The sequence below is a fragment of the Onychomys torridus genome, chromosome 13 (genome assembly GCF_903995425.1).
Source record: "Onychomys torridus chromosome 13, mOncTor1.1, whole genome shotgun sequence".
Lineage (NCBI taxonomy): Eukaryota > Metazoa > Chordata > Mammalia > Rodentia > Cricetidae > Onychomys > Onychomys torridus.
Genome location: NC_050455.1, coordinates 45159109 through 45231197, shown reverse-complemented (window position 1 = coordinate 45231197; position 72089 = coordinate 45159109). Strand labels below are relative to the sequence as shown.

Sequence of the window (72089 nt, the reverse complement as noted above, 5' to 3'; positions counted from 1 at the left end):
CAACTGTGATCTGTATTCTTTAAAACTGTAGAATTTTTGTGGGTTAACATATGTGGTTGATTGTTGCAAACATACCTACATCTAAACTGCACATGCATTAGTGCATGCGTGCACACACTACACCCTTGTTACATGTGTCGTTGTTGTTTTTTTTTTTTTCTTCTAATGTATTTCTTCAATTTTTTGTTTATAAAATCTTGAAGGGAGCTGAGATGGGTGAGCAGGCATTGGGATGTAGAAGAGGGAAGGGTGGGGCAAAGGTATTCAGCAGAGCCCCCCACCTCTGGCAAGTTCTGACTCTGTCCTGAGGAGGAACCAGACTGAAGGGCTGGCTGATGGAGATCAGGCCACCAGGGGTGGGGGTGGGGGACAGCAGGGAAGGAGGCTGGAATCCAGCTGCGGGATTGTGTGTGTGTGTGTGTGGGGGGGGGTCCGAGGTCGGGGTTCTCATTGTGGGAGGAAAACTGTGCAGAGAACCTGTTGTGAGGGCCCTGGTGAGAGGAAGTCTGGGTGGAGGCCAGAGAGCAGGGAAAGGCCTGAGAAGTGGCGGCTCCACTCCCCTCATCCACCTCCTGAGCCCTGGAGCAATCAGCTATGAACACAATTGAGAGGGAGTCATTAACTCCATCCACCCCTCCTGATCACATAGTACAGAAGAGGGCGCCAGATCTCGTTACAGATGGTTGTGAGCCACCATGTGGTTGCTGGGAATTGAACTCGGGACCTCTGAAAGAGCAGCCATCTCTCCAGCCCCATGTGTTGGTTTTTATGCGACGCTTTTACCCTGTAAGGAAAAGTCACGAGGCAAGACAAAACCCACTGTCAGAGCTTACTAGGGAAGGAGGGACGGAAGAGAATGTGCTTAAGTCTATGGAAGACTTAGCACTGGGGGTGTGTGTGTGTGTGGGGGGAGTCTGTGACCCGCTTTTTATGGATTCCCCTGCACATGTGCATATGGGCTTGCGGAGCTATGCCACACATGGGCATAGATTCTGCGCACAAATTATGCGATCATGCAGCAGCGTACGGATTACGTAGGACGCAAAGCCCTGGAATGACTAATGGGTTTGCCAGAGCATGCGCAGTCATGTGGCTGGGGGAGTGGCCAGGAATTCCAATAACAGCTTGTTGTGTAGGTTGTACCTTGCTTCTTTGAGCTTGACCTATTTCTGAGAAGGGAATAAATTCTAATTTCTAATTACTGTTATCTAGTCCGTTCTTATTTTATGTACCTAAGATACTGATTTTACCATCACATCTTTAGTGTTCCTCTTACTAAGATATATTATATCCCACCAGTCCATTTCGATGTTTTGAAATGCTTTTACTCAGTACTAACCATACCCCTTAGAGGAGACCCTCTAAGTCTCCTGTGGACAACATACTGGGAGATATTTCTCCAAGACTCCAAGCAAGTGAATTCCATCAGCTTACACTGTTCATGTCCCACTTTTCCCGTGTTCTTAAGTTCTCCCTGTGACCATGAGTACCAGGCTAGTAACCTGAACTGGTGGTGAGAGACGTCGCATCCCTTGGAGGGGACAGAGGGGACACATCAGAGACAGGAGCTTCTCAGGCAAAGGGCTTGCCAAGAGGAAGTCCATGTGGCTCATTCAAGTGCCTGTATGCATCTACCCAGCAAGCAAGCACTGCAGCCCAACCTCCCCCCACTGCCTGGTGGTGCGGGACTGTCAGTGGGGCCGTCACTGCCTTCTGCAGTGTTGCGGGTTTTTGTTTTTAGGGTTTTTGTTTGTTTGTTTGTTTTGTTTTGCTTGAGACAGGGTTTCTCTGTGTAGTTTTGGTGCCTGTCCTGGATCTCACTTTGTAGACCAGGCTGGCCTTGAACTCACAGAGATCCACCTGACTCTGCCTCCCCAGTGCTGGGATTAAAGGCGTGTGCCACCACCGCCTGGTGTGGTATTGTGTTTTGTGAAACACTGCGCAGGAAGGGAGCTCATGCCGGACCACCTCTAGCCCCGCCCTCCCACTCTCCTGGGTGAGTGTTTTCCCGTCGTCACGCTCGGCCTTCCAGCAGTGACTGGGGTGGAGAACTGTTAAAGGAGCTGGCATACCTTCTCCAACACCACAGCGTCCATCTTAGAGCTGCTTTGGGGGACATCGCATGGAAAAGAGACCAGTAACCCGAGAACTAGTGTCCTGGCCCAATTCAACCAGTCTCCAGCTTCAGAGCGGACATCTGGGCTAGATTTCACAGCAAGGGGCCCGGCTGCTACCTATCAGTGTGGGAATGTTAAATCCTTAACGTTCTGGGTAGCGGCCACTGGCTCCCCGGCTCTTGGGAGTGAGTCTATTCAGCACAAAGGGTAATTAAGTGTACTTGGCAGGAGAGCCCAACAGCGTGCCTGTCCAACAGAAAAATGACCACACAGCTCTCCCCCAGCAGAGCAAGGAAGGAGGCAGCCGTGACCACCATCCCTGCCCCACACCACTACCAGGTAGTGTTACTCTGATGGAATTCAACGGCTGTTGCTGTTAGGATGGTTGTGTGTGGTGGTGACTTTCAGCTCCTGTGAAGGTGACTGCAGGAAACCCAGTGCCACCAAGGCCACCAAGGAGCGGCTGGTCGCAGTATTTTTTTTTTTTTTACAGTGTAACTTTTTCCCATACCCTTTAAAACGGGAGGCACTGACAAGCTTCTTAACACTTTGCAATTAACTTTGCTAATATATAAAATGTCACCGGGCTTTTCCATCACCGACCATCCTTCTCACTGCCCCCGCCTAGCAACTGCAAGGCTCACCATGAATGCTTCAAGTTGAGCTGTGGAGAAGGCTGGGGGGCCCAGCCTGGATGGCAAAATACCACAAGGCTAGGTAGACTGTTCATTCAAGGACTAACAGCAGGTGGAGGCCCAACCAGCCCAGACAGACTGGTCAGGCAGAGAGATGCATCGACTACGTGATGGGCTTTGCACGTGGCTACTCCACGCATGCTCATAGATCATGTGGTCACGCCTCGTGCAATTATGCCAGGGGCATGCGCGACCATGGGGGCGTGGCTGGAATTCCTATCACTATGGAAGGGCACCTTGAGGTTCCGTCATCCGGTACATCTGCAGTGTGTGAGGGCCCAGGCAGGTCACGGTCCTGCAGGCAACAGCCTAGCAATAAAACTAGCAGTCGGGGTTGGGGATTTAGCTCAGTGGTAGAGCGCTTGCCTAGAAAGTGCAAGGCCCTGGGTTCGATCCTCAGCTAAAAAAAAAAAAAAAAAAAAAAAAAAAAAAAAGCTGGTCCTTTTACAGAGACAATTTTACAGAGGCATTCTGTACGACAAGGCAAAATAGTTCAGTGTCAGCCAAGCTAGCATGTGCTAGACAGACTGTGCAGTCAATCATTGCTGAGATAAAGTGGATGGCAGAGAAGAGGCCTGTGTTCGCTCTCAAGCATGACCGTGTTTTTGGCCATGGGCAGAAGACCAACAGGCCTCGGAGCATCTGGCTAAAAAAAAAACCAAACCCGTACCTCCCTCAAATTAGAGGACCCTGATGAGGCTGCCACTGCTAGGCAGAGCTGTAGTGAAGTGGGGCATCCCTTCCTCTCCAAAAATAGACTACACAAGGCACCAGCACCCCTGGCTCTGCCTTCCTGGGGCAGGTGGTACAGGCACATGCCAGCATGGGTTGGAGGTGGTGGGCTGAGAGAGACTCCATAGAAAGGAAAATCCCTCCGCTCGGATGCTCTCAGTGCCCGGTGCTGCAGTACGGAAGTAGGGGAGGGACAGGGAGTGTGCTCGTCTGTCCCCGGCTGTGGATCATTCACATCCTTCAGACTGTTCAGCGGCACTCAATGTCCATCTTGTCCTGTCGGGTAGCGGTCAGGCCACTGCAAACAGGGTCCTCTGGGACCCATCCCGATGTGGGCAACTGGACACTGCAAACACCTCTACCACCCAGATGAAGAAGAGAAAGCTTTGTCCAAGTGAATAGGTCCAGAGAAGCCTTAGGCATGGTGGCGCTCGCCTTTAATCCCAGCACCCAGGAGGCAGGGCCAGACAGATCTCTGTGAGTTCGAGGCCAGCCTGGTATACACAGTGAGTTTCAGGACAGCCAAGGCTATGTAGAGAGACTGTCTCAAAAACAAAACAAAACAAACAAACAAAAATCAGTGAATGAAACCCAAGGAAACTCAGGTTACTCTGACTGGGAAAGTATCTCAGCCACACTCATGCATGTACTCTTGTATTCATGCATGTAAATGCATGTAGGGTGCAAACAGAAAACCTGGGAAGATCCGGAACAATGAAAGAATCCCAGGAGGAGCCAATCTCGAAGTGAATCCCCGTAAAAACCCCGTATTTCCTCTGCCATTTCCTCTCACTCCCCAAGACTGACTGCTCCATTGGGCCACATCAGCGTCACTCCAGGAAACAGGTGTCTGCAACAGGTCTGCTGAGGACAAAGAGCTGGTCACCCAGCAAGTCAGAGACGAAGTAGCCCCATGCCATGCCCCTCCACCCTGGGGGCCAGCGCTGAGGAACATCTATCTCGCCCCCCACTCCCCCGCAGGGCATGTGCTCATCCCCTGCCTGGCCCATCTTGTCTCCTGACAGCAATCTCCTGCAAGGCCATGGCGGCCCCCATTATAATCTCCCTGTCCCTCAGCCAGGCCAGCCCTTTACTACAGTCTGTGGGAACACACATGGAAAAACAAACGGCTGGCGAGCAGGAGGTCTGCAGTATGAGATCCAGAGGCGGGGCCCATTCCTGTATCTTGCAAACCGGTGCCAAGGATGACAAAAGGCTCCCCTTCCTTTATTTCATAATTCAGTGTTTCCCAACCTCCCAACACTATTTTTTTTTGTAACAGTTGCCAAAGACACCTCGTCACTTCTCAGCAGCCCGAGGAGCAGAATAGAGAGCCCTCCACGGGGCAGCCGTGGCTCCAACATGCCTGAGGCTGTCTGTTGGCACATCAATCCTCTGTCCTAGCTAAAGGCTTACATTATTTGTGTAGATGACAGTCTGACATAAAACTAGAGCTTTCATCAAGGACAGAAGCACTGCCGCCATCTCACTCCTGGGGCTCGAGGAGAGCGGTACCCAGCTTTCGGCGGCCAGCAAGGACAGCTCCGACTCCGCAGTGCGCAGGCGCACGCGCCCTCCCGTAGTGCTCGGAGGTTGGCGGTCTATTTGGCAGGAACCGAGAGATCCTTCGTGCTTAGTGTCTCAGTGGGAAACGCAGAAATGACGGCCAAAAGGGTTCCAGAATTCTCCATTTCCTGCTTGAGGCTTGGGCACACGGGGTACTCCAAGGTCACTGTCGTCTTCAGTTTTAAACGGCAGTGGCAAAGGTAGCAATGTGGACAGCCGGTCACAAAAGCTGACAGTGTTCATAAAGGCATCCTTCCTACCAGAAAAGCCCGGGAGTCCAAAGGGCCACTGAAGCGCCACTGGGTAGTTTGAAACAAAGGAAGTTTTCAGGACAGAGGATGCGCAGTAAAAACAAGGCGCTACTCCAGGGGGAGCTGACGGTCACCCTTCCCTACAGGGGACAGTCACACGCTCTCCTGGAATATTCAACCCTGAGGGAGAAGGGCAGATACCACTTTGCTGTTGTCGTTGGTAGTAGATTCCCACCTGGGTGCTGGGTACAACCGGAGCTCCTCGGGGTCTCTCTTTGAAGGCAGCACAGAAAGCCCAACCTCAGGCTGCTTTATGTCCCCAAACTCCAAGCTACCCAGCAATTCCGCACTCCTGTCCGGATATCATCCGCTGAGCACAAAGAGCCACACCCCTAGAGAACCCTTAAGCCTGTAAGGGTTGGAACCTCTTTCAAGAAGCTTTGTAGTCTGACCTTGACCCTAGACCAGTGCTTCTCAACCCTCCTGGTGCTGTCTGTGACCCTTTAGTACAGTTCCGCATGCTGTGCTGACCCCCAACCATAACATCATTTCATTGCTACGTCATTACTGTATTTTAGCTACTGTTCTAAGTTGTAATGTAAATATCCATGTTTTCATATGGTCTTAGCTGACCCCTGTGAAAGGGTCGCTCTGGGGATCGGGACCCACAGGTTGAGAACCAGGGCCTTGTCTAGCTCACCCCCTAGGACCACCTGGGGAGTCCAGAGAAACGGACTCGGGGCTGGGCTGTGAGGCCATGATAGTTCTAACCTCAGAGTTGAGAACTGCCCTCTTGAAACCAACTTCCGACCAGACAAAGCCCACCTGAAGGCCATGGCTGTGAGACCCCCGCTGCAGCATGGACGGCAGCTGGAGTTTTACATACGTCAGGGAAGGGCTCTCGCACTATCGGGGCGATGCTGCCTGAACCGTTGGCTCATGAAACTGTATATGGCCCCTGGCATTCTCAATGGCTTTCCCTGCCGAACCACTGACAAATCCACGAGGAAACGTTGGTTCTGACCGACCCCAGGTGCCCTTACAACTCACAGGAGCCCCAGCATCCACACCAAGTCTCCTTACCCTCACCCCAACTCTTGGTCAAATAACCTTAAGCTCAGTTTTGAATTACAACCTACTTCGTTGCCATGGCCTTCCCCGTGATCTAACTTAAATCTCCCACCAATACTGGACTGGACTTTCCGTCTAAACTTCCACCTAACATAAGAGTTATTAGAATGGATCTTTCTTCAGGACCATGCCATGCTGCGGCCTAACAGCAACTAGTGATACTGCTCTTCTTCTAGGGGGTTTCCCATTCAGAGAGCTAGGTCAAAGGTCATCCGTGCTATTCTGTTTGAACCCTGTCTATGGAGGCCTGTCTGGGAAAGCACACATTTGGAACACAGCGATGACGACATTTGGCATGTCCTAAACAATGGTCAATCCGGTTGTTAAGATTCTTTTTCCCTCAGCTCTAATCAGAGCTGAATCACCAGTTCCAATAAAATCCCTACTCAGTCCCCCCACCCCACAAGGGTAACTGGGAGGTAGGTACTGGCACCCATGCTGGGGCCTTGCCAGCAGTTCACAAATACTGTCCTCACACTGCCTCACTTGGGCCAATCACTTCAACTGCTTTCTGTGTCCCCAGTGGTCCAGAGGCGACTTCAGCAGAATACTTAATTACTTCCCTGCACAGACTATGTCCTGAAACAGCCGGCTTGGCCACAGGTCAGTCCTCTAGTCCATGGCTAGTGAGACTGTCTTCCACACTACTGAAAGACAAAGCTGAGAATGTGGAGAGATCGTCCAGGGGACCCAGCTTCGGTTCCCAGCGCCCACCAGGCCTACAACCATCTGTAACTCCAGTTCCAGATCTTCTAACCCCCACAGGCACACGTGGTAGACAAACATCCATACAGGCGAGACACTCTTACACATAAAATAAATCAATCTTTTGGAAAGGACAGACCTGAGCAAGAGCTGGGTCTCACCCCTCAGGCCCTGTGCCCAGGCTTCCTTGACATCACAGGCACTGTGTGGGGCTCACTGTATTCACCGATGCTTAGATGACTTTTGGATGAAACAGGGACTGGGGGTCAAGTGGCAGCTGGAATCATTCCAATTCCCATCTGCGGAGGGGCGCATGTCTCCCCAGTAAGCCAGCTATAACTGGGTGAACTGTCTGCTGCCCACTGCCTGTGACGGCAGGAGAGGCAGAGCGGTCAAGGATAGAACCCACCAGTAAGAAAGAAGTGGCTCCCCACTTTGGTAGTCCTGAAGCCCAATCCTCAGTGAGTGCTGAGGGACAGTGAGTGCTACAGGACACCTTTCGGGGGCCCATTCAGCATCCTATCTGCAAAACAAGACTACCACTAGCCAATAGGGTTTAAGTCAGGCAGTATTTGGTGATGACTAATAACAGTCCATGAATGCGCCCCTCCCCATCCTCCCCTCTTAAAAGTACCCTGGGTGGCTTTTCTGTCCCCCCCCCCCCACCCCACGTGAGAACCACATATCAGGAGTTTGTGCCCCAAGTGTCTCTTCAGCTGCAAGGCACAAACCCACGGGGTAAGGTCACCCTGGTGCCCTCAGCTCTTTTCTCCAGAGAAAAGCCCCTTCCAGGATCGACACTTTTCCCGTCGGCCCCATGGCAGCTTCTGGGGTAGAGCCCAGACCACTGTTCATTTTATAATGAAGAATGAGCATTCCGGACTGTGGGCCCCATGTCTGCCTATCACCACCCCCCACACACCCCACACCTCCCCCCAAGTTCAAATCTCCTAACCATTATTTTCGCAGGACAAAAACTTAAGGAGAAATGATCTGACTTTGTCATCTGGGAAAACGGCTCCCGGGAAGTTTTTGGCCCCAGCTTCTGGAACAAGGGAACGGGAAACTGGCAGCCAAGTGGGGAAAGGCAGGGTCATGGCCTCGGGCGCTGGACCAGAACAAATGAATGGCAGGGTCCAAGTCAAAAAAACCTGGTGCTGTTAGAGGCAGTGTGAGTCAGGAGGCTCCCTGGCTAGGCTGGAGAGAAAGCCAGAGCTGGCGCTCCATTTGGGAACAGCGGACCTAAGAGTTATCTAGAGACCACCCCCACTCAGCTAGAAGCCAACAGGAGTTAGCTGCCCCTCTGGTGCCCGTGCGACACACAGTGGCTAACACTTGTGGCCAGACTTAGGTCCCAGGACTACCCGGGGTTTGGCTGAGTGAATAAGCATGTATGTTCCTCAGACCAAACCAGAGCAGTTAAGCTGGGAGGTGGAGTGCATGGCGTGACCCCCACACCTCAGGAAACGGAGGCCTGGGTTAGAGGGAGACCTGAGCTTAAAACACAAAACGCACCCACCCACCCACCCAGTTTGAGACTACTTGAGGAGGCCGAGTCATCACAAGACTGAAGGAAACAAAACAGGCACCCCTGCCTTGTCACACTGGAGGTAGGTCTCCCCAAAGGCACTCATGGGGGATGGCAGGGCAGTTGGCAAGCTGAACAAGTAGGTCATGAAACATAGCCTTCAAAGAGTGGGCTTATTGTCATCATTTTTATATTTATTTGCTTGTGCCCTCAGGTATCGAGGCAAGTGTGTGGAGGTCAAAGGACAGCTTTGGGAGTCCGTTTTCCCTTCCATCGTGTGGAAACTCAGCTTAACTCAGGCAGTTAGGCTTGGCTTAGGGAAGCACCTTTGTCCTCCGGGCCATCTCCTCAGCCTGTGAGGATTTATTTTAAACCAAAGAAACCAACACCAATTTTGCTTCAAACAGCAAACGAGGAGGAATCTCTAAGAGCCAGCTCCATGCTCACAGGGCAACCCACAGAAACGACGTGGATCGTGGATCTAAAATGCGACAGACAGCACAGCCAGGGTGGCTGGCAGGGACTGGTGGGAGACAGGGCTAGCATTTACATCTGGGGGAATCTGTGTTCTCTTGTCATGAAGTCATTAAGCTACCGGGCAAGCGCTCTGTCTCTGGAGAAATGTCAGCCAAGGACAGATTTACTGAAAGTGAAAGAGAAAGCACTATTGTGGAGGTGAGCAGCGGCAGGAGGGAGGAAGTGGAGCCATCTCACACCCTGGGCTGGGCAGGGCAAACAGGCAAACCGGCTGATGCCTCTCTGTGTGCTGTTCTCTGCCCACACCCTGGCCCTCCACACCAGCCCAGCCTTGCGGCTTCCACTCCCAGAACACACTGCGAATTCGGTATCCTTCCCACACAACACTGATCACAGTGAAACTCCAGTCCTCCAGCAATGTGAAATTCCCTCCATTTTGCTTCTATGTTACCTAGGAAGCTTCTCATTCCATCAGTCTGGATGGCTACTCCTTCTGAAAGGCAGCCAAACAGAATTCTAAATCATACCTCCCTCGGTCCCCTTGCCTCAGTCAGCAGGACAGCCCTGGTGTCAGAATTCTAGGTTTTACCATCCATAAAAATATCAAACCCTTGCTTCAGGGACTCCAACACTGGACCAGAGACCCTCCTCCACACAGAACCTTCCGAAGCATAAGCTACCTCATCTCATGAGAGAGGTGCAGGGTGAGATCCTTTCTCATTTTAAAAGACATGTTGGCCAAGAAGAGGAATGTTCAAATAAACTTCTTTAACATGATGATGGTGTATAAGTTGATGATGCATACGTCAATTGGGCATATGACTTAGGATAATCACACCTTAAAAAGTGCATACAAGGCCGGGGGGTGGCGGCGCACGCCTGTAATCCCAGCACTCGGGAGGCAGAGACAGGTGGATCTCTGTGAGTTTGAGGTCAGCCTGGTCTACAGAGCTAGTCCAGGACAGGCTCCAAAGCTACAGAGAAACCCTTTCTCGAAAGAAAAAAAAAAAAAAAAAAAAAAAAAAAAGCACACACACATATCTATACATCTAAGTATATGACAATAAATTAAGATGGCATGCATGGCCAAGCCCGCCCTCCTTTCTACTCTAAGACTGGTAAAGACAGCTAAGGCCCCTTCAGTGGTATGGTACAGGCCTAATACGGTCAAAATTCTAGGATTTCTAACAAAACAGCCACTCTTGCTGAGAAGTGGTCACAAAGCTAAAATGCCAAGAAGCAACCCACCCATTATTAGAAATCAACAAATGTACCTATAACATAAAATATAAGCAACACCAAGACCTCAATGCAGGAGGAGCCAAAGGCCTGAGGCTTTCAAAGAGAGATCCTATCTCAAAATCAGGTTGGCAGCTCAGGAGTGATGCCCAAGGTTGTCCTCTAGCTTACACACTCACTCCCCCCACTCCTCCTTCCCTCTCTCCCCCTCTAAAAGAGAATCAAAGACAACTTCAGAAATGAAGCCGATGAAATCAAAACTCAGTGGCTTGGATGAATGCCAAGGTGGACAGGGAGGGTCAAGAGCAGAATTAGTGAGACAAGCACAAAAGACTTCCTAAAACACAGTATTCGTCCTAAAATCCCAGACTGGGGGGGCAGGAAACAATGATGCCTGCCGTGGTTTCCAACAAATAAGAACGGAAGATGAGACCCAAGTCAGTGGAATGAAAATAAGCTAAACATGAAGGCCAAGACAGAGCATGGAAGACAAGGGGAGAAAATGAATTCCCACTTCTTAGAAGAAGGGTAATTTTAAAGCATGTTTGTGTGCCCTCTGCCTGGCCTCCACCAATGGAGATGTGGGCGGAGTGTCCCCAGCACCCCAAGTCCATGGGGCAGGGTCGGAGCAGCCAATCCCTGAAAACCAAACTACTTTAGTTAACTGAATCCTGGGTCTTTATTTTCATGAGGTCAAATAATAGTCTACTGTATTACAACTGCTATTTTTTTCTTAATGCCTACCTAAAGTGTTGGTTTTTATAGCATAATTTATCTGGCGGTAAAGAACCCAGGGTATATGTGATGACAAAAACCCCATCTTGTGACAAAATATTTCATAACTATGTTCGGCTGTCTTCCGTATGGCCATTCAGAAGATAAGTCTGTGTTGAGAAGTTATCATTTCATCTGCTTCAGCAGACAGAATTTCTGACCCAGCATTTATCTTGTGTCTGCGACAGTAGCAGTGTGCTCAGTAAATCTGTGGCGCACAGTAATTTGGGGCTTTAGGAGTTATTTTCAAGTGAAAGCTGGTCGTCTTTACACAGCTTCCTGCAGGAATATTTTAAGCGGAGAGCAAACACTGGCTTTGGTTAGCTTCTGAAATATCACCCGTGTGTTCTAGGGAGGCCTCCGACATCCTGAACCGACGCTGCTAAAGCAATCAGAGAGAACCGCCTCAAATCCGACCAGCGATGCCTGAGTGACCACCGCCCGCCAGGGGCACCTGCCACAGCACTCACTGCCTCTCCTCACTCCTCCAGCAGGGGATTCTTACATCATTTTCTTTTCCTTTCTATTTTAAATGAGAGTAAAAACAGACTCTAAAATCTCCTCACTTTCTCCTTCAACGTGCACACTTTGCTCTGTGTCTTCATCCACTGTTTCTGTGTGGGAAACTTGAAAGCCACTGTTGCTAAGCTAAAAAGCATGGTAGGTATTGAACATTCTGTTAGTACTGCCAACAGCACTGAGGAGCTCTGAACTACCGCCTCCCTCCATTGTGAAAGCATCACTGAAAAGTCCAGTTCACACAAGCCAATCAAACCGAAAACATTTCCACCCTGTCAAGATCTGTCTAAAGCTGTGGTTCTCAGCCTTCCTAATGCTGCAACCGCTTAAAATAGTCCCGTTTAATACAGCGACACCAACCATAGTATTATTTCACTGCTACTTTATACTGTAGTTTTGCTACTGTTATGATCCTGTGAAATGATCATGACAACCCCCACAGATGAGAACCGCTGATCTAGAGTTAAAAAGGACAGCAGAGTAACAGTAAAACAGCTTTTTATTTGTTAATGTCGCATAAGAAATTTAAGCATGTTACACTATCTTAAAAAACACAACTAGAGCATTTGAAGAGAATCCCCCCCATCCCCACCTGCCCCATCCCCTCGTGAATCAAGAATTGAGAGAAGTATCCGAACACACACAGCTTTTTTAAACCTCCATCCAGAGTGCTGACATGATGGCTACATTAATATTGCCTCCTTACAAAAATTGTCTTCTCTTTTCTACCTAAAAAAAAATTTATAACCTTGATCACTTATTACAAAATTCCATACAAAAGTTGAATATGTTGAAAAAATTGCTTTCCCCTCCCGAACAGCACCGTTTAATATAGAGCAGAGAATGGTCAAGAGCAGACTGCCCAACTAGATAGAGCAGTCTTCAAATGATGCCCGGACCCGCAGTGGTATACTTACCCTCCCCACCCTTCCTTAAAAGAACTTTAAAAAAAAAAAAAAAAAAAATACATACACACATACAAAAAAAATGCCAAACCTTGAGGGCCCCTTTCCAAACAGTACAGTTAGTTCAGTGTCAATATTCACATCTTGCAACAACATGTATGGATAGGATTTCTTTTACAAAACTTTCAGTGTCAAAAAGGAAATTAAGGCCATCAGATTCGCAGCTTAAAAATTCACATAAAGGAAATACAAAAATATCCTGTGCTTCTGAGAAGGCTCTGCACTGTATCCAGGATTACCATGCTTCTGTCTCTGAAGACAGGTGAGTGACAGGTTCACATAATGGCACAGCTTCTATTGGATGTTCTTGGGGCTCCCTGGGAGGGGGAACAGAAGGAAGAGTCAGCACTAACATCACAATGTTCTAAACCCAAACCCTTTCAAACAGACAGTAAACACCTGCACTACCACTTAAAATGGGCCTGGTCATGCCTCACTCTTTTTAGCATCCTCCTAAGGGCTTGCTTACTTCAACAAATCCCACAACTGAGGTGTTTTTGTTTTCGATTTTGTGACAGGGCTTCTCTGTGTAGTTTTGGTGCCTATCCTAGATCTTGTTCTGTAGACCAGGCTGGCCTCTGCCTTCCCAGTGCTGGAATTAAAGGTGTGCGCCACCACTCAGCTCATAACTGAGTTTTTAAAAACAAAGAACAAACAGCTGATCTAAGCCTGTAAACAATTAAGGATTTCTCACTTAACTGTAATTTTAAAGTAATTCTTCTATGTAGCTGAGTTGAAAACCAGTGGTGAAGTGGAAACTCAGGTTTGCTGAGGTTACAACCACAGCAAGATCTGGTCTTAAATAAAGGGAAGAGGGGGGGCAAACTGGGGCTGGAGAGAGAGATAGCTCAGAGGTTAAGAGCACTTGCTGCTCTCCCAGGACCACCTGGGTCTGATGCCCTGTAACTTCACTTCCAGGGGATCCTATGCCCTCTTCTGGCCTCCACAGGTACTGCATGGTGAGGTGCAGGCAAAGCATTCATACACATAAGATAAAAAGGGTTTAAACCTTTAAAGCACATCGCTTGGTGTCACTTGCTAGCAAACCCCCTCCCTGTGTGACTTGTGACTCCTCCTAACTAAACTAAAACTGAAGGTTACCTACCAGTCTCGAGGGGACTGGATCCCTGCCACTGTGCTCGGCAGCTCCAATCTGTGATAACAAGCACAAAACCTCAAACACCTTGGACTTTTTCTTTTCTTCTCTCTTGAGTCTGCGTAAATCTTAATGAGCCTGCATTTACCTACTTCCTTAGTTAGTGGCTCTGGAGTCAACCTCCAACTTAATTTGCCTAGTGATAATATTGATATTCCATTTCTCCTTTGATGCACACTGTGGAAACAACAGGCCCGGGAAATGTGAACCACACCGGCTCAGCAGTAGGCTTTCCACTTGATCTCTCCCACAGACCCAACAACACACCTGACAGACAGGTGGAATCAGCACCATTGACACAGCACCTAAGTAGTGGAGTGGACAGCCTGATGGGAGAGTACTTCCTTAGCATGCAGCAGTATCCTAGCTCCTGGGTCTGATCCACAGCAGCACAAAATCAGATCTGACCTGGTGGGATTCATGCAGATCACTTGTCCTCACATGTTATCTCCCTTCTACTCACTGTGAGGTTTTCATGGACGGTAGGAAATGGATCCTGTGCTTGTTTCTCATTAAGGCCAAGTATAACATACTTTTCTTAACTACGCCAGCAAATCAAGACATCCAGATTAAATACACTCCCATAGGAGGTTGCATGAGTGGGATTACACATATGAAGTCAGCCGAGAGTAGGGCTAGAGAAGCAAGACGTGGTGACTGAGTAAGAATGATCCCCACAGGCTCCTAACTGAGTGCTTAGTCACCAGGGGGTGGCACCGTTTAACCGATCAGAAGGATCAGGAAGTGTGTGGTTGAAGGAAGTGTGTTTCCAAAGCCCAGGCCAGAACCAGAATCAGTGTCTGTCTGTCTGTCTCTGTCTCTGCTTACAGATGTTTACTCTCAGCTCCTGGTCCAGCACTGTGCATGCCACCATGCTCCACACCATGATAATAATAAATTTAAACTCTGAAACTGTAAGCAAGCTCCCAATTAACTTTCTTAAGAGTTGCCTTGGTCATGTTGTCTCTACAGCAACAGAACACTGATTAAAAACAAGGCCAACTTAGATTACAATTATGGAGGCAAGGAGACAAGAGATGGATTAATGATCACAGTCAACAGCTTGAGAATATAAGTTAGAGGCTCATTAGTTATATTAATGTATATTTTCCAAATTTAATTAAAGCTGAACTTGGAGTTTATTTGAAGAGTTACACAAAGCTGGGCATCAACTGAACTCTCTGGCAATCACTAACAGCAGTGAATCTGGCTCCTTCCTCCCTGGAGCTCAGTGTAACTCTAGGTTCTGTTTCTGTTAAGTTTATAAGTGAATGCTGCCCTCATTCATAGCACAAACTTTCAGAATCCAATGAATAAGCTTCAAGGCATATGATCTCATTAATGTGGGCACTTGTAACATGCATGTCTACAAGAACACATCATCTACTCCAGACATCAAATAACAAAAGACGAGGCTGACAGAGAAACCAAACTGCAAAGGGCTACCATCTTCCACTGCGTCCCAGGTGCTGCCCGAGCACCGCTTTGCTGAGCACACACCCAGCGGGTGGACAGAGTAGCAAGGACACCCACACAGTGAGTTTTCAGGCAAGTCCACTACTAAAAATTAAAACAAGTACTACCTGCTGGTAGAAACGCTCCTCCTCACCAACCACTCCAATGGGCTCTTCCTCCTCCTCTTCTTCTTCAGGTATGGTTGTCTTAAAGACTGTACTTCTCTGAGCAACCTCCTAAAAGCAAGAAAGCAAACTTCAAGTCAAAGCCGCAGGAAAGAGGCCCTTTCCTTTGCTTAAGAAATAGCATTGCTATAGCAAGAATGTTTTAACCCATTCTCATCAGCAGCTTTAGCTAGCGAATCCTGTGTAATTAGCAGCAGTTAGTAGACTCCAATTTGTTCCTGCAGGGGAGCTACTGGGATCCAATTGAAATACCTGCTGAGCAGTTTCTAACGCTTTTTATCCTGTTCTGTCACTAAATTTCTGTGCCAGTCCTCTGACTAAATTCTCTATACAACTCAACATGAGCTCTGCTTCAAGATTTTAGCTCCTAGCAAAGAAAAGGTGCTAAAGAAATGCTGATTAAAAGAAGCTGGAGGCCAACTGCTCTAACTCAAGGACCACGGTGGCAGCAGGACCACCTGAGCAGCCTGAAGACAGAGACAGCACCTTCCATTCATCAGGAAATGGGAGCAGGACGCATTAGCACTAATTACTAGTACCGTACCCCTGAGGTCCAGATGTATTATAGGGAAACAGAGCTCTGACCATTCATAAAGGAGCAACAGAAAATACCTGTTTCCACTCTCTGCTAAAAGGATCAAGTACAGGTTGCTCTGGTGGAGAATGCTGAGCTGGGCAAACGCTGCCGTTCAAGCACAAGGCTAAGTTCACGGTCCAGCAGCTAGCAAATGAGTGTGTCCTAGAGAGTGCTTTGCGCATCCTAAGTCCAAAGGTCACTCAAGAAAACACAGCGGAATGGCTTCAGCAGAAGCTTATCTGAACACTGACAGACTCCCTGGGCTAAAACAAAAGACAGTATCACAAAGACAGTGTCCTGGAGCCAGCTTCACCTGAAGCATATCCAAGGACACGCTTTGTAAACAAAATGAGGCTCTAGGACAGGTTCTGTGTGGACATGAATCAATGCAGCAAGATGGAGGAGGAAGCTAGAGGCTCAGCCAGAAGCTTCAGTTCTGTGAAGGCCAGCTTTACAAATAGTCAGTCAGCCCACAAGCACCAGTCTGTTTTAACCAAAACAACAGCATTTTACCTGAGTCCTTACAGCAAACATCAAATGCAGCTACAGTCCTTTGACAAGAATCCTGGGGCTCACATGGGTGAAAAAATACACCACCATCTTACACTTAGTTTTCTGAGCACGGAGAACTAGTATAGCAGAGTTGACCACACAAACATTTACTAGGCTAACAGTGTGAGCATTTACAAGGTTAACAGCATAAGCATTTACCAGGTAGACATTCTGTATCAGATGCTGTTTGGATAAAATGTGAACATTCTGAGCTGAAACCACTCAAAGTCCCAAAGCCAGTGTGCAGTGGGGAGAAACAGACCCTGACCAGGCCCAGGACCACTCGGAGACACTCTATGTTCACGTGTGGTGCTTTCCACTTTCCCAGTATCAATGACTTGGCAGCCTTGGTCTGACTGAAGCCTGGGGTACTTCGCATTTCAATGGATGTCTGATAAGGAGTCAGTCTGCTGAAATGGGGCCACAGGGGCGCTGTACTGTACCTCTCCCTGAGAATTTCTCAGTACGACCTTCACATCTTCACCAGTGCCCCAAGAGTTCTGGTTCTTCCAGATGAGGTCCGTTGGAGGACTGGCTGTGACTCCAGCATTTGCAGCCCATATCTGGAAGAGAGAAAGGACATCAGGACACTCAGAGCCCAGCACTCACACACAACGCTACACTTTTCCTCTTCCTCTAACCGTCTGCGAACTCTGCCCAGCTGCCTGCAGTCACCATAGCTCAGAGCTTCTGCAGGCCTCAGCTTCCTCACACGGCAACCATCAAGCTCCATACTCTAGCCTAGCCATCCCACAAAACAGCTGACCTGTGCTGTGGATATCGCTCTGTATAAATGAAACACTGTTTGGCCAGTAGCCAGGCAGGAAGTATAGGTGGGACAAGCAGAGAAGAGAATTCTGAGAAGTGGAAGCCTGAGGCAGAGAACTGCCAGCTGCCACCGTGACAAGCAAGATGTAAGGTACAGGCAAGCCACGAGCCATGTGGCAAGTTATAGATTAATAGAAATGGATTAATTTAAAATAGAAGAACTAGATAACAAGAAGCCTGCCATGGCTATACAGTTTATAAGTAATATAAGCATCTGAGTGATTATTTTATATGTGGGTTGTGGGACCCCGGGGGCTTGGTGGCACCTGGAGAGAAGATCTCCAACTACAGACCCAGAACAAGTTTTCTTACTGTCTTCATCCACAATAATGGGCAACAATGGTTACCTAGAATAGGTGGGATTGCTATTGAAGTGACGACCAGTACAAAGGTACCTGCTCACTCAATGGTACCATTAACAACCAACCGCTCTACGGCAGTGGTTCTCAACCTTCCTAAAGCCCTGACCCTTTACTACAGCTCCTTATGGTGTGGTGACTCCCACCATAAAATTATTTCATTGCTACTTTCTAACTGTAATTTTGCTACTGAGAGGTGTCTAAGACTATCAGAAATATGTTTTCCAATGCTTGAGACCCACAGGTTGAGAACCTCTGCTCTATGGGCTTCATGGGTCACCCTTCCAAGAGACCCAGAGACACATGTGCATATGCACACATACACATATGTGTACACACCCCTCCAATTTCAAGAACAGTTGATGGTCTATAGCTAACAGTCTATCTGAAATATTCAGGAAGAGTAACTCATCCCCAATCGGTGACAGTGTCACAGTGCCCCAGCGCATCTCTGATTATGCTCCACAGAGGAATGCAGGAAAAGTTCCAGGTAAAACATAATTGCTATTGAAATAAGCCAAAGAAAATAAATGCATTCCCTTCATCAGCATGGAAATTCTGCCATGTTTTTTAAAGTGTTCTTGGCAGAAGTGAACAGGTGGGATGGAAAAAACTGGCAATCAGAAAACGCAAGAACGGAGGGCTAGAGAGAGAGAGCTCAGCAGTTACATGTGCACTGCTCTTGTAGAGAACCCAGGTTCAATTCCCAGGACCCATATGGGCTACTCACTGACCACACCCAACTCCAGTTTCAGGGCATCTGGGGTTGGCCCTGTGGGCATATGCATGCATGTGATGCACACCACCTTATACAGTACAAAGACAGGCATAATTTTTTAAAGAGTTTTCTTTTCGAAAACCTAGGTAGAAATCCTAGACAACCATTACACCTTTGTGGTATCACTATCCTCAGTCAGCTATAACCAGTCTTAACCTTATGGAGGAAGTCTATGAATCCCACGAGAAACACCCCTTGCTCCCTCTAAGGCGCTTTGCTCCTGCAGCAGCAGTACCTAACCCCCATAAGGGGGTGCCTAGGCCTGTGCACCCCACAGAAACGGAGTTACTCCTCTAGTTCTGGGCAGAAAGGCCCATGGAAGCGTCAAGATATTCCACTGAGTATCAAAAATGGAATTTACCAGATGAAACGAAAAAAGGCGTCAGGACCTGAGCCAACTTTCAGGTACTTCCTGTGACACTTTTCACTATCTACACAGAATCACACAGTTGGTTTAGTGTGAGTAGCAACATGTCAATATGTGGCTTACGTGCCTGACCTGTGGCTGATCAAGTAAAAGATACTCTGTGCACCCCAGATCTCAGAAACTTAGGAAACAGCTAACATTCTTAACTAATAATTTTATATTGATATGAGGGGTTTTGTTTGTTTAGGGGGGCGGGGTATTTGTTTTTTGGGTTTCTCTGTGTAGCCCTGGCTGTCCTAGAACTCACTATAGACAAGGCTGGCCTTATACTCATAGGTCCACCTGCCTTGGCCTTCCTGATGCTGAGATCAAAGGTGGGCACCACTATGCCCTGCTTTGATGATATTCTGAACAAAATAGATTAAATACAGTTCCAGAATTAACTTTATACCTTGGTAAGTTTTTAAAATAAAACAATAAATTTTTAAAAGCATACACAGGGTTTTCATCTCTGTTCTCCATCTTCAGACTGATCCCTGCATTTGCCTTGTAAAATGTCATAGGAAAATCTCCCTCACTATGTCCCAAAAAGCTGATCACACTTAATGTGAGCTAAAGAAACACTACACTGCATTACCTCATACACAACACCTCCAGGAGCAATCTCTAATCCCTGGGGTACATCAGTGGGTAAGGCAGACGATTGGCATAATGACTCCACATTACGAGAGACAGTGAATATTCAAGTCTAAACCTTCTGAATTAAAATCCCAAATTCTTTCAAACACATTATGCAGTTTCCCTAAGACACATAATAGAACTAAGCACTCTTCTCTCATATAATTACTAAAGAGGAGAATAGAGCAGTTAGGATATTTCTTCTCATTTTCACCCATTATTACAAAATTAACACCTGCTATTTTCAGAGAGATGTCAAAGCTCTCTATACTTCAGAGAAATTCTACCTGCATTTTGAGCCTTTGATCTTAAACATTAAGGTCTGTTCTGATCAAAATTATAAATATGTGGGAGGCTAAGACAGAATATAGGGGAGCCCTAAGGAGGGAGGGGGAAGCCAGGTGTGGTACCAGCCTTTAATCCCAGCTTTTGGGAGGCAGAGACAAACTGAGCTCAACGCCAGCCTAACATACAGAAGTTCCAGGACAGCCAAGATTACAGACACCTTGTCTCAAGGGGGAAAAAAAAAAAAAAAAGGTGCTTAAAAAAGCACCTTTCTGTTTTCTTGAGACAGGATCTCATGCAGCCCAAGCTGGCCTCAGACTCACCGTGGAGCTATGAATGGCCTTAGCCTCCTGACTTCCAGGTCCCTAGTGCTAAGATGAAGTGTGCTCCCCACACTCAGCAACACTTATTTTTCCCTAAGGAATCCATAAGAACAACGAGCAGTCACACCTACATTCGTCAAGGAAATTCGTCTTTGAAATCAGTAAAGTTAACAGATTTGACTGTTTCTTTTCTTTTCTTTTCTTCCTCGAACTCACAGAGATCCTCCTGCCTCTGCCTCCCAAGTGCTGGGATCAAAGGCGTGCACCACCACCGCCCCTTGACTGTTTCATAATTTGCTTGCTAAATAAAAACAAAGGAATCTTTTGTTAGCTCTGAGTTATACTTCTCCGAAACTCAACGCACTGCTGTTTGAAATCGGTTTTAAACACATCAACAGAAAGCTCAGTCCAGAATGGCATTTAGCCAGCGCTCTGGATAACCAGGGAACTATCCCTGGTTTTATTTTTTTGAGGGGGGAAGGCTGTGGGGGGTGGGGGGGGGGGGGGGGGTGGTGTCTGTCTTATTTACATTTGTTCACTTGTGTAGGTGCTTCAGAGTCCAGAAGAGGGCAGTGTCAGGCCCCCTGAATTCACGAGTGGTTTAAAGCCACCTGATATGGGTGCTGGGACTCAAACTGGTCTTCTAGAAAAGCAGCAAGTGGCTGTTTGGGGATTTTCAAGATTAAGTTTCTCTGTATATCCCTGGCTATCTTGGAACTCTATAAACCAGGCTGGCCTCAAACTACCCGCCTCTCCCTTCCCAGCCCCGTACCACCATGCCTGGCTTTTTTGTTTTCTTCCAATTATTTTTGAGACTTTTCACACGAAGTATTTTGAACATATTCACGCCCTACACCTCCCTCCTCCCTCCCGGCCCTTCACATCTAACTCTGAGATGACTTTTTCTCCTCCTTTCCCCATCTAGCCAGTCTTGGGACTGGGGAGTGGTCAGCCTCTCAGGAGTCACATCATTAAAGGAAACTGAGTCTCCCTTTCCCATAGCTATCAGATGCCAATGGCTCCTCAGCTAGTGGTGAGATTTCGTGTCTACCCGCTCAGTGCCAGGATTTCACCTGTCTGGAGCTGCAGAGTGGTCGCAACTGGCCCATCTCCTCAGGCCAAGGACATTATTTAAGACAAAGTCTTGCTAATATGCTGACCAGGGTGGCTTTGAACTTACAACGTTTGGCCTCAACCTCCCAAGCAGAAGAGTTGCAGGCACATGCAGCCTACTACACTGGACTACCAAAGGGCCTCTGTCAGAAATCCAATCCTGCAACTCCAACCCTGAAAACAGGTAAGGTCAAGGCTGAGCCAGGATATCAGCACATTACAGTTTGTCCAAGGTAACTGTAGGCTGATGCTAGCTAGTATTTAGCTTCCTACAACTCTTCATGCTGTACAGTATCCGGAATTGAAGTAGGTACAAGTAGTTAAGAGGTAACTATTTTACACCCACCAAACCAGACAAAACCTAATGCAAACCGTCAGTCCCTTCAGCGCTCTGAAGGCAGCAGGACTTTTAAATCTTTCAGAGCACACACCACCCTACAATGTAAAGACAGTTTACAGCCCATTTCTAAAACGCTGCTCCTTCTGCCAAACTGTTTTGTTTTGTTACAGCTATTTTATCCATGCTTAAGATAATGAAGTTAAAGGATGACGGAGGTCACTTACTGTAACGGTCTGGCCTGCCTTCAGCACATATCTTGAGGTATATTTGTAACTGACTGATGTGTCTCCAATTTTTCGGATCATCTCCCAGCCTCCCATTGGTTGATCCTAGTCACGAGACACAATAAAACAAGGTTACTTCACATATAAAGAAAATCATGAAATAATCAGATCCATGAATCCATAAAGGCTCAGAAGCTAAGGCCTTCCCAGGATACGCACTCAACTTTGTCTCTCTGCAAAGATAACTTCATGACCGCTGCACACCATCCATCCCCACAAGGGTCTGAACGTTAAAGGGGACAAAACGGGAGAGGAAAACACAGAACAAGGATGGTGTTCACTGCTAAGTCAGATGGGGCTTTATGATTTACAACACAATCCAGCCATGAAAACACAGACAAAACACCTAATGTCTGACAACTTCCATTTTTAATGTAGACACTCATGGCCGACAAAGATAAGGAGGGAATTTTGTTTTTGTCTTCTGCATCTGTGCCAGCTTTGCCCAAATTAAGCTGTTACTAAGAGTTTAAAAGCAAGCTAAAGAAGCACTAAGCCACACCTGGCAGACTACTGTCAACCCCAGCCCCAGCCCCCCAATGAGGAGGCGTGAAGACAGCCAGCAATTAGGCTCCACTCGAGGCTGAGGTTAGCTGCCCACTGCTGGCTGCTACTGTTTCCAAGTCGTGGCCAACCAGCCCCCAGCCCAGTCTCTCCTGGAACTGCCCGTGCTCGCTGGCTTGTGTAAACACATGTACATGCACAACAGTTCTAACAGTCTGGTGAGAAAGACAGTGACCCTGAACATATGCTCCAAGTGAGTGACATTCCCTCCCCTGTGCCCTGAGACTGTTTCCTCCAGCACTACCCTACATCTTCACAGCTCCTTCAGAACCAGAGCTCGTTAAAGTCCCAGTTCTAAACCTCAGAAATCCCTGCAGTGGATACTTCCTGTTCACACCAACTATTCCAAGACGGAGATTCACGTCATTACTATTTTTATATAAATCAGATCACGAACATTTGTTCATTCATTAAGTTTGAGAGGAAAAAGGTCCTTCAACATACGTGAGCCCACATTCTTCCCTAAAGCTTTATCAATAACTGCAACTTCACCAGTCTGGCCACAGAAACTTCTATTTCATCTCTGGGAGGACCATCATGAAATGGCCAAATCTGGGTAAGGGATCGAGCAGGCAAAGTTAGATTCACAAAGAAAACCTGAGGCTGGGAAGAGGGTTTACTGGGTAGTGGGGGTCGCCAGCAAGGCTGATAGCCTGAGTTCAAGTTCAGAACAACCCCACACAGTGGAAGGAGAGTGCCTCTCTGACTTCCTGACCCCGCTGCAGCACAGGGACACCATCCCCCACCACAATAAACAAACACAAGAAAGAAGTTCTTCAGGCCACCGAGACTGGGAGAGAGAAGCACACAGATGGCGGTCAGCCATCACTGTCTACAGCAGCCCAGCAGCCTGCAAAGCAGGCCTGAGGAGACGGTCCATCCTTTCACCTGCTCAGAAGTGTTCTTCAAGCGGATGAACTTGCCGTCAACATCGATCTCTTCAATGCACACATTCCCGGTGGCTGAGGCCGAGTGGGAGATGCTGACACTACTGCTGGCCTCCGACTCTTCCACGTCCACTCTCTTCCGCTTTCCCCGAGTGGTACGGACACTGCGGCTGGACGACGCTCGGGACACGGTCACCCGGGAGGAAGGGCTCGGAGAGAGCTTTAACCTACACGGGAAGACAAGAGTCTGCTGACGGAGAACCTGACTCACCTAGGCTTCGGTCTCCATGGGCGTTTCTAAAGCAAGGAACCCCTCACCATGTGAGACAATGCCAATAAATGCCTCACCCAAAGCAACATTTAGTCAAACTGTGATATTCATATTGCATTACTAAAACATCTGAAATCTCCAATGCAAAGAGCCAACTCAATATTTACAGTAATAACAATAAATTGAGACCTATTTCTAGGGGCTGGAGAGAGATGGCTCAGAGGTTAAGAGCACTGGCTGCTCTTTCAGAGGACCTGAGTTCAATTCCCAGCAACCACGGGGCTGGGGATTTACCTCAGTGGTAGAGCGCTTGCCTAGCAAGCCTTGCAAGGCCCTGGGTTCGGTCTTCAGTTCCAGAAAAAAAGAAAAAAAATTCCCAGCAACCACTTGGTGGCCCACAACCATCTATAATGAGATCTAGTACCCTCTTCTGGCCTGCAGGCATCCATGCAGGTAGAACACTGTATACATAATAAATAAATAATTTTTTTTTTAAATCTATTTCTACTTAAAACAAATGACAGAAAATTTCAAAGTTGTTTTCCTCCTTTTCAAAAGAAATGTTTTCTTCTCCTTACAAATGAGAGCAGTTAATAATACAATTTCATTCCATTTACTACATTTGGAAATATGCATGAAAGAAATGTAAACCACTTAGAACAGTTGTGTTGTTCATGCTGCAGAATGCACTGGATTTTGTTTTGGTTTTCAAGATGGGGTTTCTCTGTGTTAACAGTCCTGACTGTCCTGGAACTCACTTTGTAGACCAGACTGGTCTTGAACTCACAGAGCTCTCCTGAGTGCTGGGATTAAAGGCATGCACCACCTCACCCAGCTGCTCTGGGTTTCTTAGAGACAGACACTTTGGAGTGTAGGGGCTGTTCTTCACTATGAATTATTTGTAAATGTCTTAGTGAAGCAGGAGGCAAGGCTTTGACGTAGAGCAGCCCCAAAGCACTGCCTATAAGGGAGACAAAGGGGAGAAAGTGGGGGCAACCCCAGCTTGTGGGCACGGGGATGCATGCCAGAGAGCCTTACCGCTCCTCCTCGCCTTCTAAGAGTTTCCTGTAGGCGCTGATCTCCATGTCCAGGGCCAGCTTCACGTCAAGCAGCTGTTCATAATCGTTCAGCTGCTGCTGCATCTGGTCCCTTATCTCCGCCATCTCTCTCTCTTTGTCAGACAGCATGCGGCGAGAGTTGTCTTTCTCTTTAGCAAGCATGTCCTCCAACTCTTGAATCCTTTCCAAACACGCTCTAGACTTCAGAGTCAAAGGAATACATTTACTTTCCTGGACCACTTCACCAAGAGTACAAGGCAGCTATTTTAACCCAGCTCCTAACTAGAGCACAAACACAGCCTTGCAGGAGCTCTGACTCAGAGCTCAAAAGATCCTGACCGTGAGAAATTAAGCCCCAAATCCTAAATAAAACATTATAAAATAAATAAATAATTTGATATTTTAAAATGTAAAATACAGCTCTTATAAAAAGTCTTGGGTAACAGAAGCCTAAGAAGAAGTATTTCTCAAATTAAAGTTTGGAAATGTACATATAAGTTTTCAGTGTTAACCAAATAAACATTTACCCTACCGCTGTGGAAACCTCAAGTCTGACTTTCCTGCAAGGGCCTCACTTCAAAACTAAAGAGGGCCAAGCATACTCCTTCACAAAAGGAACACTAAAGGGCATGTGAGAGTATGCCTTGGAGAGATGCTGGGGCACATTCTAAAGACCAAAGAAAAGGGGGTCTGGCTACCACACTGAATGTACCAGTCTCTTTAGGGTAGCCCCATCATCTCCTGTTTGGTTACACATATGCTACATGGTGATGTGTAAACTGTTACCGGAAATACAGCAGCTGTATTTGGCATACAGAGTGAAAAATCACACATCCTCTATCTATCTATCATGAAGCTCATCTTTAAAACCTTGTAGCTCACTAGGAAATCATTCACCCATGTTTCTTCATGACAGAATTCATCTCAGTAGCCCCAGAAAATGACAAGGGTAATCAGCTCAAAAAGAATGATGGAAGCCAAGGCCCTCAGAATCCCAAGTACCCACCCAAGTGAGAGACAGGGACCTACTGTGGAAAATCTTAAATCTGGAGAAAGAAAGACACTAATAAATACTGTGCTACTAGAGTTTATTCTTCGAACAAGTACAGGCTCAAAATTTTAAACATATAATGGTGTCCAGCAAGTAACTAGATGATAAAAACCAGACTCAGAGGTTACAACAGGTGAGAAAAGAAGCCAGAAGAACCCTGTAGTATCATGAGACAACTGCATGAATTTCTGCTTAACTTAATACAAATACATATGACCAGAGAGAAAAACAATTACAGATTATGGCTATGCTAAGTTAGCGTGTGCATGTGTGCAGGAGGGGTGTGTAACCTGTTCTATGAGAAGGTGTGTGTGTGCAATTTAGTTTATGAGATGGCCCAGAAGCAGAGATACCAGTACCAAAAGCATACTGAGTGTGTTTGCACGTGCAAGCATACCTGCACCTCATACCTATTCTTTGAGAAGGTGTATGTGTGTGTGTGTGTGTGTGTGTGTGTGTGTGTGTGTGTTGAGGGGGGGGGGCGTGTATAACCTGTGCTACAAGGCCCAGGGATGTGTGTGTGTGTGTGTGTGTGTGTGTGTGTTATAACTTGTTGTATGAGGGCTCAAATGTGTGTTGGGGAGTGTATAACCTGTTCTGTGAGAAGGCCCAGATGTGTGGGTTGGGGGCCAGCGCTAACCCTGTCCTATAAGACAGCCCAGAAGCAGAGACACCGGTGCACATTCCATGGATAATTTACCATTATCCAGTAAAAAGAACCAGGAGGTCATGGAGAAATGTATGATTCTAGGGCTGAGACAACAGAAAATGTATGATAAACCTAAAGCATGCTTTAAAATCAGCTAATAAGATGCTGGATTGTGGCTCAGTAGTAGTAGAGTGCTTGCATAAAATGCTCAGGCCTTGGGTTCAACCCCCAGCAACACAAGAAAGCAGGTTGGGCTTCAGAGGAGGCTTGGTGGTTAAGAGCTTTCCAGAGCAGTTCTACTCAATGACAACAGATCCCTCTCTCTCAAGACATGGAGCTTATTAACTCTTGTCTGGATGGGCCAGGCGGCAGGAAATGAAAGGCCACTGACTCTGAACAGTAAGAAATCTGGGAAATGCTACTGGTCATTGCATATCCTCAGTGATCCTCACGTGGTCCTTAATATTGCCGTGAAACTGCACTTGAAACTGTAGCCTGTCCAATACTGTGACGAGCACCAGGCAAACCCACACTGAAGAGTTATCTAGCGGAATACCAAGCCCATCCTCCTTCAAACTCAAGATCATGAAAAACCAAGAAAATCCTACGGGACAGAAGAGGACAGCAAGCAAATTGGCGGCACCAGGGAGTCTGCTGTCTAGTTAACAGCAACACGTGGCTGCCAGTTTCTGCGTTTGTCCCGGGGTAACACAGACGCTACCAGAGGCAAACCAGACAAGATATAGAGGGCTGTCCTGTTTCTTCTTTACCCGGAATCTAACATTTGACCAATATGCAGCCAGTAAGATGGCTCAGCCAGTAAAGGCACCTCCCACCAAGCCTGACGCCATCTGTGCCTCTGACCCCCCACAAGCACTGGTGAGGGCACAGTAAAACAAGGAGAGTGCGCGCGCGCGCGAAGGCACCGGACACTTACTTCCTGTTTCCTTCCTAACAAGCTGAATTCAGAATACCTACTCTTCAATCTCTTCACTTTATTTAACACACGGGAAGTAAAGAACAGAATGAGCCACAAAACCAACACTAAAGGAGAGTTGGGCCTGTGAAACGGCTCAGGGAGCAGAAACTGCTTGCCACTAACCCCAGCAACCTAAGTTCAACCCCCCAGAATCCACACGGAAGGAGGAGGTGCTCAACTCCCAGATTATCCTCCCCCTTCACATGTGTGCCATGGTACACACACCCACATACATGCACACACAATCAATCAATGGAAAGGAAAATCAACAAGTCAGCATTAAGACAAGAAACCAAATGTCTCTGGTCTACTGCTTTAGATAATACAGAATTAAGAGTGAAAAATTGCCGGGCGCTGGCACACACCTTTAATCCCAGCACTTGGGAGGCAGAGGCAGGAGGATCTCTATGAGTTCGAGGCCAGCCTGGTCTACAAAGTGAGTTCCAGGACAGGACAATCTGGCAGGACAAGCTACACAAAGAAACCCTGTCTCGAAAAACCAAAAAAAAAAAAAAAAAAAACCAAAAGACAAAAGAAAACAAAAGGCTGCTTCAATCTTCAATTTAGGAAGGTCAGGAGCCATGGGTCACATTCACAGAAGGAAACCCTTATGACCCAACAGCAGCATGATGAAACTACCGTGACTCAACAACACTCAGACACACGAGAGAAAAGCATTACACAGATCTTTCCCCTCTTTTCTAAGACTGAAAACACTCACCAACACCTCTTACCAAACTGGACACAGTGGCCCACAGCTGCAATCCCAGAAGCAGGAAGGCTGGTTAAGCCTTAAGCCTTCCCAGGTTACCCAGCAAGTTCGATGAAACAAACGTGTGCGTCAATGTGTTCACTTATTCCTCAACACAAGCCTTCTGTCAGTGACGAGTAGAGAGAGACTCCCTCTGCCCTGACAAACTAAAACCACAGCAGCTGAAGCAGATGCTCGTCTCCTGTCTACTAGAAACCCCAAGGGTGCCAGTTAAAATCCACTAAACTGAAAGCACTTAGAGGCAAGGAAGTAGACTCATCAGAAAAACAAGGAAAAGACTGAACTGGAGTCAGGACCTAGACCTGGCTCCAAGGCCCCAGACCACCGTATTTAACCACAGTAAATCTCTGCTCCTTGGCTGTAAAACAGCCTCAAGAGGAGCAACAGCCAAGTGAACGAGAGACGGGTATGTGAGCACTAGCTAACGGAGAGTGGCTGGTATCAACTCATCGTAGAACACAATGGCCCATTTCCAGAATACTGTTCCCCCAAATTCACACTGGAAATTCTGCTCTCCAACATGGCAATACTAAAAGAAAGCATCTTTCCATTGATCCCTAGCACCTAGAATTAGTACTTTCATAAAATAGGTTCTGGATAGTGAGTGTATTTGCCCTTTGACCATAGGAAAACAGGAGACAGCCAGATCTAAGGATATGGAAATGATCTCACCTCCTTTTCCCCACAGGGTTTCTCTGTATAGCTTTGGAGTCTTTCCTAGAACTTACTCTGCAGCCCAGGCTAGCCCTCAAACTCACAGCGATCCACCTGCCTCTGCCTCCCGAGTGATGAGATTAAAGGCGTGTGCCACCACCGCCCGGCTTATGATCTCACCATTTAATCTTCCCTGGCCTTCCGAATGCTGAACCAGGGCCTCAGTCAGTAAAGTGCTTGCCAAACAATCTTGAGGACCTGAGTGAGAGCGTGAGTTTGTGTGTGTGTGTGTGTGTATGTGTGTGTGTGTGTGTGTGTGAACTTTATAACATTGTGTTAAAGCAGCCCAGAAGGACTAAGATAGACGGTGCAACACAGAGCAAATTCCTCAGAGAAACTTTTCAGCGAGGGCTGGGTATAAAGGGACTATGGGGAAGGAAGGGAGAACCCTTGGTTACCCTGAAACCTCGGGCAAGTCATTAAACTCACCTCGTCTGTGGTTTGAGGAAGTAAACAGTCCATAGTTAGATGAAAAGTTCAAAATACTAGCAGAACAAACTAACTCCAAAAAGGTTTTATGACAAAAGTAATGAAATGCACAAGGCAGCAATGTAAAGATCTCTGTTAACTCTTTCATGTGACTAATTTTCTGCTTTATTTTCTAAAGCCCACAATACATGCTTTTATACCTAAAAAGATTTTGCTAAAAAGGAAAAAGGGGGAAAGAAAAAAAATAAAATAAAACAGGAAGAAAAGCCTGCTCAATAAAATAAAATAAAGTTTAAACAGGTTTCTCTGATCAGGAAAAAGACAAAAGGCCAGAGTGACTCCCCAGGTCATTAAAGAGAGCGGCCATGCTGAATCGAGTGTGAATGTTCGTATCACTTTATCCAGCATGGCCTCCCAATGGAAGCGACTTGGTGCCACATCCAGGCTACTTCACTGCAGCTGGAGCATGCCACCACCAGGGCAGGCCGCCAGTCAACAAGGAGAAAGGCAGTCACTTGTCACTGTGACTTAATGACTCCAGAGATTCATAGCCCCTGACTAATGTCAAGCACAAGGAGAAAGAAGGCATCCCCCACATTTCTCTTGTTCTTCATTTTGGTTTCCAAGTGTGATGAGGACTGAGCGGGAGCGGTACCACAAAGGTTAGACTCAGAGGGTCCAGTGAGTGACCAGTGGATCTCCGCATAACCTTCCAGTTAATTTGGAATGAGGCACTGCTCAGGTGTCTTGGGGAGAAGGGGAATTTTGAGACAGAGGTTACTATGTAGCCCAGGCTATCCCGGAATAACCCAGGCTGGCCTTGAAACTGCAGCAATCCTCTTACCTCTGCCTCTCCGGTGCTGGAACTACTGGTGTGCACCAGCACAAAGCTGCGAGATATTTATGCGGTGAAACAAATTTAGAAGAGCACTATTCAAAAAAAAAGGCCGGGCAGTGGGGGCGCACGCCTTTAATCCCAGCACTCGGGAGGCAGAGACAGGTGGATCTCTGTGAGTTCGAGGTGAACCTGGTCTACAGAGCGAGATCCAGGACAGGCACAGAGCTACACAAAGAAACCCTGTCTGGGGGGTTAAAAAAAAAAAAAAAACAAAAAAAAACAAAAACCAGAGGGAGTGTGTCTCATCTGTGACAGATGGAGAGAGGTGGCACAGGCAGGCAGGAACAGGAAGACGGCGATGGCAGTGTAACCTCAGTTCTGCTCAGAGGCACGTGCCGACTCACCTCCTTCTGCAGGTTAGAAAGCTGTGAGGAGAGGCTCTCGATCCTCATGCGGCTCTCCATCAGTTCTTCCCGGGCACTGTTGACAGTGGAAGTGTTCATCTCTGAGGACAGCCTGGCATTCTCCAGCTGTAACAACAGGGGGCCAGTCAGTCTCACCTAGTAAGTTACAGCTGACAAACGAGGAAGCGTGACTCACCAAGACACTGCAAACCTAAGCCCTGCTGGGAGCTGGCTGACGAAACACAGGAAAGACTTGGCTGGTCTGCTGACGTACATGGCCATGCACCTGTCCTCTCAGACTCACTTCTAAAACTATGAATCTAAACAAGTTCCAGGCATCGAGGTCGTTAACTCCGTTTATTTTTCCAGCATTTCACCCACTAAGCATTTACTACCTAGGATAGCACTATCAAAGAAATGGCAATAAAAACTTGACTAGGGTTGGTGATTTAGCTCAGTAGTAGTGCACTTGCCTAGCAAGCGCAAGGCCCTGGGTTCGGTCCTCAGCTCCAGCAAAAAAATAAATAAATAAATAAAATAAAAAATAAAAACTTGACCATAGTGATGTGTGTAAAGGAAACAATCCATATTCCTAACCCACCAAATCTAATACAGAATAAACTTTGTAACCAGACAGACTCTTCCTTTCAGAAGCAAAAGAGGATCTCACAAAAACAATGCATACATCTCCAAATGCTCTGTGTGTGTGTGTGTGTGTGTGTGTGTGTGTGTGTGTGTGTGTGTAAAACAGGAGTGAGAAATGGAGAAACTGGAAAGTATTTGTTTCTGTGTTCCTTCAGATTTCTAATCCAGTCTGGGATTTTCACTCCTGCACTGTCTAGCTCAATGGCAGCACTCAGCAGTGCTGGGCGGCTGCAGGAACTCCTCCTGGGGGCTCTTACATGCAATGCCCATTACTACTTCATTACATAACCAACACTCAACAGTAACAGTGGGAGGCCAAGCAATGGGAATTCTTTTAAATGACTCCATCAATTTTCTACCTCCGCCTCTAACTAGTATTTTTTAATTTAGTCATTTAACATTTAACATGAGAAAAATCATTTGCAAATGAAAACCAAGATGTTATCATTTGATCTGTTCATGTAAGAAATGAAGAGTCAGATTTCCCAACATCCTTTCTATAAAACAAACCACCCAAAGGGAGTGAAACATCCATATGCACTGGCAATGTGACCCTCATGAGTAGCAGCAGTGTGCAGAAAGAAAGACAACAGAAGTCCTTGGGACTGGAAAGCATTTGACACTCTGGGTTAACTACCCTGACGTGACAGAGTGGCAGCTGGCACAAACATAAACCTTTACTTCTAGTAATAGCAGAATAACCTCATTTTCATCTATATCCTCGTAGCATTTAGTCTACATGAAGCTACATTGAAAACATATTCATGTTTATTCCTAAGTAAAAGAATCATTTCTTTTTTTCTCTCTCTAATTTTAAAAATGATTCCTGGGGCTGGAGAGCTCAGCAGGTAAGAGTTCTGGTCCTCTTCCAGAGGACAACCCAGGTTCCATCTCCAGCACCCACATGGATTCAATGCCCTCTTCTGGTATGCACAAGTCCATGCAGACAAAACACCGACATACATAAGATAGATAAACAAATAAAGCCACCAATCTGTCAACTCTTCAGGATGACCGAGGTACTGGCTGACGAGCACTCACCTTGGCATGGTAGGTTTGTTCCAGCTCTTCCTTGTACAGCCTCACTTGAGCATCATGCTGCTCTCTCATCTCATGCAGAGCCTGCGCCAGCTTGTACTCATACTCAATCTGACGCCCAGAGTCCACCTCCACCAAACGGGTCTCATGCTTCCTCCTTGTCTCATTGATCTCCTGCAGGGAGAAAAAAAACATGAAACCAGCTGCTTACATGGGCCACACTAGCACCAGCCTGAGTAACCTGAGCGCCGCGTGAGGCTTTATACTAACCTCCACGGCTGTCCTGTCTCAGAACAGGCGTGCGATTACACTGCTGTCTTTCAGTTTTATAAGTAATGACATAATGACAGGACCTCACGTCCTAGGAACTTCCCAGCTCTTTTCAGGGGTATAGCTATTTCACTTCACTGATGGCAAGAAATGGCCTGATGATTTACCAAAGCGCCACATGACTGTAGGGACCTAGACAATACACCACATCAAATACTAAACAGGGTTTGTGTTCCTAAGCTGCTTACTGGCAATCCTATGGACACCTATGGACAGTACCCTTGAACGTTTCTACACAATGATTTATTTCTTAGATACAGTAGTAATTTACGTGACTCCTCTTAGACTCTGATGTTACACTATTAGTAACAATGTATGCAGGGTCTATTTCATAGCAATGTCACTTGCCTAACTCAACCCACTAAAGTACTAAAGTAGGACTGAGTAGTTGTGATCCTTCACTGTTTTAAGAAACTGTCCAAATAAACTGGGATAGGGAATTTGTGACTAGCTACACAAGCCCACTAATAAAAACTGTCCATTTTAGCTTCTCACTATGAACCAGTGTGCCTTGAGCTGCAATAATTAAAGAAGCCACAAGGGGGCACTAAACCCATTAAAGTTGTTTGTGTATCTTTGTATACTCACAGGTTAAGTACATATTGTATCACCTACATAATGCCTAGTCCTAACTTCCTGCATATTTCTTCACGGTTCTCTAATCATTAAAAAGACAATTACACTTGGAAAAAAAAATCAGAAACCCCAGTTGAATACCCAGCTCTGCTCCCAACCTCCTGGAACTCAGGGTGTTGGAGGAACAGGAGCTACTGAGATGAGGCTCAGCTGGAGAAAGGCTGAGCCGTCTACAGCATGTCCTTGCAGCCTCCACTGCTCTCTCTCCTTCCTCTTCCTGCCCCCTAACTGTTCCTAATGAAGAGGTTAAACCTGTCTGTTGGGCAGTGTCCGCAATGCTGGAAAAGACCAAACATACTCCCCATTATAAAAAATACTGACTGAATCTCGCTGCTGTTGCATTTTTCAGTTATTATCTTCTGTAGAAGAAACTCTTCTGGTGGCTTCACCACTGACATTAAAATAATGGCAGGGCAGAGACAGCCGTAGCTAAGCAAAACGCAACGATAAATCAACTTCAGGAATTCAATGCTTGGTAACGATTACAGAACAGTGCTGGCTACCGGCTCCATGGAACTTTCACTGCAGCACTCAGTTTGGTTCTTTCCGTTCCTCACATGGAAAAATAGAGGACCAGGGTTTTGTTTGTTCTTTACATGCATGTGTGTGGGCCCAAGGTCCTTGAGGAACAGTTCACATCTCAGTAGCCCAGGATCTCCTGTTTGTCTCTAAGTGATGGGGCTTGTCGGCTTTTTAATTATTGTGAGGTATCATTCCTTTTTATAAATTTATTTTATAGATGTTTTATCTGCATACATGCCTAGTACTCATGGAGGCCAGAAGAGTGTTGGATCCCTAGGATGAAATTATAGTCAGTTGTGAGCTGCCATGTGGGTGCTGGGAATTGAACCCCGGTACCTTGGAAGAGCAGCCAGTCCTCTTAACCACTGAGCGATCTCTACAGCCTGTTTGTTTGACTTTGTCACGTGCTTGCTGGGGTCCTCACAATTAATTGCATGCATGGCAAGTGCGTTATCCACTGAACCATTTCCCTAGCCAGTGTTCTATTCTAAATAAGAAACTGACTCAAGTTGTCCTCCAGGTCTGACTGCTTGTCCAGTTCTCTTGGCACCAGCAATACCTCTGGTTTTTAACTTTATGTGCACGGTCACTTTGCTTTTTCATGTATGCTTATGTGGGGCTTTTAAATTCTGTGCTCAAGAAGGCCAGAAGGGAGACAGAGCCCATGAAACTGGAGTTAAGAATGATAACCACCGCCAGGCGGCGGTGGCGCACGCCTTTAATCCCAGCACTCAGGAGGCGGAGCCAGGCGGATCTCTGTGAGTTCGAGGCCAGCCTGGTCTACAAAGTGAGAGCCAGGACAGGCACCAGAACACCAGAGAAACCCTGTCCTGAAACAAAACAAAACAAACAAACAAAAAGAAAGAATGATAACCACCATATGGGCGCTGGGACTTGAATCAGGGACCTCTGGAAGAGCAGCCGCTGCTCTTAACCACTGAGCCATGTCTCCAGTCCCAACAATACTTGTCCTAATTAAATACTGTTCTTATAAAAATGAATCAATTGGGGTTGGGGATTTAGCTCAGTGGTAGAGTGCTTGCCTAGCAAGCGCAAGGCCCTGGGTTCGGTCCTCAGCTGGGGGGGCGGGGGGGGGGATATGAATCAATTCTTGTTATTTTCTCTAACTCCAGCAGTAAGTTTAGAATTATTGTTAGCAAATGTTTGGGGAAAAAAAAAAAAATCACACTACCCTGAAAGGCACTACTTAATGGTTTATCTTCCCCTTAATTAATGCCGATGGGGTCACACATTTCTCCTTCAGCATCACTGCTTGCTTTCTGGTAACAGCTGCATTGCTGACCCTTCAACCACAGCAAGGATTGTCAACGCTACTCAAGTTTTATACACACCCCATAAATAAATGCTGGGAGAGCCAGACTTCCATGGGGCCACTAACCATTTCATCCCCTGCTGCTCAAGCTTAATGTAATCTTTCTCCACTATGTGCCAGGGTTTATGCGACAGAAGTAATGGTCTACTACTTCAGCAACCAGGTTATAAAGGAGAATGCAGCTTCTACCTTGTTCCACTCACTCTCTCATGACTCTCTCATGGCTTTCTCTGAAGAAAGCACATCCTAAGAAGCTGTGTGGAGAAGACAAGAGGCAAGGGGCTGATGCACTTCTGGCCCAGCTTCCAGGTTCCTGACAAACCAGTCATGATGATCATTTAAACAGAATGATGATCAAAGCTTGTGGTTCTAAACTGCTAAATTGGGAGCAATCTGTTAGGCAGCCACCACTAAAGCAATCGCTTAAGCACTTGACAGTAAAGCTGTACAAAGCCTGGCAGAGGTGAACTAGAGCTGTGCACCCCAGTGGCTTCAGGTTTTAGGTGCTTTTAGCACTGGTGGAACCTTGTGCAGTTACCTGCAAAGTATCTCTATCCCTAAATCCTACCGTCGCTTTATCAGCTATCTTTTCCTTATAGGAAAGAAATTACACTTTGTTTTTATCTCTATTTGGCATGGGGCTGTGTAACACACAAGTGGCCCGAACCCACAGAGGTCAGAGGACAATCTGCAAGAGTCGGTTCCAGGCACCAAACCCGGGTTTTTGGGGAGGGGCAGCACATGCCTTTACCTGATAAGACAGCATCTCACCAGCCCATTGTTTTCTCAGACTATGCTCAAACTCACTACATGACCTTGAAATCCCAACTCTACTGTGCTAGGATTACAGATATGAGCCACCACGCCCAGTCTGTTTCCTTTGGAAAGAAAATTTTTATGTAGTTACCTCTTCGTACATATTTTTACGAAACTCCAAGTCCTCGGTAAGGCTCTGACAACGATTCTCCAAATCCACTTTAAGTAAAGTTTCATCTGCTAACTGCTTTTTAGCAGCGGATAAAGATGCTTCCAGCTATGATAAGGAAAAAGAATGATAAAGATTATATGGCAACCATCTAATAATGAGTTAAGAAATGAATCGGATCAAGCACTAGAGTTCCTATATAATTCTTAACATGATTATTATCTCATCTTAACTTCACGGTCATTTGCTGGTTCTACCCCAGGACATCACCTCAGATCACCCATCAATCAGTAGTCCTCAACAGAGAGGGGGGAGGACAATCCTTCAGGCTTCAATGTTCCAGTACAATAATGAAAATGGCCTTGAAAGCGAGGAGGGTAAGTGTACCCAGTAGAGCAGCAAGATCTGCAAAACCCAGACCAGAAGTGACGAGAAGCTACCATGCTCTCTGCATCTTAGCTACCAAGACTGTCCTTTGGGGAAGCCACCAAAGAACATAAATAGGGTTTATTTAAAAGTAAAATAATAAATAAGTAAGCCCACAGACCATGGTTTCAGACTGTCAACTGATCAGCCAATACGGCCCGAGGCAGAATCTTACCTGGGCAATCTGATCCTTCAGATCCTCCAAATCTCCCTCTAAACTCTTTTTATCACCAAGGGCAGTAGCCAGCGCTGCATCCTTAGAGTTCAGCGCCGCCTCATACTCTCGAAGCTTCATCTGGGCTCCATTAAGATCCGATTCCTTCTTAGCATAACTGTAATATTCAAAGAGCATAGACAACATCAGACCCCCGCCATAAGACCTTCCCCTTCCCTGCTTAAGTGAGAAATCAATTTAAACACTGGCTGCCTGAAATCACAGAAGCTAACCCAGGAGCATCAGACCAAAAAGAGTTCTGGGTAGACAACATTTTCCCATATCACATGTTAACTAAGACCCAGGCTCTGGGGCCTAGAGATGGTTCCAAGTAAAGAACACCTGCTGTTCTTACTGAAGTGGAGACCCATGTTCAGGTCTCAACACCCACATGGTAAGTCATCTGTTAACTTCGGTTCCATGAGCTCAGACACCCTCTTCCAGCTTCCACAGGCTCTAGGCACAAATGCAGCACAGACATACATGCCACTCATTCACATAAAATCTCTGATATTAGTAACAGCTCGTTGATGACAGAGGCTTGCAAGCACCTTCTATTTCTAAAATAAGGTGATTTGAAACTTCCCTAATTATATGGAATTCTATGTTGGAAAAGTAATGTTCTTTTATATAGAGTTTATGGGGATGCGGGAAGATGCCAGAGTTACACTATGTAGCCCTGACTAACCTGGAACTCCCTATGTAGATCAGGCTGCAGTCAAAATCACAGTGTTCCGCCTTTCTCTTCCTGAGAGTAAAAGGTATGTGCCACCAAGCCCACAGAATAATTATGTGAACAATTACATTTTAAAGGACACAATGTTTGCCATTAAAATAAATCTTTAGCATGAATTACACAAGAAAGCCTTCACTATCAAGATTCTGAATACTTGCTCTTAATTAAAACTGGAGTACTGCTAATATTAAAATAAAATGAAAAATAAATTGACTCAATGGTAAGAAAGCATAATTTAAGGAGAAGACTCCCTTACCCACTGCAGTATGACAGATACAGTCCACACATTCTCATTCTTTTCTGCTAAGTCCTGTGTGCTTTAAGGCCATGAGATGCCAGGCTTTAGCTGAAAACTAGTCTAGAAAGGACAAAGCAACTGTTTAAAATTGGAATGAAGCCCGGCAGTAGTGGCCCATGCCTTTAATCCCAGCACTCTCTGTGAGTTAGTTCCAGGCCAGCCTGGTCTACAGAGCGAGATCCAAGACAGGCTCAAAGCTACATAGAGAAACCTTGTGGGGGGGGGGGGGGAGATGAATGGATGAATGGATGAATGAATGAAACACGTAACAATCTTCCGTTTATGCTGGAAAGATGGTTAAGTTCACTTGCTACTCAATCAGGAGCTCCAGAATCTGAATACCAAACATAGCCCCCACTGCAAAGGATGTGATACCCTCTTCTAGACCATGTGGGCACCTGCATCCAAACTGCACATACACATTCTCAGACACAGACATCCACACACCTCTTTTCTACAGGAGTCCAACCTTGATGAACTCATTCAAGCCCTGGGTCTGTCTCCACAGGAATCCCATGTAGAAGCCTGTGAATGAGCCACAATTGTATTCGACTAGAAAGGGGCCGGAGCTGAGTGCATATCATGCATACCTAGGATCTACAGAAAATCACACTTTTGAGACATGTTTCATGTAGCCCATCGCCCTGGAACTCACTACATAGTCACGGAGAGACAACCCTGAAATCAGATCCTCCTGTCTACACCTATAAGTGCTAGGTTTACAGACACAGTCATACCCAGTTTACTGTGTGCTGAGAACAGAACCCAAGGTTTCATACATGCTAGGCAAGAACTATCAACTAAGCTATATTCCCAGCCCTTAAAAAAAAAATCATATTTTAGAAGTTGGAGGTGGTTCTGGAGGTAAGAGCACTTGATCCTCTTGCGGAGAACCCAGATTCTATTCCCATCACCTCCATGTGCCCAGCCTGACTCCCTAACTATGTAACTCCAGTTCCAGGCCCCTCTTCTGGGGCACCAGGCATTTATGTGAACTGACATACGTGCAGGCAAACAAATCTAAAAAGATTTTAATCACAGTTTATAAAGTTTACTAATACTTACAAGAGCTACTGACACATTAATTACAGGAACTACAGCGGCAAGGCCTAGTGTCTAAATGACCCAGCACAGTGTGCTTCTGTGTGGGCCATGCACTATACACAGCAGTCCATACATGGTGTCATTCTTCATGGACTCACTGCACTGATGTATGACTGACAAATGCAGGGCTCAGAACTCCTTGTCACACTAGGTGTAAGATGCAAGACTTTATGGACGTAGAAAACAGGAAGAGCCAAAAGCTAGTGTGGAGTAGTGTATGTAAGTGACTAGTCATTTCTCCCACAAAAAATAAAACCAAGAAAGACATGGAATGGAACAATTAAGGAAATGCTGATGGTGTCTGTCCACTAAAGGCTGAGCTCTTAGTCACTTAAAGACTGATATTCTATCAAGTATACACTGCCCCATTGTGCTGCAACAGGGCTCCAACACTCACATGATCAGCAAACCAGGCACACCACAAACCAGAGAAACAAGCTCATTTTCATCGTCCTCTCTAAATATATTCTCAAAGTCGGGGTTTCTCCGTGTAGCCCTGGCTGTCCTGGAACTCATTCTGTAGCCCAGGCTGGCCTCAAACTCAGAGATCCTCCTGCCTCTGCCTTTTGAATGCTGGGATTAATGGTGTCTGCCACCACAGCCTGGCTCTCTTTTTTTTTTTTTAAATCAAAGAAATGACATTTCTCTCTCTCTCTCTCTCTCTCTCTCTCTCTCTCTCTCTCTCTGTGTGTGTGTGTGTGTGTGTGTGTGTGTGTGTGTGTGTGTGTACACATGCCAGTGTGCACATGGAGGTCAGAGAACAACTTTGTCAAGTCTGTTTTTTACTTACTTATGTGGGTCCTAGGGATTGAACTCAGGTTGTCAGGCTTGGCAGCAAGTGCCTTTACCCTCTGAATCATCTTTGTTAGCCAAATGATGGAGGAAATCTGACTGGTCAAAAAACTCACTGGTTTTCAGAGTCAGACTACAACTTAATGCTTGTAGTGCAATCAGGTGTAAGCAGTCTCCTACAGTAGTTGTTGAGTGGGGTAGTTTCTTAAAACAGATAGACTAGACCAGTCCTCAAGTTCCCCCTTGGGAACTCCTGCCTTTCTTGGGTACTTGCTTAGAAATACTATAGTACATGTCTGTGTACAGTGTGTGCGGGTTTTCCTAGAATGGAGCCTATGAAATAATTATTACTAATTTCTTTGGAGAATTTAACTTTTCATATTTTTAATCATAGTTTTCTAATGTACACATTGTTAAAGAAATTGCCAATTGAGTTTCTCTGGAAAGAGCTATTATAGGTTTTGTATGTACTCTTAGAGAAAAGGCAAGTGTTTAAAAATCAATTCTTTTTCTTCTTGAGTATGGACATGCAAAGTTAGCTTTTTGTACAAATGTAAGCATGTTTCTAGCTGGGGGGGGGGGGGTGGGGGGGTCGCACATGCCTTTAATCCCAGCACTGGGCAGAGAAAGGTGGATCTCTGTGAGTTTGAGGCCAGCCTGGTCTATACAGTGAATTCTAGGACAGCCAGGGCCACATAGTGAAACCCTGCCAAAAGGAAAAAAAGGATTTTATCATTCCAAAAGTAAAAGGCCTCGCAAGAAGCCCTTTAGTATCTTCTTGTGGCTGAGAGGTTGGAAGCACTGGCTGCCTTTCCAGAGGATGTAGGCTCTATTCCCAGCACCCACACAGTGGCTCAGACAAGTCTAGAACTCCAGTCCTGGGGATCTGGCACCCTCTTCTGGCCTCCAAGGGCACTGCACACAGATGGTGTACAGACTTAGAGACTACAGCAGGTAAACAAACACCCATGTACATAAAAGAAAACTCACAAAGATCAGTGTGAAGTGATGATCCTTTGGTTCCAGGACCAAACTTACTCTGAGACCCAATCAATCAAGATATGCCCTACAAGCCACCATGGCCTTCTCTTGAAGAAAGACAACAGGCATTGTATTGGACCTCAACTGAAGGAGGGCTCCTGCATCAGCCACTTATGCACAGGTACCGGAGTTAGAACAGAGAGGGCTCAGTCGAGTTCCTAAACGTGGGGACCTATTCATTTAACTGAGCAAACGTTACTGAACGTTTAATATATGCTACCTAAAACATCAAGTTAGGTAGAGTGGATCTGGCTTATGAATGTAGCTGTCTGGTGCTTTAGTAAAAGAATGAGATGGACTTGTAGGTGTGCCTGCAACAGAAGCTGGTGGCAGACATTCCCTGCAGCTGTCCTTACATGCCAAGTGATGGATTTCTGTAGGCTTAGCAGCTGCACACTAATCTACTTCTATTTTAATTATCATCTGTGGGGCCCCACGGTCAGCACCCTGCTGGCCACTGAGGCCATGGCCTGGCAGGGTCCCACAGCTCTGGCTCTGCTGCACCCTGCTATGTAGATTTAAATTAATGATCTATCATTCTATTTATCAATAAGATGCAGGAGTCAAAGGCTGGGGTGAAAACCTGCTAGCTGAGAGGCTGAGGAGCAACTGACACTGCTTTTTGACTGGAGATGCCTCTCTCCCCTGTCTCAGAATCAAAAGGGGAGTGCCAAACTCAAGTCCCCACCCCTTCCTTCCTATGCGTCTTCTGTATTGTGGCCAATTTCAGTCAGCTGGTCGCTGGCTCTGCCCTGATTCAAAGTTTAACTTTATTGGCAGGAGTTTGATCAAAATCTCCCAACACCCGAGCACCTTCAACACCCACAAACGTTCTGTGTTCATGCGGTATTCTCCCTCCTCCTTCAGGCCACAACATTAAGAGTGAAATGTGGATGCCTCCACAAAGTCTGATGAAGAGAGCCCACTGCCCCCTCTACATAGGAGGCACATTGATGTAACTTTGAGGCCACAGATCCCAGTACTGTGGGATCCTTAGCTGCCTCTCAAGAGACTTAGACTCAAAGAAGGGAAACGTCTCTTGTACTTGCTGAATTCCCTATACAGAAAACCTGTAGATAACGATGGTCTTGCTAAATGTTAAATGAATGAATCCGAAGCTGTGGAGTATTCAGTAATAGAACAGATGCCTGTCATACACAAAGCCCAGAGTGCAATAACAGAACCAAAATAACACCTTCCCAAGTCTTTCATTCTGCATAAAATGTCTTTTTTTTTTTTTTTTTTTTGGGTTTTTGGAGACAGGGTTTTTCTCTGTGTAGCTTTGTGCCTTTCCTGGAACTCACTTGGTAGCCCAGGCTGGCCTCGAACTCAGAGATCCACCTGGATCTGCCTCCTGAGTGCTGGGATTAAAGGTGTGCACCACCACCGCCCGGTTATAAAATGTCTTTTAAAGGGAAGAGCGAGAGCGACTGACTCTAGTCTCAAAAAACACATACAGCTGGCGGTGGCGGTGGTGCACGCCTTTAATCCCAGCACTCGGGAGGCAGAGGCAGGAGGATCTCTGTGAGTTCAAGGCCAGCCTGGGCTACAGAGCGAGATCCAGGACAGGAACCAAAACTACACAGAGAAACCCTGTCTCGAAAAAAAAACTTAAACACACACACACAACTGCAATCTTTTTATCGTCTCTGAAATTCACTTTTAAATGTTCTCCCTCTGACCCTGCCGAAGTCGATGAATCATGAAAACATTCAAGATTACACCCATCTCCAGATAAGAGCCATTAGGGAGTTTTATGTCAGATGAGTGGCCAATGCCAAGGGCATACGGAGGCCATTCAGCCAAGTGAGTTAACAATCTGAACATAATCTTGTCACAGGTTTCTAACTCTTTTTGATTTGTTCAGTGCTATTGATCAGCCTAACTCAACTATTTCTACCTCCAGAAAGATCGTAAAGTTTTCAATTAAATTCAGTACATGAATCTAATGTTACAAATATGCACACTACTGAAAACAAGTCATAAAACATTCCTTCAGACACTTTATACAGGAACCAAAACCAACTAACTGCATCCAAGAGCTAAGCAGTTTTATGCAATGTAGTTGGCACTCTATCCTGACGAAGAATTTGCACCCCAAGAGTTCAACTAGGTCTAACCTTGTCATTAAAGAAACAACCAGCTAGCAATTGTTGGCTCACAGTAACAGGATGTAGCTGTCCTTTCCCAACATAACTAGCACTGCCAAGGCCATGCCCCACTCTCCAGGTTTGTACAAGTGGCTAGTTACTCAGGACTTCCTAACAGCCCCCAACCATCTGGTACACCACTGCCTCGAGCTTCCCTGTTCTCTGTTCACACACGGCCTGTCTCCTGCTTCAGTCCACAACATGAACACCGAAAACATGGCTGCCGTCATAGGGCCACGGATAAAGGAGAGGGAGCCAAAGTCTACCTCTACAGACTACCTCTCAATCAGTGCACACCCAACTCTGTACCTGTGGGTGTTTAGGGTGTGTTGGTGAGTTATTTAGCCTTGACGTGTTTTCAGATCATCATGTAAACCCAGGCTTCAGCATCAGATACAATGGGCTCTGGAACTGTGTGTTTGACCATCACCACCCTGGCTACATGCCCTACATGTCCCCAGGTATACCCTACTCTAGACCAGTCTTTCCAATTTAAAACCAAGTTACAGCACTACCGGAAATAAATGTTCAATAGAGCTGGGCACACATCTTTAATCCAGCATTCAGGAGACGGAAACCAGCCTAATCTATATAGCAAATGAGTCCCAGGCCAGCCAGGGTTACAGACAGACAGGCAGACAGACAGACAGACAGGCAGACACACCCCTGAATAAAGGTCTTTAGAAAATCACTCAAGGCCTGTATCTGACAATAGCCACCTGAAAGTGAACTAGTAAGCCTATCCTATCAGTAAATATTTCCCTCCTATATATTAATGTTACATATTGGTTTAATATATTAACATATATTGGTTTCTTTTTTCCTCTTTTTGGTTTTTTTAAGGTTTTGGGAGGGTGTTTAAAGATTTATTTATTATATATACAACATTCTGCCTCCATGTATCCTTGCACACCAGAAGAGGGCACCAGATCTCATTATAGATGGTTGTGAACCACCATGTGCGTGCCAGGAATTGAACTCAGGACCTCTAGAAGAACAGTCAGTGCTCTTAACCTCTGAGCCATCTCTTCAGCCCGGTTTTTTGTTTTATTTTAGACAGGAGTTTTTTTTGCATAGCCTTGACTGTTCTGGAACTGGCTCTGTAGACCAGGCTGGCCTCAACTCAAAGATCCACCTGCCTCCCAAGTGCTGGGATCAAAGACATTCTTGACACTTCCTATTATGAGTACAGTCAGGCTAGCCTTTAACCCTATATATAGGAAAAAGTCTGGCCTTAACTCCTAATCCTCCTGCCTCTACCTCCTAAATGCTGGGGTCATGGGTATGTTTAGCCATACGCAACCATAGCAATAAACACTTGAAAAATTAAGATAAACCAATTAAAAGGAGACTCAAGATTTGTATGAAATGAACAAACAAACAAACCAACAGGCCAAACTCTAGGAACAAGATGTAGTGGGTAGCACTCACCTACAATCCAGCACTCAGAACACCGAGACTGGAGAATCCGGAGTTCAAAGTCAGCCTGAACTATGTACATAGTACAGTCCTTCGTGCCCCATTTAAATGACCTCAATTAGAGCTCATGACAGAAGAGCTTTAGCTGGGTGTCAGGAAATGACTGCCCTTCTATTAACACATTCCTGTCTTGTGTCACACCTGACAGAAACACTCACCCAGGGGAAATTCCTCGTTTGGCCAGTAGCACACTACAAAGAATGAAGAATTTCTAAATCATCCAGTGTGGCTATGGGTAAAGAATCTGTATTCACCTTTAGGCCAAGACCTAGAAAAATGCTTTCCTTGGGATCCTCTTCTTTTCCACAAGTTTCAGTTTTATTTTTCCAAGTATTTGTGTTTTTGTCATTTGATTTTCCACACACAAAAAGATTGTGTAAAAGTTACATTAAAGGGCTAGTGAGTTACTTCTAATCCCAGTGCTGGAGACAAGATCCTTGGGGTTCACTAGTCAGGTAGCCTAGCCTATCTGGCAAACCTCAGATCCCAATGAGACCCTGTCTCAAAAACATCAGGGACGCCAGCCAGGGGTGGTGCAAGCTTTTAATCTCAGAACTTGGGAGGCAGAGGCAGGCGGATCTCTGTGAGTTCGAGGCCAGCCTGGTCTAGAGCAAGATCCAGGACAGGTACCAAAACTACACAGAGAAACCCTGCCTTGAAAAACCAAAACAAAACACCAGGGACAGCTCCTGAGTTAAGACACTGGAGGTTAGCCTCTGGCTTCCACACGCATGCAAAAAGAAACACACATACATATAACATTAATATTCAACAGAGTGAGGCAGAGAAGAAAGTGGCAAGTTCAAGACCAGCGTAAGGTAGTACGACTTTATGTGGTGGTGGTGTGTGTACAATCCCAGCGTTCTGGCAGATTCAGCAAACTAACACAGGTTAAAAAGAAGGCTGGCCTGTAGAAAGAAGAGAAGGAGGAGGAGGAGGAGGAGGAGGAGGAGGAGGAGGAGGAGGAGGAGGGAGAAGAGGAGAGGAGAGGAGAGGAGAGGAGAGGAGAGGAGAGGAAGGAAGGAAGGAAGGAAGGAAGGAAGAAGTAAGTCCAGGACCTACTACAGGGCAATGGTGGGGCTTGCCTTTAATCCCAGCACTTGGGGAGGCAGAGGCAGGTGAATGAATCTCTGTGAGTTCAAGGCTAGCCTGGTCTACAAAGCAAGATCCAGGACAGCTAGGACTGTTGCACAGAGAACCCTGTCTCGATAAATTTAAAAATTGTGTTAAAAAAATGTTTGCTAATTGAGAAAAACATCATTATAGGTCTATACTTACTCAACAATTCTGCAATTCTGGAGGATAAGAAGGAAACATATAACTTTTCACTTGTAGCCATAATCCAAATCATTCTATACAAAATCATTATTTCTAATTATCACAAACAAGAATTTCTCGTTATTTTGCAGGGTTTCTCTGTGTAGCCCCGACTATCCTGAACTCCCTTTGTAAACCAGGCTGTACTTGAACTCAAAAACTGCTTGCCTGTGTCTCCTCCCCCACCCCACCCCCAGTACTGGAATTAAAAGGTGTACACCACCACACTAAGCAGTACACAAAAAGAGAATGTTTAAATCTCTGTACACTGTACATAGAGAACCAAGCCGATTTGGCCTAGCATTCTCGGCTGTTTCTATTCCAATTCACCTTAAGGTTCTTCTAAATTGCTATCCAGGAGCCTGCAACTCAACACTGGCGAATCTACTCACAACAAATAATGTTCTGGGGATTTATTCATAATCAGAGCTCAGAATCTACATGTCTTTATTATCTTTTACAAAAAAAACCTTATGCCTAGAATAACCTTCATTCCCAGTCAGGCCTAGAATTCTGCACTCAGGAGGCTGAAGCAGGACTGCTCCAAGTTCAAGGCCAACTAGACACAAAGACCAGGTTCCCAAAATAAACAAGTCTGCTTTCCTAAAACCAAATAATCTTATTTCCTAATAGGCTCAAGTTTCCTGATAACATGTGTTGACTCCAATGTTACTGATCATTTTTAGTAGTGGGCAGGTGAACAGGACATGAGCCACATTGTTTCTCTTGAGGAAAACTAAGAACTTCCCTGCAATTAAAGTAAGTGCAATACACATAATACCCAATTCTTGTAACACTAGGCACGCGCAGAGCTGCTAAGGTCACTAATGGTGGAATAACTGTCCACTGATGAACGTGCAGAAGGCAGTAAAGAGCAAGCCAATTCCAACACATCACATTAGAGTGAGGAAAAGACTACGGAAGACTGGAGCTGGACTCCAGAACATTTCTCTCCTCAGTATCAGTAAGAGATCAGTCCAGGACCCCCTATACAAATAACCAAAGCCAATAACTCCCTTCTAAAGAACCATGTTTTATGTGTATATATATATATATATATATATATATATATATATATATATATATATATATATATATATATATTCTATGTTACATCTCTACTTTAAATCACCTCTAAATTACCTCTGACCTTATGAAGGCCAGGAAATAGTCCCACTATAGTTCTTTCTCAACCTGTGGGTTATGACCCCTTGAGTCTCCTACAACTACCAAAAAAAAAAAAAAGGTATTCACATTATGATTCACAACAGTAGCAAAATTAGTTATGAAATAGAATCAAAATAATTTTATGGTAGGGGTCGCAGCATTAGGAAGGCTGAGAACCACTGGACTACTATATTTGGTGAATAAGGGTGAGAGTCCTTACATGTTTAGTATAGATGCAATTTTTGTGTTTTCAGTTGAATCTCACTGGTTTACAGCCAACTATACTAATACATAAAATCATTTCTCTACCAGTCATGCGAGCAACCTTCATAAATGATGATCCAACGGACCTACCAAAATCTAAGTCTATGGACAGCAGGCTGGAAAGCAGAACAGCAGAGCAACGCCACTGCATAGCATGTGCGCCTGCGTGCACACACACCCGTCAATAATGCAACCCACACGTGGATGTAAAGAGCAGAAGTGAAAATGAAGGTAATCTTACATTACACTCACACACATGTGCACACACACATACGAACACTCCTGGACGGTCACGGTGGCTTGTTTTCCAAGCACACATCACATGTCTGAATAAGAAGTCAGGGAAGACTCCCCTAACTAGATCAACACTGAACCGCATGAGCGGGAACTGTGAAAGGCGAAAGAAGCCCAAAGGGCACCAGAAGCGGGACCCTGTGTGAGGAACGTGGTAAAGGAAAGCTTTCAGAATGACTTTTGTGTTGAGACATCAAGTCAGATATGTACCAGATAAACAGACGCAAACTGGGAAACAGACACACTGCATGGAACCAGTCCACCACAGGCAGAACCTCACTTAGGCAGAGCAAGCACAGCAAGTCCCAGTCTGCTCAAGACCATTTCAAGTGTGCTCGCTGCCCTCTTCAAGAGGACTTGGGATCAATGCCAGCCAGCACCCACAGACGGCAGCTCACAGCCATCTATAACCCAAGGGACATGACACCCTCTTCTGGAGGCCGAAGGCACCAGGCACATATGTGGTACACAGACACACATGCAATAAAGCATTCATACACTAAATAAAAACAAAAACGAAGGTCTCCCGAGGGTTGGAGAGATGAATCAGTGGGTAAGGGTGCCTGGTGTGAGAGTTCAGATGCCAGCACACACCTGTAACCTCAGCCCTGTGGGGATGGGCAGACAGGGTGAGGGGTCACTGGGCTTGCTAGCCACCAGCCTAGCTCCAGGTTCAAAGAATGTCTCCAAAGGAGTAAGAGGGAACAGATATAGGGCAGGACACCTCAAGTCTTTTTCTTTGGTCTCTGCCAGTGCATGCACAGACAAGAGCACCCACACATAAAGTCACAGTGCACATCTTGAATCCCAGCACTTGGGAGGTAGAGGCAGGTAAGCAGGGGGTCTCTGAGTTTGAGGCCAGCCTTGTCTACACAGAGAAACCCTGTGCTGCCCCCCCCCCCCCACATCATATAATGCAGGCCTCTCCCACACAGTCCTTGCCCCACCGTGTACAAGGCTCTGGTTCAGGCACCAACACAGCAAGGCCTCTTCCTCCCTCTGCTGCCTACATTCTTGCGGCTTAAACCATGGCCCTGTCCTCTCACCGGCCTGAATGCACTAGCGGCTTTGCTTCACTGCATTTCACTGACACCAGGCCCTCCCCACAACAAAAGCCATCTCAGGCACCGGAGAAAACAGATGCTTTTAGGCCTCCCCCACCCCACCCCCAATCTTGTTCGATGACAACTTTTCCTCTGATTATTATAGGTCATCTCCATTGAGTCTTTCCCGGCTTCTACCTCACCTCCAGGATCTCAGATCTCTAAAGAGCTCAGCTCAAAGTCCAACAAGCTCCACTACTGTATCACTACCCAGACCCAGATCCTTCAGAACAGCTCCTTCCCTCGCCAGCCCTGTCAACCCTGGTGTCGTGACCTCTTCAAGAGTGGTCACCCTAGACTCCTCCCTAAACCCTATGCCCACCCACGGTCTCTCAGATCCACCTGCTCTCCTCCTGACAATTGTGGGGCCAGGGGCCATTTTCGTGTCCTTCCCTCCATGTCACTCTTCTAAGGTCTCAGGACTCAGAGGCAATCCTCTCAACTCATACACCTCTAGTTATATGAATTCCTGGTACTTTGGGCAATTGCATCCTAATTTTTTTCTATTGAGAAATGAACTCGTCCTTACCACTCAATACTTAGACATCACACCTTCCCCAGTCTCCTACTGAGACTTACGTGGTAGCCATGTTTCTCTAGAGCACCAGGGGGCTGCTGCTGTCCCAGCACTAAGTGCTTGTACTAGTCACTGCACTTACGTATCACAAACTGCAGTGCTGGCCTTCCGGCTCCCAGTCTAGACTGTAAGCAATGTGATCATGGGGACAGTGTCCTACTCTGTTCCCACCACCTGCTGCAAAGACTTAGCATAGAGGTCTGTTCCAGTGTGTGCTGAATACAAAATGGAAGCACATTCCCATCATGGGGATTAAAGATTTAGAGAGGTATTAATTTCTTTTAAATTATTAAGGCATGGAGTAAAGTAGGAAGGCAGCTTTGTACGAAAGAGAAAAGAAACCTCACTAATTTACTTTCACCCATTTCTTAAGAAAAAATATTGATTTTGTTTGGGAATGGAGCAATGGCTTGGTGGTTAAGAGTACCAGCTCCTCTTCTAGAGGATCAGGGCTCAGGCCAGGGTTTCCAACACCCATCCAGCAGCTCACAGCAATCTATACCTCTAGGTCCTAGAGATCCAATACCCTATTCTGGCCTCCACAGGCAACAGACAGGCACGTGGTACGCAGACATACATGCAAGCAAAACACCCATACACATAAAAGTATTTTTAATTTTATGATCTTTAAAAGATGTCTTTTTAATTATGCATGTGTCTGTGAGTATGACACAGAAGTGAGAGTGTCTATGGAAGCCAGGTGTCAGATTCCCTGGAGCTGGGGTTGCAGGTGGTTGTAAGCCCCCGGAAGTGGGTACTAAGAGTAGTGCTGAGTCCTCTGAAGAAGCAATATAACATCTTAACCACTGAGCCACCTCTCCAGCTCCATCTTCACCTGCTTCTCATTAGCACATGACACCCTCGGTATTTCAAACAGCATTTCAATCACTGCGCTCTCCTGACAAATCCAAAACTACTTCCTTGAACACAATCACACCATGAAAACCACAGCTGGTACCATCACCAAAAGCAGCACCCTACGGGCCCGAAAGCCAGCTGTCCTGTGTGAGATTTCTAGTCCAAATGTCAGATGTCCGTGCTCTGTGAGACTGCTTCCTGTCAGGAAACCAGAAGTCATACAGATCAGCACTACCACGATTAACTGAGACACAGTATGTAAACCCAGGGCAGGCTGTTGGTTGGAGCAATCACAACTGCATCTCCAGCCTCCATTCATCTAAGTAAGCCCAGACACAGCAACCTCAGAGCCGGGTTCCTGCCATCAGCTATCACAGAGGTTACAGCACGGGATCTGTAAGCTTCTAGTTCAGTCTGAGCACCAGAAGAGAGGGGAGTGACTGTCTGCCTTTTATCCAGCATTACAGAGACGCAAACCCCCCAGGCTGTCCTCTATCGACAGAGCCAGCTGATTAGAGCAGATGCTCCATCTAGCAGCAAAAGTTCCCTGATTCTATCTATATCAACAGATCCAAACGATCTGAAAGCAACATAAACAGTACATTTTTAAAAGACCAAGCAAGCCGATTAACTGAGAAAGCCTTATGACCAAGGCCCAAGCACAAAGGACATGAATTCATGCTGATTCCACTGGAGACAAAGTTTTTGCTCTCTGTTAGCACCTTAAACATAAAAATGCCCAATAATTAAAACCAACTTTCAGAACCTTAGCCACTGCTAGGACCAAATATTGGTAAAACTGCCATGCCTTTACCCAGTGGCTAATACTTAACCAGCAAATTAGGCAACATTTAACCAGTAACCTGACACTGTTTGCCAGAGGCTCCTGGAAGTTCATGGCACTCTCTGGCCTGCTTCAATCAGTGCAAAGTTTCTTTGGTCACAGCAAACGACGAAGGTGCCAGTACAGGTCATCCTGTCAGATCTTATTGTCTCTATCTTTTAGCATGCTTTATTGGGGCAAGGGGTAGGGGGACAAAGTCAGGGAACAACTTGAAGTCTGTTCTCTTCTACCTCGTGCTCTGGGATCACTCAGGAAGTAAGTGCCTTTACCTGCTGAGCCATCTCACTGGCCATGTTTTGTTTTTCTGGTACTCACTCTGCAAGGGAGACTGAGAACTCAAGTTATCTTCTTGACCTAAGCACAAGGATTACAAGTATGAACCCCACACCAGGTTCTCAGAACTCTTAATTCTAGGGGACAGATGGGTAATTTCAATGTTCTACTTGGTGTTTATCTGTGAGTTTTTTTTTTTTCATTTCTTTTGTATAGTTTTAATTTCATTACTGTATGTATGAGCTCATAGATGCTCATGTGTCACAGCCTATGTGTGGAGGAGGCCAGAAGACAGCTCGCAGAGGCTGGTCCTCTCTTACTGTGGGTTCCAGGACTGAACTAAGGGCAGACTTGAGCAGCAAGCCCTTTTACTTGCTGAGCCCTGAAAATATTTTTAAGTCCCCAAGTAGGATAGCCAAAGCATGATCTCATTAGCATACAGACCTAAAAGAAAGGGGGGGGGTGCTAATGCTGGTGGGTAGCCATCTTTGGAGCCTAGAAATAATGAGGTTCTCCTCTTAGGTGCCTGTCACAGCTGATGACTGAGGCTCATTCTCCTTTCATTCTATGCATACTTCCAAAAGACTGCCTAATCTTAGATCCTAAATTATATAAATAATTCCAACAGGTATCTTTCCCCCAGTCCTCCTTCACAAGCATAGGATGGAAGGGTCTCTCTGGACAGTCTAATTACTTAGGGCCTCTTCCTTAGACTTTCACATCAATTTGAAAGGTTTAGCCATAAAGTCCATGTGTTAAAGGCCTGTCCCAGTTGTACTAAATTCAAGCAATGTTGTCTTGGAGCCTATACTAGCCTGCTGCCTGAGGACCTGGGTATGGAAGCAGTTACCAGATTCCAGCAGAACCAAGACATTACCATGAATGTTTCTGGGATTTGGTTTGGTATGAGAGTTCTTTGGTTTTTTGATTTGGGAGATTTTTGATATAAGGTCTCTGTCAGTAACTCGGGCTGACTTCACACTTGAACCCGTCCAGTCTCAGCTTTCCAAATGCAGTTATTACAGGTGCCCACAACACAAGTCTAAATTAAGTTTTATATTAAGGAACCAAAAGGTGATTGTTTTTTAAACTACACTACAACTGCTTCCTTAATATATGTCTACCTAAATGGTAATTACTCCATAAACACTGCCTCAACATTAAAATGTACAGATTATTTTTACACAAGTTCAGGAGCCAAATGAATTCAAACCAACAATAAAACAATCCTTCCTTCTCATTTTCCAAATTACACTTCCTTTATTGTTTAAAAGTAACTTATTAAAAGATAATGGGTTACTCTACTAACATCTCTCTCACTGGACACAAATAAAGACAGTATATATACTGGGTATGGTAGCACAAGCCTTTAATCCCACCCAGTGTTTGGGAGGCCAGAGGATCCCCGAGTCTGAGGCCAGCCTCTTCTACATAGAGTTCCAGGCCAGCCAAGGTGACAGTGAGACCCTCTCTCAAAAGGAAAACAGTGATTTCAGGGCTGGATGGCTGGTTCAGTTGATGAAGGATCTTGTTAGCAAACATGGCAGCCCAAAGTGGATCTTCAGAACCCATGGAAAGGTAGATAGGGTAAACGGCCCACAGAACTGTCCTCTGACCTCTACACTAGCAATAGAATGCACATCCACAATCCCCACCCACAAATTAAAAACTAAAAAAAAAAACAAGATGGGTGAAATGGTACAACCTTTGATCCCAGCATTTAGGAAGCAGAGGCAGGCAGATCTCTGTAAAACCAAAGTCAGCCAAGGCTATATAGAGAGATCTTATCTCAAAAAAGACCATTAAATTACTATCATTATTGAGCTGGCAAGGACTTAAGGTAATTTCCCAGAAAGAAAGAAAAAGGAGTGCAGCCTGTCTGTAATGTCAGCACCTGGGCTACACGGCCAGTTCCTACAACGGGGCTGGTGTTAGTTATTTGGCGGCGCTCTTACCCTGCGAGGAAATGTCACGAAACATGACAAACCCACTAACAAGAGTTTTATTAAGACAGGAAAGAGAGACAGATGTGAACAGGCCTGTGGAAAGACACGTGGTCAAGAGAGGAACATGGCGCTGGCTTATAAAGGCTGGGCAGCGCCTGTGTACATGGACTTCTGTGGCTACTCCAGGCATGCACGTAGATCACATGGTTGCGCTGCGCCCTTTACACAACCACGCAAAGCCACAGGGTCTTGGACACGGGAGATGTTTTGATCCGGAAATGGTTATTTCGAACCGGAAAAAGCTCGGCGGAAGTGTCATGCCCAACTGTGGGGGCATGTTGTGAATTCATATCAGCTGGGGGAAGGGGTAGCCCAGCAGGAGGACAGAGAAAACTGAGTACAGAAAGCTGAGTACAACTAAGAACTACATCATAAGACAACCAAGCCTTCGAACCAGAAGGACTTAAGACTGAACAGCAAGAATGCACAAGGCGGCCGGCGTTGGCGTTGGAGCACGCCTTTAATCCCAGCACTCGGGAGGCAGAGCCAGGTGGATCTCTGTGAGTTCGAGGCCAGCCTGGGCTACCAAGTGAGTTCCAGAAAAGGCTCAAAGCTACACTGAGAAACCCTGTCTTGAGAAAAAAAAAAAAAGAAAGAAAGAAAGAATGCAGGAGGCTATCTGACACCAGTCCACCGGCAATTTCAGAAACTGCAACAAAGTTTCCACGTTTTCTAAGAATGAGGCAGAGGAGATAGTGTGCTGGCTGGTTTTTGTCAACTTGACCCACACTTAAGAAACATCTGGGGCCAGGCTGTGGTGGCGCACTACAACAGACAGCCAACAAGAAATACTAGCATCAAACACCACAACAATGAACACTAGAAGACAGGAAAATGACACTTTCTAGGCACTGAGACAAAAATGTTAAAATAATTTTGCCCAACTACTGATCAAATGAGACAGTTATCTTCAGACACCCAGACAATTCCCTGCCATCCTTCCTGCATAAGTTACTTAAAAGACAGTCTCCAACAGAGTAAAGACACCAAAGGAAAATATATGTTCCAGAAAACTGGATCATAAACTCCAATGTATCTGCCAACAAGACATCGCAAAAACTTAGAGCTCCCAAGATGTAGTGATTGATGCATACCTTTAATCTCAGCACTCAGGCTCTCTGAGTCCCAGGCCAGGCAGGGATAAAGAGTGAGACCTTGTCTTTATTTAAAAAAAAGAAGGAGGAGGAGGAGGAGGAGGAGGAGGAGGAGGAGAAGGAGAGGAAGAAGAAGAAGAAGAAGAAGAAGAAGAAGAAGAAGAAGAAGAAGAAGAAGAAGAAGAAGAAGAGGAAGAAGAAGAAGAAGAAGAAGAAGAAGAAGAAGAAGAGGAAGAAGAAGAAGAAGAAGAGGAAGAAGAAGAAGAAGAAGAAGAAGAAGAAGAAGAGGAAGAAGAAGAAGAAGAGGAAGAAGAAGAAGAAGAAGAAGAAGAAGAAGAAGAAGAAGAAGAACAGCAGAGTTCAAGGTAAGAATACAGATTTGTACTGGGCATGCCTTTAGTCCCTTTAGCATTGGGGAGGGGGGAGATGCAGGGGCAGGTGGATCTCTGTGAGTTGGAGGCCAGCCTGGTCTACAGAGTTGAGTTCCAGGACAGGCTACAAAGCTACACCGAGAAACTGTCTCAACCCCCACCCCACCCCCAAAAAAGAATGCAGATTTGTGCCAGCCAGTGGTAGCGCACACCTTTAGTCCCAGCACTCACTTTGGGAGGCAGAGGCAGGCAGATCATGAGTTTGAGACCAGCCTGGTCCACAGAGGAGTTCCCAGGACAACCAGGGCTACATGGAGAAAACCCTGTCTTGGGGGTGAGGTTAGATTTGTATAACAGGGATTGTGATTAAATGTCTTCAAATAGTCCGAAGATATGAAGGTACTTTGTAATCAGCAAGGAAAATGAACAACTTAAGAACAAAATCGTGCCAGGTGGTGGTGGCACACGCCTTTAATCCCAGCACTGGGGAGGCAGAGGCAGGCTCATCTCTGTGAGTTCAAGGCCAGCCTGGTCTACAGAGCGAGATCCAGGAAAGGTGCAAAGCTACACAGAGAAACCCTGTCTCAAAAAACAAAAAACAAAAAACAAAAAAATTGTAGAAGACACTACAGAGTCCAAATAAAAGGAAACCACTTTTCAAAAATTGTGATGTTTGTATATATACTGTAGCACAAATCCAGAAAAAAACATAAATCCAAGACCTACTTAACACCAAAGAACATTTTAAATTGTCTTTCAGATAGGCATGTCTTGACTGTACAATTCCTCTGCGGCTCAACTTTAGTCTCCTTTAATTAGTTATCACCTAAATTATATGCTCTAAAATGCACAAATAATCCTATGTCCTTTTCACCTTTTAATCCTACTGAAGCCAACATGTGACTGATCCACAACATTTACAACTACTGTCCGCCAGGTGGCAGTACAACTACTTACTGTGTAGCAAACCTCCAATGGTATCATCTGGAAAGACTATCAGAACCCCAGCATCAAAATGCCTCAGACCACACAAGACAATTGTTTGTTTGCTGTGTGCTCTCTGCCACTGCACCCTAAAATTAGGACATTAGGGATTTTTTTTTTAAATCTGTGACCTCAACACACAAAACAATAACTGGTACATATCAGATGTTTGATCTATATAACATTTTAACATCTCTGAAATTGAGAATGGGTCCAAGATAAGGGCTGGTCCTGATTTTGTTTTTCTTTTTTTTCTTTTTGTTTTGAGACAAGGTTTCTCTGTGTAGCTTTGGAGCCTGTCCTGGAACTCACTCTGTAGCCCAGGCTGGCCTCAAACTCACAGAGATCTGGCTGCCCCCTGCCTCCCCAGTGCTGAGATTAAAGGTGAACACCACCACTGTCGGGCTTTGTTTGTCTTTCTAGTGAGACACATAATAATCTTTTTTTTCCATGTACATTGGTAATTTGTCTGTATGTATGTCTGTGTGAGGGTATCAGATCCCTTGGAACTGGACTTAAAGACAGTTGTGAGCTGCCATGTGGGTGCTGGGAATTGAACGAAGGTCCTCTAGAAGAGAAGCCAGTGCTCTTAACCATTGAGCCACGTCTCCAGCCAAGTTTTACAAGTAAGACATCTAAAGTTTGAAGAAATACAGTAAGAAAAAAAAAAAAAATCAGAAGAAGGCGAAGCACACCTTTAATCCTGGCACTGAGGAAGCAAAGACAGGCCAGCCAAGGCTATATAGTTGAAGTTCCATCTTAAAAAAAAAACAAAAAACAAAAACAAGGCCAGCCAGGGCTATATAGTTAAAGTTCCATCTTAAAAAAACAAAAACAAGACAATAAAGAGAAAACAGTATCTATCAGTGAATGAATGATTATTTCAAAGGATGATCCAAGTGTTGGCAAATCCAGAAACAGAAACGGAAGGTTGTGGCTGCAAGGAAGGACACTGGGCCTTAGTTCCAACCCTGGGCAAGCGTAAGGTGGACATCTGCATACGTACAACGGCTGGAAACCAGTTTCAGCAACTGAAAAACCCATCTCAAAGAAGGGACGAACAAAAGAGCTCTGGGCATGCCTTTAATTCCAGTTAGGAGGCAGAGGCAGAGGGATCTCTGTGATTTGGAGACCAGTCTGTCCAGGTCAGACAGTGCTGCACTCTACAGAGACTGTCTCAAAAAACCAATAGCGCTGAAGAGAGCCTGCACCGGCGGTTAGAAGCATTGGATACTGTTGGGGTGGACCCAGGTTCCATTCCCAACCCACGTGGTGGTTCAGAACAGTCAGTAACTCCAGCCTCCTTCCTGGCCTCTACCGACAGCAGGAATACACATGGTGCAGATATACATGCGGGCAAAACACCCCCACACTTGTAATAATGGAGGAAAGGCAGTAAAGACATGCTTTAGGTGGGTGTAAGCCCGTGAATCCTAGTTACCATGGAAGTATCACCCGACCCCAAGAGCTGCAGGCCAGCCTGGAGAATGTCTTGTATCGGAAAGAAGTCAATATTCATTCTTAACCCTCCTACATATCGTTTTATTGTTACCACACACGTTTTTACAAGTCATTTTTAAATATCTGATAAGGTAGTAAGTAACGAGTTAGGGAAATGAGATTCAGATCGGTACAGAAAGATATCCCGGGGAAATGGTCAAAGTCTGAATCAGACACCTCCCAAAAAGTCTGCTGGCGGTGCAAAAACATCATGAACTCCAGGCTGAAATTCAGCAAATCTCTCATCTAAAGCGTGACACCAGCACTTGTTGCACACAGATGAGTTGCACATTTTACCCATCAGAAAATCAAGGAAAGAACAGCAAAGGTGTACCCTGGTCTGAAAACTCAGTTCCCATTAGGATCACAAGCTCTCCCTCACTCAAACACAGCTCCCGTGGCCTCATGACTGCACCACAGACCGCAGGTATGCGAGGTGTGGGTGCGCAGCACAGTCTCCAGGAAAAAGATTACTTTATAGGAGGGCTGAAGCGAGGAACAGAGCGCTACTGCTTACTGGGTGGGGGATCCGCGACTCAAAAGTCTGGCGGCCGTGGCCTACGAAAAGCCCAGTAATTTAAGCAATCTGGTGCGCAGGGAGCACCCGAGGACCCGGGCGCCACCATCGGACATCCTACCGCAAAGCCAACTCCCCAGCTAGGAAACCCAACTAGCCTTAGGCCAAAGGCGTGCAGCTCAGTCCCCGCCCTTCCCGCGCGGTTGAGGGCAGGGGCAGTTCGCTGGCAAAATGTCACAGGGCCGAGACCGAGCGCGCCAAAGCAAGATCCACCCCCGGGAGCCGAGGGCGCTCGGGGCCGGTCCCTCCCCTTCCTCCGCCCGCCTAGAACTCATTCATTCTTCTGGCGATTGGCGAGTCCACCCGGCCCAGCCGCCCCGGCCCAGCAAACCCACCAGATGCTTTGTCTCCCACCCGCCGGAAACCGGGGCGCGCACTCGAGCGCGCGCAGTGGCACCGGCTCCCCGCACCCGGGGCCTGCAGATGGGGTGGCGGGGAGCGATCTGGGGTCCGAGGTCAAGCCCCAGGCCCCGCATTTGGCCCAGCCACCTAATAATAAACGTCACGACCCCCCGCCCCGTCTCTATAACTCGAGTACCCTCCAAGATACCCACCCACCCCCGTTCAGTTCCACGTCACTCGATTCCGTCCCCTCTGCTTTCCAAAACACGGTGGGCCCTGTCCCCTTCGTTTAAAGACGAGGCACCCGGCCTGTGCTGTCCCTGCGCGGAGCAGGGCACCCGATGGCGTCCCCGGGAGCCTCGCGGCGCGACGATCGAGCCCGGTTTACTCACTTGAGCAGCAGCTGGTCGTGCTCGGCCTTGAACTTGCCCAGCTCGATCTGGAGCTTGGCGCGCTCTCGGGCCGTGTCGTCGAGAGCGCGGCGTGCGTCGGCCAGCTCGGTCTCGTAGAGAGCCTTGAGCCCGGTGAGCTCCCGGCCGCGCACCTCCTCGCGCTCGGTCACCTGCAGCTGCAGCGCGCTGTTCTCCGTCTCCAGGCTGCGCACCTTGTCGATGTACACCGCCAGGCGGTCGTTGAGCTCGCGCAGCTCCTCTTTCTCCTGCAGCCGCGACAGGCGCGTGGGGCTGAGCGGCGTGGAGGGGGCGCTGGCGCGGCTGCCCGCCCGCTGCGGCACGGGGGTCGCGGTCGCCATGGCGGGCGGCGGGATCGAAGGGACAGACCACAGGCCGGCGGGGACCGAGCGCACCTGGGATGGCGGCGGCGGCGGCGGAGGTGGCGGTGGCGGTGGCGGTGGCTACCGCACAAAGAGCGAGGCGGGAGGGCCGCGGAGAGAGCCCGATCGCCGGCGAGACGCCCTTTGTGGGTGAACACGCACCACTCGCAAACGCACGCGCGCGTGTGCGCGGGAAGAAGGCCGGGGCAGCCCGCAGGCCGTCAGGGTAGCTTCGCCGCCGACGCGAGTCTCCCGCCCCGCTGCACTTTGTTTCCTCTCAAGCTGCTCGCAGCGGCGGGCGGGCCTGGGAGAAGGAGGAGGAGAAGGAGGAGAAGGAGGGCGGCGAGAGGCGGGCCGGAGCCGAGGCGCCGGGGGGCGGGAGAGGCGGGGGGCGGAGGTGGCACGGGCCGCGCTCCGCAACATGGCGGCGGCCCCGCCCACGTGACCGCCGCCGGCCAATGGCGAGCGGGCGGCGCGCCTCTGCGGCTCGCGGGGAGCCCCGGCCTGGAAATTCAAAATCTCGACCCTCGGGTAACCGTCGGCCTCACGCTCCGGCTTGGGCGTGGTGGGGAGGGGCGTCCCGAACTGCTCCTTCCTCAGCCGGGAGCCCAGCGCCCGCCGGATCTCACGCGGGCCCCCTGGGGAACCCCTGGCAGGGCCGGGCCTGCAAGTGGCGGGAAAAGAGCCCGAGGTTTCCGGGGCGGGTCCGCGCCGCCTCCCGCCGCCGGCGGTTCAGGGAAATTCAAATGTAAACGAGCCGGGCGGCGGGCGGCCCGCGGGCGCCGGGACCTCCCCCGGAGGCCTGACCTCCATGGTGCCTGCGGGCCCGAGCGCCCTGCTCAGCTGGCTGGACCCGGGGTACGTGCCGCTGTGTGCTTGTCTCGAGGATGGAGAACGGTTCGCGTGGGAGCACCTAGCTGTGCGGAGAAAGCAGCGTTGCTTCTGAAATCCTTTGCTATCAGTTTCGGAGGGGCGGCGGCCCCTGATCCGTTTCTGGGCGTACAGGTTTTGTAAAAATCAGAAACAGCCCACGGAGGATCTTATTAACTTGACTTGAATAATAGGATAAGCGGTGGTCGTGGTGGTTCATTAAAATGAGATTACTAAAGTCTGGGCTTGTGAACATTGAAATAACTCCATGTTTGTGGTGTTTTGTTTTGTTTTGTTTTTAAAAAGTTTCCTCCGTGTCAGAATTGGCCGCCAGATTGGTTTTGATCTGGAGACAAGGTGTTTGCTGTGTCCCCCGTGGCTAATCTAGGATTTGGGGCAATCGGCCTCCCAAGTGCTGTGTTTACAGGTATGAGCTATCACCACGCTCAGGTCACTTTTTCAGACCGCCTGTGGAGTGATCGCAGCCTTGCACGGCTCTCAACCGCGTGTGCTTTTCTCTGGATACAGTCTCAAACTGCAGATTTGCAGATGATACATTGTATTTTGTGTGTGAGTTCGAAGGGGTCAAAGGAGCCCAGAGGGTGACTTGGAGTCCTTCCCGGTGTATTCCCGAGATGGAATGGAACTCGGGCACGGCAACAAGTCCCTTGACCAGAAGATCCGCCCTGCCCACCCCAGAAAGCTGTGTCATTTTGAGGACCACGATTTCCTCTTGGGAAAATGGAATGATTCCTAGTTTCCAGGGAAGATGTGTAAGGATTAAGTAAGTGATATGAAATGTGTTACACTATCGTGCCAGGTGGTGGTGGCGCATGCCTTTAATTCCTGCACCAGGGAGGCAGTGAGTTCGAGGCCAGCCTGGTCTACAGATCGAGATCCAGGACAGGCACCAAAACTACATAGAGAAACCCTGTCTCGAAAAACCAAAAAGACACTGTATCGTGGATAGATAGTAACTCTTGCTAGTTGTAATTCAATTTCTGCAATCAAGAGCAATGAAAATGATTTTTAATTTAGATTTAGATAGTAGCCCCATTTTTGGCCACATTTTTACTAAAATGTACACTTGCCTTAATTTGCACTTTTCCCACCCCTAACTACCGGGTGTGCGTCATGCCCGGGTTCGTCCCTGCCCTCATTCAAATGATTTATGAAATCCCATCACCTCCAAAGTTTTAGAACTAAAAATTGTTTTAAGCGTGGTGAGAATACTTTTATATTGACTAGTATAACCAGGGTTTCCAATATAGTGCCTTGTTTTTTCCTATAAAACTGAACTTGTCAGGGCACCAATCTAATTATTAGCTGGTTTATATATACCCCACCAAGTTCCAACATGCTGTGCCTTTGTTTTCCGTTTCGGTAGGCCAACTGTAATGGCAATACAACCATATAGAGAACTCACGTGGCATTTGCCCGACTTCCTGTGTATCCTTCGGATCTGGATGGAAAATGTGGGATACCCAAGAGATCTGAAAAGAAGGGGCCCGGACTGGGATGGGACCGCAAGGCAGAGGAAGTGGGGAAGGGGGTACTAGCACACCTACTTTTGTCCCAGAAGAGGAGAGTGACGTCTGGCAGGTAACTGAGCACACTGTCTGTGCAAATGGGATGGCTGGGGCAGCGGCACAGACTGTAGAAGGAGAGAAAATGCTAAAGGCATTTTATTTATTTCAATATATATTTATATGTTATATTTATATAATATATATTGTATTTATTCAATATATTTGTTTATATCCAATATATATTTACCGAGTGAATGAAAGAAGTGATTCAATGCATGGTCTATAGAGCTCAGTTGCCTCATCTTTACTTTGCAGAATACCTGCTCCAATTGTAAAAGTGTAAGCATAAACCATGTTTCCTGGCTATGCAGGATCCCTTACAATTCTGACTATGATTTTTATATGTTAAGAAGAGCCTAGGAAATATAAGGCACAGCCACCCATCACCTTTTATGGATTGTCCTCATACACGGCGCCTGCAAGTCTGTGTAATATTCCAAGTTGTTTTCCAAATGCACTTGTTAAAATCTATACATTTAGTAATAGCATTAGCGGAGTTATTTTCCTCTAACTCTACTTTCATCTTTTTGTTTGTTTGGCTGGTTTGCTTTGGTTATTTTCTCAAGACAGGGTTTCTCTGTGTAGCCCTGGCTGTCCTGGAACTCACTCTGTAGACCAGGCTGGCCTCAAATTCAGAGATCCGACTGTCTCTGCCTCCTGAGTACTGGGGTTAAAGGCGTGTATCACACTGCCCAGTTTATAGTTTCATTTTACTACTGGTATATTGCTTGGGTTTTTTTTTTTGGGGGGGGGGGTTGCACTCCTAGTCAGTCATATGAGTCACATGACAAAATGTGATCATAATACTCTAACAGTGAAATCATTGTAAACTTTTTTTTTTTTTTTTTTTTTTTTTTTTTTGCCAGAGCTGAGGAACGAACCCAGGGCCTTTGTGCTCTACCACTGAGCTAAATCTCCCCCCCCCCCCTTTTTGAGTCAGGGTCTCTCTGTGTAGTTTTGATGCTTGTCCTGGATCTCACTCTATTGACCAGGCTGGCCTTGAACTCACAGAGATCCACCTGCCTCTGCTTCCCAAGTGCTGGGATTAAAGACATTAACCACCACCACCACCCAGCGTAAACATATTTTAAATCATTTGTAAATCAGTGTTTATGTATCTGTTTTTTTTAATTTGTTTAATCTTAAAAGGGTTGCCCCTTCACTGTGTATCTCTGCCTTGAGCATGATTTAAAAATAGCAGTGATTTTGATTAGTGTCAGAGTATAAGGTTTGCAGATAATTTGGCTGCTTCTAATCTGATCGGAACTGGCCCAGCTCAGAGAAATGAGAGCGTTCCTTTTTCAGGATCAACCGTAGGTGAGTCACTCCTTTTACCTTGAGGTATGGCTTACCCAGTAGTAGCTGAATGTATTAGTTTAATTCTTCTACTACAGAAATGAGACTCTCCTCCCTGAAGCACTATGGACAGCTAATGGTTGCTGAAGAAGGAGGAGAAGTCATTTTTCTCCAGTGCGCACTGAAAAGTTGCCCGTGCTCCATTAAGTAACACCCAACACACACTTCCAACACACACATACTCAGGCAAGCAACCCTTATTAAACTTGATGGGTCACAGAAACAAAAAAGAAAAAATGTGAAAATAAAAATGAGGTCGGGTATGGTATCACAAGGCTTTAAGCCGGGCACTGGGGACAGAGGCAGGTGGATCTCTGTGAGGCCAGCGTGGTCCACATAGTGAGTCCCAGGACAGCCAGGGCTACATGGAGAGACCCTGCCTCAAAAATAAAAAGGGGGCAGGGGGACTTGTTAGGAAAAAGGAACATTTCAGAAGGAGTGGGGGGAGATTGGAGAGATAATGAGGATGAAAATAACCAAAATATATACATGTCTGACGTAGGATGGGCCAGGAGATGAGTCAGTAGGAAAAGCATTTGTCGGCACAACTGACAACCTGCGTTAAATCCCCCAGGACTCAGATGGTGGAAGGAGGGAACAGACCCCCACACACACACAAGTTGTCCTCTGACCTCCCACAAGCACACACACGCACACACGCGCGCGCGCGCGCACACACACACACACACACACACACACACACGCACACACGCACACACGCACACGCACACACACTTTCCGAGGAATTCTGAAGTCTTCCTAATACACCTTCCCCACTTGGCCTCCTCACATTTGTTTCCTGAAGACTTAGTGTTTCAGATCCATCTGAAGAGATGGGCAGCGAGCATCCTTTCCAGATCCTGCAGCTGAGTTCCGGAAAGCAAAGCAAAGGGGCCAGCGCAACCTCTGTCTAGTCGGCATGGTACAATAAAGGATGGCGTTCCAGCCAGATAGCAGTGAGTCCTACTCCTCTATCCATCTTTAGGGTGCCATTCTCCCTGAATTGTTAGACTGGGCTATAGTTTCCAGGAAGAGTCTGAGTGAACCAGTCCCCTCCACCATACTTCTTTCCACACCTAATAAACACCACAACTGGGTAGAGGACCGTTGGAAGCCAGGCACCCCGAGACTGGGGCTCCTGGTCACACTTGTGGGCTGAGGCAGAGGCAGGATTTGAGACCCAGTCGGTAAAGGTGACTTGTGGCTCACAGACAAGCCCTCTGTTCCCTCCACGTTGGAGCAGCAGAATCCAACAGCAGCCTGGTCTAGCACTATGGTGGTGAGCAGCATCAAGAAGACAGCCGCTGGGCTGCTGAGCATGCGGCACACTAGCAGAGCGCTTGCCTGTCACTCAGTCCCCGGCCCCCAACTCCAAAGGCAGCCATAAAGTGGGAGAGGAGCAGCACCCAGCAGCCTAACCCGTGTTGGTTAGCTTGGCCGAGCCAGATGCCTACATGGTCAAACTTCTTTCTAGATGTTTCTGTAAGGGTCCGGGTGACATTTCATTTCAGTCAGTAGTCGCTGAGTGAATGGGTCTCGTCCTGTAAGTGGGAGGCTAGAACTGAACAGGACTCTCCTCTGAGGAAGGAAAGGGTTTGCTCACCACCAACTTCCAGCTTGATCAACAGCCCTTCCCCCACTCTCCAGTTTACAACCTATCCTTGCCAGTCTTGAGCAGATTCCTTAAAATACATCTGCCCTATGTAAATGCACCTGTCTGTCTAGGAGATGTTTATGGAAACTGGACTAATACACCTTCCTTCAGCCCATCCAAAGGGTCTGAAGGAGCAAAGAAAGCCTGCAGCTTGGGGAGAGGGATTGAGACAGGAAAGGTTTGAACATCTGTTGAACATATGCACGCTGTGATATAACGCTTTATATACACTATGGTCTACCACATACCAAGCAGGAAACACGGGGGTAGGTGATCCCCACTTTGAAGGGCTCGTATAAATCACCTAGGCCTCCAAGTGCCAAGTACTGAAGAGCTATGCACACGAAGTAATGTAGGAACACCACGGGCTGGGCAGGTCTCTGTGTGGGAGGAGGAAGCAGAAAAGACATCTATGAGCTGGCCTCTAAGAATGTCAGCCTCCAGGGACGGGCCAAGGGATTCAGTACCTTGTAGAGACCTGAAAATGGCATCCCACAGCCTCCAGGGGGAACTGGGGGAACTCTCAGGAGGCATCCCTAATCTCCTCATGTTGTGCTTTTCGTTTTAAGCCCTGCCATATGGGGAGTACTTCAGGAAGTGGTGAGGGATGCACACTCCAGTCACTGGGCTGCCCTTCACTCTTCAAAAAGAACGGAAACTTGAAGAGATTACTTCATTATTAAAACAAGTAAATTGGATGGATCGAACACAATAGTAATGTCTTGCCTAGAACAAACATAGAAATCTAAGCAGAAATATTCTTGCATACCTATGGTGTGTAAGGCACTGCTCTGCACACTTGAAGAGGTTTATAAGAACAAGGAGATGGCGCAATGATTGAGAGCACTCCATGCTCTTGCAGAGGACCCAGGTTCTATTTCCAGCAATGATCTGGCTTTCTGCAATTGCGGTCCTAGGAGATCTGACACCCTCTTCTGGCCTTCATGAGTACTTTACAAACATATGGTGTGCTTATACACATGCAGGCAAAATACTCGTATAAAAAGAAATAAATCGGGTTGGGGATTTAGCTCAGTGGTAGAGCATTTGCCTAGCAAGCACAAGGCCCTGGGTTCAATCCTCAGCTCAAAAAGAAAGAAAGAGAGAGAGAGAGAGACAGAGACAGAGAGGAAGGAAGGAAGGAAGGAAGGAAGGAAGGAAGGAAGGAAGGAAGGAAGGAAAGGAAAGAAAGAAGGAAGGAAGGAAGGAAAGAAAGAAAGAAAGAAAGAAAGAAAGAAAGAAAGAAAAGAAAGAAAGAAAGAAAGAAAGAAAGAAAGAAAAAGAAAGAAATCAGAGAGAGAGAGAGAGAGAAGCCAGCCATGGTAACACGGGCCTTAAATCCCAGCTTTCAGGAGGAAGAGGCAGTTGATCTCTGAGTGTGAGGCTAACCTAGTCTACAGAGCAAGTTCCAGGATAGCCAGGGCTATACAGAGGAACCCTGTCTCAGGTCAGGGAGAAGGGGGAGATTTATACAGTATTAACACATACACATATACGCAGTGGAAATGTATACATGTGAATAAATAGTCTAAGCAACCAATCTGTAAATTATAAAGGCCCAAAGGAATAACACTCAGGACACTGACCCATCACTGGGCTGCTAAACTTAGAGACTATCTCTTCAGCCTGCTCAACATGATAGAATGTCTAGACATGAAAATGGCTTCAGGCCCCTAACACATGTGGGAGGGGTCCCGGTTCCCTGAGCTCCTGGACCAGCTAGTCTTGTCCATTGCTAAGCATCAGTCTCAAAAGAAAAGGTGAAGAGCAGTTGGCAAGACACCCCAATGTGAAATTCTGCCTTTGGCACACATCACACACCACACCCAAAAATAAAACAAAAACCATAATTTGACAGAATATCTGTTAAAGAGGTTTATAAAAGTTATGAATTTTCACCTGGGCACATGAGGAAAGACAGGCATTGCTCATCCCCCAAAGCGCTTCTCAGAGTTGAGGGACTCCTGGGATTTTCCTGTTCATCAAGGGGTGCTGGGGTGATGCAGCTGTGAGACACAGCTATGGAGAACACAGGGGTATGGGACCACGCGCTGAGCCTCGGCTCTCTAGGATCCTGAGTTGCATCCAGAGCTATCGAAGTAAGTATCGGGTCGGGAAAGAAATGATCAGACAAGGTGCTATAACGTCTGGGACTCCAGAAACATTTCATCACCTCTGCATTTCCTGGGGAGAAGCACCTCCCCCACGTTAACCCCTTCATGGAGTTCCAGAAGCCTGTGGTCACTTAGAAGAAATGGGTTTCATTTCTCTAATACTTCGTTTCTTTCATTTACGATACTTCCTCTAAAGGATTTCAGTTGGTTGATCGTAAAATGAAGGATGGAGAAATGAAATCTCAGTTGTCATAGGAAAAAGGGAAGGCACCCAACTACAGGAGTCCAACATTTCTCTTTTTTTAAATTTTTTTTTCTTTTTTTTTTTTGGTTTTTCGAGACAGGGTTTCTCTGTAGCTTTGGGGCCTATCCTGGACTAGCTCTGTAGACCAGGCTGGCCTCAAACTCACAGAGATCCACCTGCCTCTGCCTCCTGAGTGCTGGGATTACAGGCGTGCACCACCACTGCCCAGCTGTTTTTGTTTTTTGAAATTATAATTACATCATCATTTGCCCCTTTTCCTCCCTCCAACCTCTCCCATACACTACCCCTACTTTGCTCTCAAATTCATGGCCTCTTTTTATTTAATTATTAAATATGTACACATAGATGTACACACACATGCACATATATGAATACAACCTACTTAGCCCATATAATGACACCCGTACATATATGATCTCAGGGCTGACAACTTGCTATTGGATAACCTATTGGGAAGACCATTTCTCCCACTCAGTAGTCCCCAGTTGCCCACAATTCTTTGTCAAGGGTTAAGGCCCTTTCATGTTATCATGTGTATCGGTGTCAGGCTGATTCCAGTCTTGTTTAGGCATCCATGTTGGTAAAGTTTCATGCATGTAACATCTGACATTTCTAGGAGACACAATCTCACAGCAAATGTCCTGGTCCTCTGGTTCTTACAGTCTTTCTGCCCTCCTTCCACAATGACCCCTGACCTTAGGTCCAGGAGCTGTGTTGTAGATGGGCAACATTTTTCTCCATTGTCCTCTGACTTCCATGTGAGCGCCATGGTATGCATGCACACACACACATAAATAAGTGTACATTTTTTAATTAAAAAAAAAAAAAGCCTGGGCGGTGGTGGCACATGCCTTTGATCCCAGCACTTGGGAGGCAGAGGCAGGAGGATCTCTGTGAGTTTGAGGCCAGCCTGGTCTACAGAGCAAGATCCAGGACAGGCTCCAAAGCTACACAGAGAAACCCTGTCTCAAAAAGAAAAACCAAAATAGATAGATAGATAGATAGATAGATAGATAGATAGATAGATAGATGAATAAAGAAAGAAAGAAAGGAAGGAAGGAAGGAAGGAAGGAAGGAAGGAAGGAAGGAAGGAAGGAAGGAAGGAAGAGAGGGCTAGAGAGATGGCTCAGCAGTTAGGAACACTTGTGTCTCTTGCAGAAGACCCAGGTTCAACCCCAGCACCCACATGGTGGCTCATGGCCATCCATAGTGCCAGTTATAAGTACCTGATGCCTTCTTCTGACCTCCATGAGCACCAGACACACATGTGGTGCACATACATACATACATGCAGCAAAACACTCACACATAAAACAGGAAATAAAATGAATACATCTTGAAAAGATTAAATATAATGAAAGTAAAGTGAATAAAAGCATCTGCTTCAGGAATAACTAACATGCCATTCTCCCCACAGCAGGCACCTTGTCATTTAGAATTCAGCATGACTTTGTGACGTATCTTTCGTCCCCTGGGGGACACTGCAGTGATGCTATACTGTCACCTCTGTGTCCCTGATACCCATGTGCAAGTGGACAGTGTAAAACAAAGGATGGTCTCAGAACACTGGCCTTTGCCAGACCCTCCCTCCCCTTTCCCTCAAGGTATTAAAGTAGTAGAGAAATTGGGTATATTTTCTGTGTGTGTGTGTATGTGTGTGTGTGTGTGTGTGTGTGGTCTGTGTGTGGTGTATGTGTGTGCGGTGTGTGTGTGGTGTGTGTGTGTGTGTGTGTGTGTGTGTGTGTGGTGTCTGTGGTGCGTGTGGTATGTGTGTGTGTGTTGTGTGTGTGGTATATGTGTGGTGTGTGGTGTGTGTGTGTGGTGTGTGTGTGTGGTGTATGTGTGATGTGTGTGTGTGGAGTGTGTGTGTGTGTGTGTAGTATATGTGTGGTGTGTGTGATATGTGTGTGTGTTGTATGTGTGTGTTGTGTGTGTGGTATATGTGTGGTGTGTAAGTGTGTGGTGTGTGTGGTGTGTGTGTGTGTGTGGTGTATGTATGATGTGTGTGTGGTGTGTGTGTGGTATATGTGTGGTGTGTGGTGTGTATGTGTGTGGTGTGTGTGGTGTGTGTGTGTGGTGTATGTGTGATGTGTGTGTGTGAGATATGTGTGGTGTGTATGTGGTGTTTGTGTGTGTGTGTGGTATGTGTGTGGTGTGTGTGTGTAGTATATGTGTGGTGTGTGGTGTGTATGTGTGTGGTGTGTATGTGTGTGGTGTGTGTGTGTGGTATATGTGTGGTGTGTGGTGTGTATGTGTGTGGTGTGTGTGTTGTGTGTGTGTGGTATATGTGTGGTATGTATGAGTGTGGTGTGTGGTGTGTGTGTGTGGTGTATGTGTGATGTGTGTGTGGTGTGTGTGTGTGTGTGGTATGTGTGTATTGTGTGTGTGTAGTATATGTGTGGTGTGTGGTGTGTATGTGTGTGGTATGTGTGTGGTGTGTGTGTGTGGTATATGTGTGGTGTGTGTGTGTGGTGTGTGTGGTGTGTGTGTGGTGTTTGTGTGTGATGTGTGTGTGTGGTGTCTGTGGTATGTGTGGTGTATGTGTGTGGCATATGTGTGGTGTGTGTGTGATATATGTGTGATGTGTGTGTGTGGTGTGTGTGTTGTGTGTGGTGTGTGGTATATGTGGAGTGTGTGTGTGTGTTATATGTGTGATATGTGTGTGTGTGTGGTGTGTGTGTTAGGTGCAGCAGTATATGCAACACCACTCATGTGGAAGTCAGAGGACAACTTTCTCCTCACACCTTTATAGTCAGGCCACCAGGCTTTCATGGCAAACACCTTTATCCACAGAGCCTTCTGACCTGTCTTTGAGCAAACTACTAGCAGACATGAATCTTACTTCTGAAACGTTTTAAAGTGATTCTTTGTAAGAGTTATAAAAGACATATGTCTGACTTCCTGTTCCCTGTTCTTGCTGAAAGTAACAAGCTGACCTGTAATGGTTTTTAGGACTATTATATATCTATTGTTATTATGACAGCACTGAAAACAGTGAAAATATAAAGATTATCTCTAAATGGCATTGCCCTCTTTCAGTTTCATGTTTACATATTTCATACTAAATGTTGCCCACAAAACTGGTCACAGTTATTGATGAAAAATGGAGGAAGATAACCAATTAACTAAAACACACATACACAAATATACATACACATACACATGGGTAGGGGGGTGCTCAGGTAGGATCTTATGTAGCCCAGGCTAGCCTAAAACTTGCCATGAACCCAAAGATGGCCTTGAACTCTTGACCCTCCAGTCTCTTCCTCCCCAGTGCTGGCAGGAACTCTACCATGATTGGCTACTTCACAATTTTGAAAGTGATTATTTGGTTTGAAATGAAGAGGAAAGCCTTTCCAAGGCTGTCCATTTTATTCTGTCATGTGCACTGTTTCTTAGCGCAGCATTGGTATATAGAAAGTGCTGAATAGTGCACGTGGTAAATGAATTGTTATAGCTTGATTCCATTTAACAAACTTCCTTTTTTGTTGTTTGTTTTTGTTTTCCAGAGTATTTCTCTGTGTAGCCCTGGCTATCCTGGAACTCACTCTGTAGACCTGAGATCCAGCTGCCTCTGCCTCTGCCTCTGCCTCTGCTGGGATTAAAGCTGGATTTAACAAACTTTCAAAGAATACAGCCGCAGCCAGCTCCAGAGAGAGGAGGAAATGATAAAGGCGGTCTCCATCCGTCCCACAGGACTGTTCAGGGAAGGCCGGGGTTGGTTTCTGTGACTTGTGCTCACAGCTATCTGGCAGCCAGCCTCCCTCCAAACAAACTGCTTGGGCTGCTGAGGGATAACCAGTCACTTTCTTTTGGTGTCAGCTCCTGAACAGGCACCAAGCAATTGCAAAAGGCTGAGGGAGATAAGATCTGTTTTCTTAGACAAGGTATTTAAATTGCCCTGCTGCATGTCCACCACTTCCACATTTTGAAAAGCAAAGTAACCCTGTGCTTTCTACATGACCACAAGACCAACCCTGTTGCCTGCTGGACAGAGGAAGGGTAGCATTAAAGGTGCAGCCATCTGCTTGTCTTGGCTCCTGGGGAGGCTCGACATGCTAATTGGCACCCTCACCCCACCTCCACACCCACTCTTACCACCATGCCCCCACCATCTGGCTAGACGATCCTGTCTACCCACATCAGCTCCTTCCAGCTTCCTTTGGCTAGAGCAAACCGTAGATGTTCACCCTCTTAGAACGATAAAATCAGCTCTCAGTAGAACTTTCAGACTGAGTTTGTAAGATTTCCAAAAAAAAAAAAAAAAGTTACATAGATTATCATGTCTGTGCCCACAACCGTAGCCTGTCCCTCAGTAGCCACTGTCATCTCAACTGAAGCATCCTTTCTTCTCCATCGAGGAAAGCTGGTAAGTATGGGATCCAGTGTGTTTTGTAATTGACAGTTGTCGGATGATAGGCAAGAGCCCAGTTCATGCAGCTTAGATAGTTAGGGGCATCAATGGGCTTCAAAAACGTGCTGTGACTATAATGTCTCTTGCTGTGAAGCCACAGGAAATGGCGAGAGGTTCACTTCTGAGACAGTAACAGCACAAACGGCATCCATCCTTTAACAGACTCAGCAGAAACAGAACACCATCGAGGCAGACTAAGATGGGGGGCGGGGGGCAGTTTGAGCCTTCCAATAGTAAACACTAAGTCGCTAATAACAGAGAAGAAACGTTATCCTGTCTGTCTCAGGATTGACTGATCTGGATAAGCTGATGTTTGTACCACTGTTTTTGCTTGGATTTAACAAAATCTTGTTAGTCTAGTTTACACACATACAGACACAGACACAGACACACACACACACACACACACACACACGTTTATACATACTCGCCTTTTTTTTTCTCTTTTAGTTCTTTCTTGTTCTAAGTTGCTGTTTTTTTTAATTTGTTTTGATTTTTGTTTGTTTTTCTTGAGACAGTGTCTCACTATTAGTTCTGGCTGTCCGAGAACTCCCAATGTAGGCCAGGCTGGCCTCGAATTTACAGAGATCCACCTGCCTCTGCCTGGACCACTATGCCTGGCCATGCCTTTTTTTTTTTCTATCTTGTACCACCATTATTATAGACTTTGCATATATGTGACATATAATATATAATGGTGCCAATTAGCATGTCTAGCCTCCCCAGGAGTCAGGGCAAGCAGATGGCTGCATCTTTAATGCTACCCTTCTGCTGTCCAGCAGACAACAGGGTTGGTCTTGAAAAATCACAAAGCCATCATTGACTCAGAGTAAGAATCCTGTTAGGATGTTGGTAATGGGCTGTGGTTACCCTGGGATGAAAAGCCTCACTCCATGATTACATTGCAGACACAGCAGTGTAAACTTGGAGGAGGAAAGAGCCTCGGGGTCCTCATGGCCCAATGTTTACCGTGCTGAAGTCAATTACTCAGCAACATGCCCATGTGTACTTTTTATTTTAATAACAGAGGCCAAAACATTCGGTGTAGGATATTTTTCTGAATTAGATGAAATTAAGCTGTAACCCAGATCTGTACAGATCTCCAGATATTCCTACCTGTGGGAGATTTTTTTGTTTCTATCTTTTTCAGCTGCTCACCCACACTACTGTTTCTAAGTATCTGGGGAATTCCTCACCACCTATATTTAGCAAGCCATAGG

General features: G+C 46.5%; 1 protein-coding gene across 1 annotated transcript; it reads right to left on the bottom strand.

Moving 5' to 3' along the window:
- Positions 1-12215: 12215 nt before the first annotated feature.
- Lmnb1 (lamin B1) lies at positions 12216-58962 on the bottom strand. Its single transcript, XM_036205285.1, has 11 exons — positions 58228-58962; positions 36626-36782; positions 36007-36132; positions 32282-32452; positions 30596-30721; positions 24740-24960; positions 23432-23657; positions 21920-22024; positions 17068-17187; positions 15439-15546; positions 12216-13016 (listed from the first exon to the last, which is right to left on the bottom strand). Exons 1-11 carry the CDS (start codon positions 58584-58586, stop codon positions 12975-12977), a joined length of 1761 nt encoding a protein of 586 aa, XP_036061178.1. The 5' UTR covers positions 58587-58962; the 3' UTR covers positions 12216-12974.
- Positions 58963-72089: the final 13127 nt, after the last annotated feature.

Bases quoted from the DNA above. Each gene is read 5' to 3' on its own strand.
- Lmnb1 (XM_036205285.1), bottom strand. From the start codon at position 58,586: ATGGCGACCGCGACCCCCGTGCCGCAGCGGGCGGGCAGCCGCGCCAGC. The intron at 36,783-58,227 runs GTGAGTAAACCG...TGAATATTACAG, and splicing joins CACGACCAGCTGCTGCTCAA to TTATGCTAAGAAGGAATCGG. The intron at 22,025-23,431 runs GTGAAAGGATGG...TCTCGTGACTAG, and splicing joins TGAAGAACACTTCTGAGCAG to GATCAACCAATGGGAGGCTG.